This window comes from Chiloscyllium plagiosum, chromosome 39, assembly GCF_004010195.1.
Source record: "Chiloscyllium plagiosum isolate BGI_BamShark_2017 chromosome 39, ASM401019v2, whole genome shotgun sequence".
Lineage (NCBI taxonomy): Eukaryota > Metazoa > Chordata > Chondrichthyes > Orectolobiformes > Hemiscylliidae > Chiloscyllium > Chiloscyllium plagiosum.
Genome location: NC_057748.1, coordinates 19,061,993 through 19,134,081, shown reverse-complemented (window position 1 = coordinate 19,134,081; position 72,089 = coordinate 19,061,993). Strand labels below are relative to the sequence as shown.

General features: G+C 43.6%; 1 protein-coding gene across 2 annotated transcripts; it reads left to right on the top strand.

The window, feature by feature from the left end:
* Window positions 1-14,559: 14,559 nt before the first annotated feature.
* gcat (glycine C-acetyltransferase) lies at window positions 14,560-45,608 on the top strand. 2 transcript variants are annotated; one of them, XM_043679921.1, is made up of 9 exons: window positions 14,560-14,803; window positions 19,965-20,095; window positions 20,704-20,805; window positions 24,713-24,859; window positions 25,761-25,915; window positions 26,346-26,428; window positions 29,394-29,565; window positions 42,128-42,249; window positions 43,321-45,608. In XM_043679921.1, the coding sequence occupies exons 1-9, from the start codon at window positions 14,602-14,604 to the stop codon at window positions 43,470-43,472; spliced, it is 1,266 nt and encodes a 421-aa protein (XP_043535856.1). In that variant the 5' UTR covers window positions 14,560-14,601; the 3' UTR covers window positions 43,473-45,608. The 2 variants fall into 2 exon arrangements, with proteins under 2 accessions (XP_043535856.1, XP_043535857.1); XM_043679922.1 differs by lacking the exons at window positions 42,128-42,249; window positions 43,321-45,608 and adding an exon at window positions 39,894-39,999 and having other exon boundaries at window positions 14,561-14,803.
* The last annotated feature ends 26,481 nt before the right edge of the window (window positions 45,609-72,089 follow it).

Here is a 72,089-nt window from a genome sequence, read left to right as displayed (position 1 = left end):
ATTTCAGTCCTGCTATTTCTCCCTCAGTGACGGACTCTAACAATTTTCCAGTGACAGAGGTTACACTAACTGTCATACAGTTTCCTGGTTTTTATCTGCCTCCCTTCTTGAACAGAGGGGTTACATTAGCAATTTTCCAGTTCACGGGAACTCGCCTGTGAGTTCTGGAATATTTTGACCAATGCCTTCACTATCTCTGCAGTCGCATCCTTTAAAAACCTTGGATGCAGGCCCTCAGGTTCCAGTGACTTGTCTACCTTCAGTCCCATTAGTTTGTTCCCTGCAGGGTCTGCATTCAGTGTAGGCTCATGGAGATGGTGAAAGAGGCACGTCGGGGCCCTGTATAAGACCCAGTGTCATCGGTGGCAGCTGCATTGGCAGGATTGGCCCAGAGTGGACTCCTGGTGGCAGCATTGAGTCAATTCTGGGCCTGGGGTGGTTGCATTGGCAAGATCCAGTGAAGATTCATGGTGGCAGCACCATCAGTGGAGGTGAGATGGCACCGGATATGGTGACTCCAGTGACAGAAGGACTGTAAAGTTGAATTTTATATCTTTATTTTTCTGCCCTTATATCCTATACTTTGGTTCCTTTTATGGCGTTTTAAGTGGGAGTCGCAGAGTTGCCGCACAAGGCAGCACTTTTTATTGTATTTTTTAACAAAATACAAATGACAATAAATAAATCAAAAATCACAATCATGATTAAGACTGTTACAGATGCAGTGTGAAAAGTTCATGTTAAATACATAAATAAAAAACTGAACTTGGGGTCTGGAGCAGCAGATAGTATTGGTAGAGATTCCAATGTGGCTGACCAGGAATCTCTCCCATTCTCCTCACCTGCCATTGCTGTGTGTTGAAAGAATTTACAAGTTGATACTCCAGACTGTGTAATGGAAGTACCTTTCTCAGCTGGCAAGCCCTGGGACTGGACCTGAACCCAGGGCTTCTGTCTCAAATGTAGGTACATACCCACATCCCCTGAGAAAAATTATTTCATTACCTTTGATGTCCTGTTGATAAAAAATATTGGAAATGCAGAGAAACTGAGGCTGCTTGACCAGGTGGGCTGATTGGAGTTCATATGATGAAATGTCCAGGAATGAGCCCAATAAAAAGTTGAGAAGCTTTGTAGACCCCACTGGTGGGCTCCGCTGATCTGAACCTCCATTTACTTCTGACAACATGAAAACCTTTACACAAACTGACATAGCTTGCAGGCTTCCTGAACCAAATCCCTTCTACTAGAATGAAATTTCCTTCTGAACCGAAAATGTCATTCTTTTGAACTGAAGTAAAAACTGACCTCATGATCACTAATCTATTTTGTTTTTCTCTCTGTGTGCTGTAAACTCAGCAGCGTAGACATTTCATCCATTAATCTCACAGGTATCCTACTAGGCACTTGACTGGATCACATGCCTCCTTGGAAATTATGCCTTTAGTTCACTGTTCCAAATGACCTTCTGACCTCTGAAGTGATTGTCATGAGGTCAACCAGATGGACCTCATAGTTCCCTGTTTGGGGCTGTCAATTTTGACCAATAGGGAGCCCTGGCTGACAGATATAAATGTGAGTGTCAGTTTTCCCGTTCACTCGAGGAGCTGGCTCTGAGAAAACTAAGTCAGTGTCAAGGGCTTTCTGCATGTAAATGAAGGGTGTTTTGATGACAGGGTACTAGCCTTTGTGGAGTTATTTCTACCTTGTTTTTTTCTGAAAAAAGCCCAAATGTTTCATTGTTTGGCTTTGTCACACACAAAAGGAAGAAGTAACTTTTTTTCTATTTGTTTGTTTTGTCTATAGTTTTTTTAAAAAATCATTCACAGAATGATGGAGTCACTGACTAGGCCCGTCCCAGAGTGCATTTAAGAGTCAATCATATTTCTGTGGGTCCAGAGTCATATATAGTCCAGGCCAGATAGTAAGAGCAGGGATAACATTTGAGCTATACAGATTTTTGTTTCAGCCTCAGCTGGGGTACTGCATGCAGTTCTGATCTCTGCAGAAGTTGTGACTGCACTGAGGGGGTGCAGAGGAGATTCACCAGGATGTTGCCTGAGATGGAGCATAGTAGCTATGAAGAAAGGCTAGATAAGCTTATGTTCTTTTCATAAATTTCTTTTCCCTTTTAAAACTAAGGGCATATGTTTCCTCAAATACTATCCGTGAAGGCCAATTTCTGAATGACTTGCAACAAGCTCTCTTTAGCTTTACAATACAAAAGATGGTTTATTCAAGCATTAAACTCTGGTGGAGTGAGGGGGATAATTTAACAACATACACTGGAATACAATGAAGAGAAAGAGGGAAAAAATGTTAAAATTACAAATTATGCAATCAATAAAAAATTAGTATTAATTCATATGGATGGGATAAATAGACAAGGTCTGTTATCGGGGTGGGGGGGGGGGGGGGTCTAGAACAAGAGGTCATAGATTTAGGGTGGGAGGGGAAAGATATAAAAGAGACCTAAGGGACAACTTTTTTTATGCAGAGGGTGGTATGTGGTTAGAATAAGTTGCCAGAGGAAGTGGTGGAGGATAGTACAACTGAAACATTTAAAAGGCATCTGGATAGGTATATGAGTAGGAAGGATATGGGCCGGGTGCTGGCAAGTGGGACTAGATTGGGTTGGGATATCTGGTTGGCATGGACAAGTTGGATGGAAGGATCTGTTTCCATGCTGTACATCTCTATTACTCTGTGTGAATTAAAGTCCATGTCCATTTGTGGTCCTTTCTATTGTCTGTGCATGGAAGTCCCTTTTGCATGAGTTCAAATGTAGTTGAAATGCAGTTAAAGGTGCAGCAGTTGTAAACTGGGGATTAGTTCACTTTCCAGGTGAAATATAGGAATCTATCCAAAAATCAGACTTTTGAGTGAGGTCAAAACTACAGGAACACTTAGCCACATTGTTTGAGGTAGGTTTTAATGTCCTGTTCAAAACCTGTTGTGTTATTTATAATTATTAAGTCATTGGTACCATCTCATGCATAACATGTTTCAATAGTTTCTTTTGTTCAAAACAGGCTGAGGCAAACATTTCATTTAACATTCTTTTCCATTGGCTTGACTGCAAAGTTCATACAAATGGGAAGTGTGACATTCTGGAGTGATGAAGAGTTATGTTTTGTCATGGTAATTCCTAGAAGTTTTGAGAAGCAGCCAACTTGCCCATTCTGTATTCAATAACAACCATTCTAGTGTGCTATTCTATGTATTATAAAACAGTCACTAAACATAGAAAATGGCATGTTAAAGTGTTGGTGAAATCCAAAAAATGTGGACTTGGGACTGTTATAGCAAATTACTTAACATTGGTCTGATGGATATTGTTATTGACACCTTGAGGAGAATCAAATATTAGTTTTCATTCCTAGGCTATACTGCAACACTTGTCCATATGATGAGTGTTGGTTTGTGATGCAGTGTGATGCTATTATCTTGGATTGAATTCCCATTAACTGAGGTCACCATGAAGGACTCTCCTATGATCATACAATCTCTACGGTATGGAAGTAGTCCACACTGACCCTCCAAAGAACATCTCACCCACACCCACAAGTCCATATGATATCATCATAGTAGGTGTTGCTTATGGTTCCTCAGTATTAGCCCTTTCAGATTGTTATGGACCAGGCCAGACCCTCTCAAAATATTTTAAGAAGGGAGCCGAGGCCCTAACATTTTCTAATTTTAAAGGCAGTTGTGAAGTGAATATTCTAGTAATGATGCAGCTGGTCAAACCACTTGGTTTTAAGCAAAACAGAATTTATTTAAGCACAACAGTTGAAACACGAGCAAAAGAAACAGAATTTAGAATAACTTAACTATTTGAAAACCCACTGACTCAATATAGCAACTTAACTAAGGATCTGTTCCAATTCCTGCAACATCCCATAAACATACCCCTTAGCAAAACGTAAATTCAAACACAGGTTCTTATAGGCTGGAGAGATTGCAGGTAGGGACCATCTGCTGAAGCATGGGACCCTTTCTCCACTGCAGCTTCTGACTGTCAGCTACCAGCAGTTTCTCTGTAACAAATAAACTAAACTAGAAAAAACCTGAACTGTAAGAACTGGCTATTCCCCTGCCATTGTTAAACTGGGCTCTTTCTGAGACATTTTGGTACCTCTACCTTTATAACCTCTCTCTAAAAAATATATGAAAGGACAAAATAACCTGGTTAAAGTGACAGCATTGTCACAGCTTCACCCCTCCCCCCCAAAAAAGGAACCAACAAAATACAAAGATGGCTACATTTTAAAACCCCTTAGTCTTATTTTGTTAATACACTACAATACATATACATTACATTGATTATAACCATGCAAACATGCACTACCACATTCTACTTCAGTACGTTTACTCCTCTACCAAACATCTCCATTTTTCATCCAAGTCTTGACAAAGCGTCGGTAATTATGTTTTCTCGTCCTGCCACATGTATAAGTTTCAAATTGAATGGCTGTAATAATAAGCTCTATCTCAATAGTCTGAAATTTTTGTCCTTAAATTTCTCCAAAAGCTTTAACAGGTTATAATTAGTACATATCATTATCTCAGACACATTACTGGAAACATAAATGTTGAAATGTTATAACGCCAAAACCAAGCTCACAGTCTCCTTCTGAATTGTCAAATATTTCTGTTGATGAATGCTTAATTTCCTGGAGAAATATCCAATAGGTCTTTTTATCTTCTCATCGTCTTCTTGCAAGAGTACAGCACTAACACCCACATCACTCACATTGATACCATCTTGAATGGTTTTGTGTAATTAGGTGTGGCTAATACTGGGGCAGAGATTAACACAGCTTTCAGGCTGTCAAATGCCTTCTGACAGTCTGCCATCCACTGAAATTTCCTGCATTTCTTCAGTAATTCAGTGAGAGGAACAGTCACACTTCTAAAATTCAGTACGAATTTCTGATAAAACCCATTCAATCCCAGGAATCATAGTACTGCTGTCTTCGTTGATGGTATGGGAAACTCCCCAATAACCTTTGTTTTCACATTATGTGGGGCCATCTGTCCATATCTGATAACATGGCCCAGAAACGTGACTTGGATTTTGACGAATTCACTCTTCGCCAGATTTATCACCTCATGAAGTCATAGACTCATAGAGATGTACAGCATGGACCAACTCATCGGTCCAACCCGTCCATGCCGACCAGATATCCCAACCCAATCTAGTCCCACCTGTCACATCCGGCCCATATCCCTTCAAACCCTTCCTATTCATATAGCCATCCAAATGCCTCTTAAATGTTGCAATTGTATCAGCCTCCACCACTTCCTCTGGCAGCTCATTCCATACCCGTACTACCCTCTCTGTGAAAACATTGCCCCTTAGATCTCTTTTATATCTTTCCCCTCTCACCCTAAACCTATGCCCTCTAGTTCTAGATTCCCCGACTCCAGGGAAAAGACTTTGCCTATTCAACCTATCCATGCCCCTCATAATTTTGTGAACCTCTATAAGGTCACCCCTCAGCTTCCGATACTCCAGGGAAAACAGCCCCAGCCTTTTCAGCCTCTCCCTATAGTTCAAATCCTCCAATCCTGGTAACATCCTTTTAAATCTTTTCTGAACCCTTTCAAGTTCCACAACATCTTTCCAATAGGAAGGAGACCAGAATTGCACATAATATTCCAACAGTGGCAAGTCGATCGAATAAGTCTGATAAATGCTGCAAATGTTCCTTCCACATATGGCTAAAAATCACCAGGTCGCTGATGTATACCACACAATTAGGTAATCCAGAAATTACTTTATTGGTTAGTCTTTGAAATGTGGCTGGTGCATTTGTCATACCAAATGGCATGATTTTAAATTGATACAGTCCGTTTGGTGTTATGAAAGCCAAAATTGTCTTTGCTCTTTCAGATATTGGAACCTGCCAGTATCCTTAAAGTGGGGGGCCAACTCAGAAATATACTTTGCTTGTCCCATTTTCTCAATACAATCTTCCAACCACGGAATCAGATATGAATCAGACTTAGTAACTGCATTGGCTTTGCGCTAGTCTATACATAAATGTTGGGTTCCATCTGGTTTTGGCACCATTACCATGAATGAGCTCCAGTCACTGCAACTCACTGCGAGTATGTTATCATGAAGAATGTGTTTAATCTCATTTGAACCTGTGCCAATTTTAGAGGGTTAAGTCTATAAGGATATTGCTTAATTGGAACAGCATTTCCTATATGTACATCACGTATAATTAGATTAGTACTTCACAGCTTATTTCCACATATCTCCCTATGCGATAGCAATAACTCTTTCAGGTCATTTTGATTTTTCTCTGGAAAGTAACTCAATAATTTATCCCAATTTTTGACAACTTGCTCATTGTCCAATTTAATTTGAAGAATGTCCAGTTCAGAATCCTCTGAATTTGGTTCTTCACTCTGTGTTGTAACCAGTAACAGTCTACTTTTACTTTCCTTCCCTATCAAAATACCCTTTTAGTATGTTCACATGATATTCTGAGATTTATTTCTGTTTAGAGTCCTTAGTTCAACTGAGGGGAGATAGGTATAAGACAGATGTCAGAGGTAGTTTCTTTACGCAGAGAGTAGTAAGGGTATGGAATGCTTTGCCTGCATCGGTAGTAGATTCGCCAAGTTTAAGTACATTTAAGTCATCATTGGACAGGCAAATGACACACATGGAATAGTGTAGATGGTATGGGCTTCAGATTAGTATGACAGGGCGGCGCAACATCGAGGGCCGAAGGGGTGGTATTGGGGGCAGAGGCTCGTGCCATTTGTGCTTGGGGATGGGGGGGCAGTGTTGGACTGGGTTGGGGGGCAGGTTGGAAAGGGTTTGGGGGGGGCAGGGTTGGGGGGACGGGGTCTCAAGCACTGTGTGCTGCTGCAGTCTCCTGAACGGGGAGCAGACTTTAAAATCTCCGAGCCCCAAAGGAAAGGCATTCAATTTATTAACCGAATAATCGATTATCCGCACGAAATAATGCCCGCACATCTCATTTGGATAATCGAGGTTCCCCTGTACTGTGATATTTTAAATACTGTCTAGGCAACTCCCCCTCTACACTTAACCGTTCCCTGAAATTTGACACATCGTGCAAACATGTGGTCTCTGAATTCTGTCTTACCAATTTCTCCTTAATCAATTTTAGTAGTCTGCTCACTTCATGCCCAAACACTAATTCAATTGGCACTGAGTTTGGTCAATTCATTTGGTGCATCTCAAATGGCAAACAGTACAAATGTAATTCCTTTATTCCAATCATCTAGATATTCTTCACTGTAAGTCCTTAACGTGGTCTTTAATATCTGATGCCACCTTTCTAGTGATCCCTGCAATTCTGGATGGTATGTAGTGGATTTGAATTGTTATTCCTAAATTGTCTATAACCTTCTTGAATCATTTTGATGTAAAATTTGACCCTTGATCTGATTGTATCTCAGTGGGGAATCCGTATCAAGTGAAATATTTGAGTTACTTTTCTACAATCCTTTTAGCTGTGATATTCCATAATGGAATGGCCTCTGGAAATCTAGTCCATCATTGTTATTAAATACCGATTCCCACTTTTGTTTTAGGTAGAGTCCTACACAATCAATTAAGACCCTTGTAAAAGGTTCCTCAAATGCAGGAATGGGTATTCAAGGTACAAGTTTTATTACTGCCTGCAGTTTTCAATTACCTGACATGTATGATATATCTGGCAAAATTCAACTACATCCTTATGCACTCCAGGCCAGTAAAAATGTTTCTGTATTTTACCTTGAATTTTTCTTACCCCTAAATGACCTCCTACTGGTAGTTCATGCACTACCTACAACACCTCCTTTCTATAATCCAATGATTGTCTTCATTTCCTCATCAAGACATCATTTTTAAGATACAAGCGTTCAGGTATACACTCAGATTCTTCTTCCATGTACGCTTTTTGATATAATTTCTTCAGTTTTTCATCTTTCTGTTGTAAGTCATTTAATTTCTCTGAGCTAAAGATATTCAAGTTGTCCTCCACCTGCACGGGTTTTGTCTCAGCCACTTAATCAAACATGGTCTCTGATAATTCTACTTCAACTTTCTTATCTGTAGTCTTTGATTTCTCCTCCTGTTTCAACCGGTGAATTTGTGACCTTGATGACGCACAGTCAGGAAAAATTCCAGGATATGCTTCCTGTACTACCTCAGTTGCCTGATTTTCTACTGGTTTTTCAACCAAAGCAAAGTAGATGGGTCTCCTACCTGTGACCCATCTATATCGTTGGTAAGGATAAATTGTATTCCTGGAGCTGAGAGTTCTGCCATTACAGCTACCATCCCTTCTCCACTTTTCACTGGGCAGTCTAATCTCACTTTACAAAATGGAGCACTTCTTGTCTCACCATGAATTCCACATAATAACACATTTCCTGGTAGTCGTCCTTCTGACATTTTTCAACATCCAAGATTGACATGACCCCGTATCTCTGAATACTGGAACCTGTTAATCTGCTGCTCCTAGCCTATGTGAGTCAACCTTACCTTTGCAAGTAGATGTTTTAAGAAGATCTGGCACTTCCTCCTTAACCAACCTTCAAGCAGGTGCACATTCTCGTGCAGCTTTTTACCCTCCACTGTGCTTTCTTTTACCACTTCAACAAAATTCACTGGCTTATCCTGTTTTAGAACATAGAACATAGAAGAATACAGCGCAGTACAGGCCCTTTGGCCCTCGATGTTGCGCCGATCCAAGCCCACCTAATCTATACTAACCCACTATCCTTGAATCACCTTCCCTATCCTTTTCTTGCATCCATTTTCCCAGTGCTTTTTCTAACCCACCAACACCGTGATTTCACATGGCCTACTTTGTTGCAGTGAAAACACCAGAGCTTTTTAACTTCTGTTTCCACTTCATGGGTTTCCTTTTTACCCTGTGGTAAGTTGCCTTTGTAATCTTCATCGCGATCTACTTTTCCCTTTCCATGTGAAGATTTCTCTTCTCACCAATTTCTATCCCTCATGGATTGAAATTGATTTTGGAAGCCAAACTTTGAATTATGAAGCAGCTCATAACCATCAGCCACTTCAGCTGCTAATCTTGCTATTTTAATTTTGCTCTTCCACATGAGTTCTCACTAATCCTTAGATGGTTTTAAAGACAGCAGGAGCATACGCAAGGGGGAGATCAGGAGGGCAAAAAGGGGACATGCGATAGCTTTGGCAAATTGGGTTAAGGAGAATCCCAAAGGGTTTTTACAAATACATTAAGGACAAAAGGCTAACTAGGGACAGAATATGGCCCCTCAAATATCAGTGAGGAGGCTTTTGTGTGGACCGCAGGAGATGGGAGAGATAGTAAACGAGTATTTTGCATCAGTGTTTACTGTGGAAAAGGACATGGAAGTTATAGAATGTGGGGAAATAGATGGTGACATCTTGAAAAATGTCCATATTACAGAGGAGGAAGTGCTAGGTGTCCTGAAACACATGGATAAATCCCCAGGACCTGAGCGGTGCACCCTAGAACTCTGTGGGAAGCTATAGAAGTGATTGCTGGGCCTCTTGCTGAGATATTTGTATCACCGTTAGTGACAGGTGAGGTGCCAGAAAAGTGGAGGTTGGCAAACGTGGTGCCACTGTTTAAGAAGGGTGGTAAGGACAAGCCAGGGAACTATAGCCCAGTGAGCCTGAGGTTGGTGGTGTGCAAGTTGCTGGGGGGAATCCTGAGGGACAAGGTGTACATGTATTTGGAAAGGCAAGGACTGATTAGGGATAGTCAACATGGCTTTGTGCATGGGAAATCATGTCTCACAAACTTCATTGGGTTTTTTGAAGTAACAAAGAAGATTCATGAGGGCAGAGCAGTAGATGTGATCTATATGGACTTCAGTAAGGCGTTCAACAAGGTTTCCCATGGGAGACTGATTAGCAAGGTTAGGTTCTTGATCAGATGGACCAATGGGCTGAGAAGTGGCAGATGGAGTTTAATTCAGATAAATGCGAGGTGCTGCATTTTGGGAAAGCAAAACTTAGCAGGACTATACACTTAATGATAAGGTCACAAGGAGTGTTGCTGAACAAAGAGACCGTGGAATGCAGGTTCATGCTCCTTGAAAGTGGAGTCGCAGGTAGATAGGATATTGAAGAAAGCGTTTGGTATGCTTTCTTTTATTGGTCAGAGTATTGAGTACAGGAGTTGGGAGGTCATGTTGCGGCTGTACATGGCATTGGTTAATCCACTGTTGGAATATTGCATGCAATTCTGGTCTCCTTCCTATTGGAAAGATGTTGTGAAACTTGAAAGGCTTCAGAAAAGATTTACAAGGATGTTGCCAGGGTTGGAGGATTTGCGCTAAAGGGAGAGGCTGAACAGGCTGAGGCTGTTTTCTCTAGAGCTTTGGAGGCTGATGGGTGACCTTATAGAGGTTTACAAAATTATGAGAGGCATGGATAGGATAAATAGACAAAGTCTTTTCCCTGGGGTCAGGGAGTCCAGAACTAGTGGGCATAGGGCTTAGGGTGAAAAGGGAAAGATATAAAAGAGACCTTCGGGGCAACATTTTCACAGAGGGTGGTATGGATATGGAATGAGCTGCCAGAAGAAGTGGTGGAGGCTGGTACAATTGCAACATTTAAGAGGCATTTGGATGGGTATACGAATAGGAAGGGTTTGGAGGGATATGGGCTGGGTGCTGGCAGGTGGGACTAGATTGTGTTGGGCTATTTGGTCGGCATGGACGGGTTGGACTGAAGGGTCTGTTTCCATGCTGTACATCTCTGGCTCTATGACTATGACTACTTCAGGAAGTGAATTTTTGAACTCCTCCAAAATAATCGTCTCCCTAAGAGTGTCATATGGTTAATTTAGTTTTTAATACCCTTATCCACCTATCAAAATTACTTTGTTTGATCCTTTCAAACTCAATGTATTTTTGACCAAGGTCCCTCCTTAGATTCCTGAAACGTTGTCTATAGGCTTCTGGCAGAAGTTCGTGTACACTTAAGATGGCTTTCTTCATCTCCCCATACTCCTCAGTTACGTCTTCTGAAAGTGTTGCAAATACGTCACTTACTCTACCTACCAGTTCTGTTTGGAACAACAAAACTCACATAGTCACTGACCAATTCATTTGATTAGCCACCTTCCCAAATGAAATGAAAAAGGCTTCTACATCTTTCTCAAATTTAGGCAATGCTTGGATATATTTAAACAGATCCCCACCAAGCCTTTGGTTACTTTGGGTTTGCTCATCCTCACTATCTTCCTCACTAAGCCTACCTTCTACCTTCATTTCCATCCTTTTAAGCCGGCTTCTATATCTAAGTGCCAATTTATGAAATTCAAACTTTTTCTCTTTCTATTTTTGTACTGCTAAACTGATTTGTTATTTTTCTTTTTCCTCTGCTTTTAACTGTAATTCAAACTGTTTCATTTCCTTTTCTCTCAGGGTGGCATGGTGGCTCAGTGGTTAGCACTGCTGCCTCATGGGATCAGGGTTCAATTCCAGCCTCGGGTGACTGTCTGTATGGAGTGTGCACATTCTCCCCACGTCAGTGTGGGTGTCGTCCAGGTGCTCCGGAATCCCCCCACAATCCAAAGATGTGCAGGTTAGGTGAATTGGCTGTGTTAAATTGTCCACGGTGTTCAGAGATGTATTAGTCAGGGGTTAAATGTAGGGGAATGGGTCTCAGTAGGTTACTCTTTAGAAAGCTGGTGTGGTCTTAAGAATCATAGAGTCATAGAGATGTACAGCATGGAAACAGACCCATGCTGACGAGATATCCCAACCCAATCTAGTCCCACATAATTTTGTAAATCTCTATAATTTCCCCCCGCAGCCTCCGATGCTCCAGGGAAAACAGCCCAGCCTGTTCAGCCTCTCCCTAAAGCTCAAATCCTCCAACCCTGGCAACATCCTTTTAAATCTTTTCTGAACTCTTTCAAGTTTCACAACATCTTTCCAATAGGAAGGAGACCAGAAAAGCATACAATATTCCAACAGTGGGCTAACCAATGTCCTGTACAGCCGCAACATGACCTCCCAAGTCCTGTACTCAATACTCTGACCAATAAAAAAAAGCATACCAAGCACCTTCTTCACTATCCTATCTACCTGCGACTCCACATTCAAGGAGCTATGAACCTGCACTCCAAGGTCTCTTTGTTCAGTAACACTCCCTGGGACCTTATCATTAAGTGTATAAGTCCTGCTAAGATTTGCTTTCCCAAAATGCAGCACCTCACATTTATTTGAATTAAACTCTTATCAGCCTCTTCTCGGCCCATGGCCCATCTGATCAAGATCCTGTTGTAATCTGGAGGTAACCTTCTTCTTTGTCCACTACACTTCCAATTTTGGTGTCATCTGCAAACTTACTAACTGTACCTCTTCGCCTTACTGAAGTCCATATAGATCAGATCTACTGCTCTGCCCTCATCAATCCTCTTTGTTACTTATTGGGCTGAAGGGCCTGTTTCCACACTGTAGGGATTCTCTCTTTTTTCTCTTGGCTCTAACTCAGGCTGCTTCATTTTCAATTGAATTTTAGCCATTTCCAAAGAATCTAATAGCCTTTCCAGCAAATTTAAATGCCAAGCTGTGGCTGTAATTATCACTCTTTTTCTCACAGATTAAGTCAAAACTCCACTTCCAGCTTGTCTGCCAATTCCACCAGCTTTGCCTTGGTCACCTTTTATAAAGCCCCCAATGTCACTTCTTCCACCCCTAGAAAACTCTGAGTGACTGAAAGAGCCATTACTACACCAAACACTGTTTAAACCAACCGAATTCAACACCCGACAGGAAAAGACACTACCATCTACCACTCACTACCTTTGAGTCCAGCAACCCTAAACCCAAACTGGAATGACCGAATCAATCCCAACAAGAGCCCTAATCGGTTATGGATCAGGCTAGACCTACCCTGAAATATTTTAAGGTAGCCTAGATCCTAATTTTTTTTTATTTTAATAGCAGATGTGGAGTGAGTATTCCAGGTGTGATGCAGCTGGTAAAACTATTTGGCTTTAAGCGAAACAGAATTTATTTAAACACTACAGTTGAAACACCAACAAAGGAAAACAGAATTTAGAATAACTTAACTATTTGAAAACCCAACTGACTCCTTATAGCAACTTAACTAAGGAGCTGTGCCAATTCCTGCAACATTCCGTAAAAATCCCTTAGCTAAAGGCAAATTCAAACACAGGTTCTTACAGGCAGGAGAGATTTCAGGGAGAAAAATCAGGCACGGATCATCTGCTGAAGCATGGAACCTTTTCTCCTCTGCAGTTTTTAACAGTCTGCTACCAGCAGTTCCTCTGCTACATCTAAACCAAATTACAAGAAACCTGAACTGGGATAACTGGCCACTCCCCTGCCATTGTTAAAATAGGCTCTTTCTGAGACATTTTGGTGCCTCTAGCTTTACAACCTTTCTTAAAAAAAGAACCAAGGACAAAGTAATCTTGTTAAAGTGACAGCATCATCACAAGATTAATTTACAGTGAGTATGCCAGAAAACAGTCATTTTGTTATAATTTACCTTTATGTTTCCAAATGTATTCCAGACTCCCCCTCCCCCAAGGACATGCAGATCCTGGGCCCCCTGCATGACCAAACCCTAACTACCCAACACCTGGAGGAAGAACACCTCATCTTCCCCTGGGACCATCCAACCACATGGGATGAATGTGGACTTCACCAGGTTCCTCATTTTCCCTCCCCCACCTTATCCCCATTCCAACCTTCCGACTCTGCACTGCCCTCTTGAACAGCCCATCTTCCTTCCCACCTAACTACTCCACCCTCCTCTCCAACCTATCACTTTAACCCCCCACCTTCATCTACGTATCACATTCCCAACTACCTTCCCCCAGCCCACCCACATCCCATTTATCTCTCAGCCCCCTTGGCCCACAAACCTCATTCCTGATGAAGGACTTATGTCTGAAACATTGTCTCTCCTGCTCCTCAGATCCTGCCTGATCGGCTGTGCTTTTCCAACATCACAATCTTCTTCATTGTTTTGGAGTTCTTTTGAGAAGCCAGTGCCTGGTATTTTTCAACTATAGAGCTCCACAAGGCTAGAGGACCTCAACATTGCCTTTAGTTGCCTGAGCCATAGGTGCTGAAATTCCCCCATTCACCTCTCTGCTACTTTCTCGTCCTGGAAGACGCACCTTTAAACCTCCTTTTTTGAGCAAACCTTTCTCCACCCAATGTAACATCTCTTTATGTACTCAGTGTGATATGTTGGTCTATAACAATCCTGTGAAGTCCCTGTGTGAGTATTCGTATACTCAAGGTGCTACATAATTCCAAGTTGTTGTTGTGGGGGGTCGTAGGTCATGTGATTGGGTCACACCCCCGCCCTTCACCTTACATCACTGGCTCCACCCTTCATTTTACCGCTTATACCCCGCCCCCGCACACTGGAGGGACCTGCCCACACTACAGGCCCCGCCTATGATATGACGTAATAACACTGCTGACCGTCCCGCCCACCTCGGTGACGGATTCCCCGCCCATCCCCCCGACGACGTGCCGACGACAACCCCGCCCGTCCCGGTGACGCAACACCGCTGACCCCGCCCTCCGCGGTGACGTACTGTCGCCATGTTCTACACCGGGTTGTTCGCTGTGGTACGATGTCCCGCTTGGAGTCGGGGTATCACCCGGGCTCGGAGCGCCCTGGCCCAGCTCAACACGGTAGTGGAGGCCGAGCTGGAGGGCATCCGGGGGGCTGGCACCTGGAAAAACGAGCGGATCATCACCTCCAAGCAGGGACCACACATCAGAGTGGAGGGCAGCTCTGGAGGTAGGATCAGGGGGATCGCCCCGCGCTGAGAGGCCGAGTGGCCTTGTTGATATCCCACATGGGGACTACAGGCGGCTGTGAGTTACTGCCTCAATGGAGACAACAGCCCCTGTTAGGGACTAGCACATGGAGAGGTCCTGAGCTTCATCTGGGCCGTTATTTTTAGCTGAAAAAGTCTGTTTCTTTGCCCATGTGCTCCCCATTGGCCCCTGATATTGCCAGGCTGGTTCTGGGGCTGGGGTTCGGATCCTTCTGCTCACGGTGTGGGGTCTGCACTTTCCCAAACCCTTGGGTGTTCTTCTTTTATTGACTTATTTTTGGGAGAGTTATCTCTTCTGCCAGACTCCGGGAGGAGTCATTTGGTGAAAATCCTGCATTATCTCCACAGTTGACATTATTTTATTTTTAAGCTTGATGTTGTCAGGAGTAGCTGTCACATTCATTTCGCAATTAAACAAAAAGGTGAACTGATCCCAGCCTCAACCTCAGTTGCAATGTGAGTTCACTCCATGCCTGAGTCACCTAAAGAACAATCCCTCCATGTCTGTCCCCTCCCTAACTCTGTGACCTCTAATGGTAATGAAGTTTCTTCACCCTGAATGTGGTGATCCTCTGGAATTCTCTGCCACACAAAGTGGTTGAGGCCAAAAGATTGAATTCAATGTTTGTGAGAAGATTTGTAGCTCGGGTGCTCGTGATCACTATAAATGCCGGAGGAAACATCACAGAAGCGCTTCACAGGAGGCTCCCAAGCACTGAGGATGTCACCTAGACAGGGGACGAAACGTCTGCAACACAAATTCCCAGCTCGGCGAACAGAACCACCACAAAACATTGAGTGTTTTTAAGAACAAATTAGGTATAGTTCTTGGGTCTAAAGAGATCATAAGAGTATGGAGAGATGGTGACCACAAAGTTGGAGGATCTGCCATGATCATATTGAATGCTGGGCAGGCTTGAAGGGCCAAATGGCCTACTTATTTTTTGTGCTTCTAGGTAGCGTTCTTGTTGTAGGAGTAATATATTGGTGAGCAATCCAATGCCACATAACCCCTGTTTTAAAACTTATAATGATGTGCTATCAGCTATAGTCCAAATATGCTAATTATGTAGAACTCCTGCCATAATAGACCCTTTAACATTGCAAAACATTTCAAGCCTTTTCACAGGAGACAGAAGTGATGTGGAACTATTACGGTAAATGATCAAAAGCTTGGTATCTGGGAACAGAGATATGAAGATTTGTGGAGGGAATTCCAGAGTTTAGGACATAGGCGTCTTAGTCTCGCTTTCATACCAACCCCTGACTTTGACTTCCTTGTTAATCAAGAATCTATCTAACTCAGCTGTAAGGATATTTAATGATCCTGTGTTCACTTTCTGGGGAAGAGATTTCCACACACCCATTAGGAACTCAAGAGATCTGAGACTTATCAGGTTTGCGATTACAGTGAAATGGAGGGAAAAGGCAGTGGAAAGATTTGTACATGATTTTCTGTTGGATATGGCTGCACAATTTTGGACAGGCTCAAAGGTAGAGCATGGGAAGCTGACCAGGAGAGAATTGGATAATTGAGTCTTGGGGGGGTGTAATGAAAGCCCAGTTCTGACTTTCAGCAGCAGGTTCTGTGAGGGAGTGTGAGGTTACAGAGTCCGATGTAACTGAAGAATGACGAGATAGTATATGCAGCATACACTGTAAACGTTTGACTGAATAGCTTGCCTAAGGATGAGGAATTTCTTCATTTGGAGGGTGGTGAACCTGTGGAATTTTCTACGAAATAAGGCCGTTGGGACACTAATATATTTCAGAAGGTATAAGATTTCTAGATGTCGCGGGATAGAGTGGGAGTATGGTGTGGAGATAAAGGATCGGCCATGATAGTGCTGAATGGCAGAGCAATTCGATGGACCAAATGGTCTGCTGCTCCTCCCTCAACTTCTATGTTTACCAAGCATTTTAACTCGTGGTCTATCAGCAAAAGCCAGGAGATTTGCTTCTACCTCCTTTGTACAGCTTCTGCTTAGATCCACTGACGTAATTCCCTTCAATCACTCCTGTGGGAAAGGGTTCCACGTTCTCACCACCAGTGTTCCCTTTACGCAGACCTTGGAGGTCTGCGCAGCAGCTGGACAAATCGGAGGGAAAGTAGTCTGAAAGTTAGGAATTTTCCTCTAAGTTCCCTAATTTAAATTATTTTAAATGGGTGCCCCCTTAGGTTCAAACTGAGATTAGATTCCCTACATTGTGGAAACAGGCCCTTCGGCCCAACAAGTCCACACCGACCCTCCGAAGATTAACCCATCCAGACCCATTCCCCTATCTTATATTTACCCCTGACGAGTGCACCTAACACTATGGGCAGTTTAGCACGGCCAATCCACCCTAACCTGCACATCTTTGGATTGTGAGGGGAAACCGAGTACTGCAGGAAACCCATGCAGATACTGGGAGAACGTGCAAACTCCACACAGACAGTTGCCCAAGGTGGGAATCAAACCTGGATCCCTGACGCTGTGAGGCAGCAGTGCTAACCATTGAGCCACCGTGCCAACCAACGTTTTTTGAGGAAACATTTTTTCCTGAAAAGGAAGTGAATGTAGCAGCTTTAAATATTTTCAATGTCAAGTTAGATTCTTGATGACAAAGCAGATGAAAGATTACCAGGAATATGCAGGAATGTAAAGTTGAGTTTAAAATCAGGTCAGTCATAATCTTATTGAATGGGGGATCAGGCTTGAAGGGTTGAGTAGCCTATTCTTGTTCCTTGTTCATATGTTCAAATTCTTGTTGACTGTTGTACACATGGATTCTAATCTTTCTCTCCCCCACTCGTGGAAGCACATCCTTTGTGTACTTTTGTTCAAATATTTACAAATTGTGAAAGGCCTTTATTAGCTAATTGATATACAGTGGTCTATATGTTACTGTATTGGGTTGTGGCACATATTCAGCAGCTAACTGATATGGTATTTGACAATTTGAGATTTTCTGATTGCCTGCACTGGATTCACACTTGCTGTATGGAATGGCCAGCTGGCAGACTGAATATCTGACTGTGAACTCCAGAGTCAGGCTGGTTCTCTGGTTGCTCAGATAAACAGCCAGTGTGTACACTGACCATAACTCTCCTTTCTCTTAGTTTAACTGCCGACTGAAAGACGTCTGACTGGTTCAGCTGTTGCATCAGCAAATTTCCAATCCACAATCCTCCTAATAAAGGCTCGCTTGCTCTCTTGCTCGCTCTCTCTCTCAGGAAATATGGTAAAGGGGTAAGCTCCACACGAGCTGTGTCAGAAGCACAAAATGTTTTACAGCTCTGAAGAAGACTGTTCTGCCCATTGTGTCTTTGCAACGTTAGTTTGGGTAACTCGACAAATCTGTCTCTCCAGATGCCTTTTCCAATTCCCTTTTGAATTTTACAGCTGGATTTGTCCCATCACACACTTGGGCAGTGCATTCCAAATCTTGACCTCTTGCTGCATAATAAGATTTTCAAAGGCACTTTTGCTTCCTTTTCCGATCACATTAATCTGTTCCTTTTGGTTCCCATTCCTCCAGGTTTTTCCCCTGCCCACCTTATAATGATCCTTCATGATTTTGAATCCCTGTATCAAATCTCTTCTTGACTTTCTCTTTCCAAAGATGAAATACCTCATCTACTCCAATCAATTCAACTGAAGTTTCTTGTCCCTGGAACTATTCTCATAAATTGTTTCTGTATTCTCCCTAAGCCTTCACCTTCATTCTGAAGTGTAATATTCTGAATTGGACACAATACTCCAATTGTCGCTGAAACCAGTGTTTTATTGAAGTTCTTCATATTTTCTTTGCCTTGATACCCTGTCTCTTGTTACACCATGCAAGATCCTGAATATTTCTTGAACTAATCTTGAAGCCTATCCTGCTATTGGGTTTATGAGACCCTGAGCTGAGAGAAACCTGAATAGAATTGGTCATGTTTACACATCAAGTGACATTGATTCAAAGTATTCAGCAACCTCAGATACTTTAGGATGATCAATGCAGGTTCTCAGACTGTACCATTGTGTTCATGTGGAGCCCTAGCCTGCACACTGATTGTTCAGTACTGAGTCTCCCTTCATGTCGCTCATTGTCTGAATGACTAGTTTACAATAGTTTATTCCTGTCATTTCTCATGGTCAAAACTGTTTTGCTGAGACATTTGGGTTCATGAAATCCTCAGCTGTATTAGTTCCTGAAGGTGCTGTTGTTCCAACCATGTCCCACAGGTGGCAACGTTGTGGTTCCCCGTGAAAGTGACCAAACTTGTACAAAGTCGATATTGTTAGCAAATGTTTTAACTGTGTTGGGCAACGCAGCTTTAACCTCCTGTCCAAACAGGGCGATCAGGAGATTTAATCCTGCTTCTTGATCCATTTTCCATTCCTAATACTGATTCCAACTGTAACAAATGTGGAGTGCTCTGAAAATACTCAGGTGTCGCAGATTCTGTGGACACTGGCTCCAGCTGTATTCTGTAAACCGTATGTAGGGTGGGGCTGCGTCAGACCACTGAGCTGAGGGTAGGGATGCCTTGGGACTCACTTATTCACCAATGACATTCCTAATCCCCGACCCTTACCAAGTACAATAGTGGTTGCACTGTCATGAGAACTTCCAGTCCCCCTCAGTCAGGGGGTTTCATTTCAGTGTGCACTTCGTGCTGCAGTATTTACTTTCTTTGCTCACTTTTGGAGGCTTGTTTAGTTTGATCATAGCAATGAACTTGTTTTAGTTGCTTTTTTTCTTCACTGTCTTAGATTAATATTTTGTAATTGCCGAAAGCTCTGCTGTGGGCTCCAGGATGTTGTAAAATTCAGATATCGCAGCATGCAGAACACCAGCCAGATGGGAACCGTTAGTAACAACAGTGATTGGCTGGATGGGAGATTTCGGGACTGGTCAGTAACTTTAGCTAGTGGCCTGCTTGTGTTGTCAGTAAAGCTTCCAGTGTTTGCATGATACTACTACTCATTGAGATGGCAGGGCATCTCCCTCTTGTCCCTTTGCATTATACTTTGTTTTGAATTATTCCAACGTGATTGCTGTTAGCTGGGTAATTGAATATCTAGGGAACAATTTACTGGTGTCCATTCTCTCTGATATACTTTCTCTCCCTCCCTGTTCTCCATTCAGCCATTGTGAATTTCTGCGCAAACAACTACCTGGGCCTCTCGAGTGACCCCGCAGTGATACAGTCAGGAATCGACGCTCTGAATCAATATGGAGCAGGACTCAGCTCTGTCCGTTTCATTTGCGGCACCCAGGTCAGTTCACCAGGGTTTCTTAGACCAGACAAAGGTTGTTGGACCCAACTGCTTTCTTCTATTTTCACAATTGGCCTAATGCAGCGTCCTCTTTCTGTTTATCCCTTAACACTGAGCAGAGAAGTGGGAACCGACTGCTTATTGAGGATGAGAATTTCAAACACTAAAAACCCTCTGAGAGAAGGAAATCCTCTTCATCTCCACCTTAATTCAGAGACCCCTCATCTTAAAACTGTGCCCCACGATTTCTGGGTTCCCCAGTGAAAGGAAGCATTCTCCCAGCATGCACCCATGTTTTAATAAAATCACCTCTCTCTCCTCTAAACCCAAATTTGCTTAACAGTTGAGTGAACCTTTCGGAACTGCTCCCAATGCAAAGTCATAAGCTACATTTTCTTACAAACGTCCCAAATTCTTTCACTGCTACTAGGAGCACTAATTGATGTGACTTTTTAAACACAACAGATCTCAGCAACAATCCTCCATGAATGGAAAGGCTCCTTGTTTACTGATTGGGAAAGTATCTTGTGATTTCCTGGCAGGATTAGTTTGGTTGATGTGAGCAGTATTGCTGATCTAACCTCAATTTTTTCTTCTTTTTTCCCTAGAATCTGCACAAGAGCCTAGAGGCCAAGATTGCAAAATTCCACCAGAGGGAGGATGCCATTCTCTATGCTAGCTGTTTTGATGCCAATGCTGGAATTTTTGAGGTGAATTAAACAAGAACCTCAGGCCTTTATCCATAAACTTGGTGGTATAGAATCCTTCCCAGAGGAAGTTCTATGGTTCCACAGCCCAGAACTGTCAAGAGCTTGATAGGAGGAGAGAGATTGGTGGTCACTAAGTGAGACAGATTATTGATTCCATTTCAACACTGGATTTTCGTTCAGATGTGGAATTTGCAAGGACACCATTTTGAGCTAAAATGAGGAAAATCTGTTGGGTCTAGGATCATTGGAAATAGGAACAGGAGTAGGACATTTGGCTCCTCAGGGCCGCAATGTCATTCAACTAGATCATAGTTTCTTTTACCTCCGTGCAACTTTCCTGCACTATTCTTTACCCCTTGATGTCTTTAAATGTCTAGAAATTTATGGATCTCTGTTCTGAACGTACTCAACAGCTGCACAGTTAGTCAATCTATGTGTACAAAATATTATTGACCCATTTTCCTTTCATCTTGGCATCTTTGAAAGTAGCCATATGGTTATTCCAATGAACTGCATTAGGTAAATTTTAAGAGGTGAATTTTTTAAAAAATAATTAACCTAATTTTCTAATTAACCTGTTCAGAGATGTTATTACACACCTCTGGGCCTGGCATTCTGGGTCCAGGGATAGGGACACTACCATTGTGCTGCAAGAAGGCCCAAAAAGCTTACTGCTGCTGGTGTTCCCAGGCAGTCTCTCATCCAAGTACTAACCAGGCCTGAGTCTGCTTAGCTTCTGAGATCAGGCGTTTTCAGACATGTATGGTCATAAGGGGTGATGCTGTCTTGCAGTGGTACAACTTGTTCCCGAGAGATACTGTATTCTGCAATCTTACTGATGTCATCTGGCCCCTTAATGAGCTGAAAATATATTGCTGGAAAAGCGCAGCAGGTCAGGCAGCATTCAAGGAGCAGGAGAATTGACGTTTCGGGCATGAGCTCTTCTTCAGGAATGAGGAAAATGTAGGGAGGAGTGACCTGGGGGAGGTAGGGAGGAGTGACCTGGGGGAGTTGCTATGGTCTGGCGATGGAGGAGTCCAAGGACCTGCATGTCCTTGGTGGAGTGGGAGGGGGAGTTGAAGTGTTGAACCACGGGCTGGTTGGGTTGGTTGGTCCGGGTATCCCAGAAGTGTTCTCTGAAACGTTCCGCAAGTAGACGACCTGTCTCCCCAATATAGAGGAGGCCATATCGGATGCAGCGGATGTAGTAAATGATGTGTGTGGAGGTGCAGGTGAATTTGTGGTGGATATGAAAGTATCCCTTAAGGCCTTGGAGGGAAGTAAGGGGGGAGATGTGGGCGCAAGCTTTGCATTTCTTGCGGTTGCAGGGGAAGGTGTCGGGAGTGGAGGTTGGGTTGGTGGGAGGTGTGAACCTGATGAGAGAGTCACGGAGGGAGTGGTCTTTTCTGGCCCCTTACTGAGGCAAGTGTCATGAAAGCATTGGCAGTCACAAATCTTATATCTGGAACAAAGATGTTTTAATTTAAATCTGGTATTGCACAATAAACATTCACTGCTTAGTGACCCTTGACATTTCCCCATTCGGAGGAGCCATCTAGTGTTGGGTATTCATCCAGAAGAAAGCAGCTCACTGCCACGCAGTTCTTGGCTTGATATTACTTGATAATTGAGAGTCAGAGGCATTATCAATGGGTGGAATATTTCCTGACGTTCTTCATTCTCATTCAATACTAGAGGAGTTGAAAAGTAACCAAAAGAGCATAAGACATAGGAGCAGAAGGAGGTTTTTCAGCCCATAGAGTCTGCTCCGTAATTCAGTGAGATCACGGCTGATTTGATAATTCTCACCTCCACTTTCCTGCTTTGACCCCAACAACTCTCCATTCCCTTACTGACTAAAAGTCTATCTCAGCCTTGGACATACTTAATAACCCACCTTAACAACCCTCTGTAAATAATTCCACAGATTCACAACCTCCTAAGAGAAGAAATTCCTCCTCATCTCTGTCTTAAAATGTGCAACCCTTTATTCTGAGATTATATCCTCTGGTCCTAGACTCCCGCAAGTGAAACAACCTCTCCACATCGACCCTGTATTTCCCTAAGAATTTTGTATGTCTCTCCAATAAGGTGGATTTTTTCAGCCCCTATCTATTCAACCTTTCTCCATAAGACAGTCCCTCCAAACCTGATGTCAGCTGAGTGAAAGCCCTCTTGGGATTTCAGGTGGGGCAGCAGGTGATTTGGAGTTCTTTGGAACTGAGCTATGATCTCCAATGCACTGCCTGGTAGTGGATGGAAGCAGATTCACTTATAATTATAACAGGGGCATTGGATTAACTGTTTTTAAAGGGATGTTGCACAGGTCTGTGGGAAAAATGTCACCTAATTTTTCAGGGGTCCTAGTGGTTCTCCCTAAACCAATGTTCATGTGCACACATGCTATCTGAACTTCCTTTAGATCTGAACTCCTACTGCATCACAACAGGTTGATTGACAACTTGGTGGGATAATGCAAACCAGGAACAAGGGTAGTGCACTCGGCCTTTCAAGTCTGCTTTGCCAGTCACTAGATTAGATTAGATTAGATTAGATTAGATTAGATTAGATTAGATTACTTACAGTGTGGAAACAGGCCCTTCGGTCCAACAAGTCCACACCGCCCCGCCAAAGCGCAACCCACCCATACCCCTACATGTACCCCTTACCTAACACTACGGGCAATTTAGCATGGCCAATTCACCTGACCTGCACATCTTTGGACTGTGGGAGGAAACCGGAGCACCCGGAGGAAACCCACGCAAACTCCACACAGTCGGTCGCCTGAGGCGGGAATTGAACCCGGGTCTCTGGCGCTGTGAGGCAGCAGTGTTAACCACTGTGCCGCCCACTAAGATCATGGCTGATCTGATTTTGATCTCAGCTCTCGATTCCTGCGTATCCTTGATAATCTTTCATCCCCTTGGTAATCAAGAATCTAAATACCTCTGCCTTAAAAATATTTGAGATCTCTGCAACCACTGCTTTATGTGGAAACAAATTCCAAAACGAAACAACCCTCTGAAAGAAGAACAGTTTCCTTATCTCTGTCTTAAATAGGCAACCGCTTATTTTTAAACTGTGACCCCCTGTTTCTTGATTCTCTCATGAGAAAATATAGTATAGCACAGTGGCTCAGTGGTTAGCACTGCTGCCTCAGTGCCAGGGATCTGGGTTCGATTCCAGCCTCGGGAGACTGTCTCTGTGAAGTTTGTACCATCTCCCCGTGTCTGCATGGGTTTCCTCTAGGTGCTCTGTTTTCCTCCCACTGTCCAAAGACGTGTAGGTTAGGTAAATTGGTCATGCTAAATTGTCCATAGGGATGTGTAGGTTTGGGAATTAGCCTTGAGGAATGCTGGGTTACAGGGATAGGGTGGGGGGATGGGTCTAGGTGGGATGCTGTTCGGAGGGTTAGTGTGGACCCGATGGACCAAATGGCCTGTAGAGATTCTATGCAGAGATTCTATGATCCTATCCACATCCAACAAGTCAAGTGCTCTCAGGATCTTGTATATTACAATTGAGTCTTGCCGATGCCCTGTAAAACATAAATATTATCTCCCTATGCTTGCAATCACTTTCTCTAGCAATAAAACAAAACATTTTATTAGCTTTCCTGATAATTTGCTGTACCTGTGCATAATCTGAAAAGTAGTGTGTTTGTTTTTCCCCCAGTATAATCTCCTGTCATTGGTAAGACCCCTCCCCCAAGGCTCAGTCAAGGATTTCCTTTCCATTGACTGATCTCTACTGAGAATCAAAAGGTAGATTTGCACCCCCCCAACTTTGCGGCATTGTATAATCAGGGCACTGAAACACCCTAAGCGTGACATTCATATTCTTGTAGAATCAGTGGATTCCGCAGTTCCAGGCTGATTAATCTCTCATTCGGCTGTGCTTCTCTCAGGTCCTATTAACCCCTGAAGATGCCATTATCTCAGATGAACTCAACCATGCATCGATCATCGATGGAGTCCGACTTTGCAAGGCCAACAAATACCGATACAAACACCTGGACCTCCGTGATCTGGAGGCCAAGTTGAAGGAAGCCCAGGTATATTTGACTACTCTTGTTTCAATGCCTTCACATCGGCTCATTATTATCATTATTAAAATGCTTACCTAACCTGGGGCAGATGACAGTTGGGTCCCTTCAATTTCTGTATCACTGAAATCATTTTCCTTCGACCTTTAATGGACAACCTGTAATCATGGGCCTGGATTTTTCCATTGGCCAGACAGTAGTAATTCGAGCGCAGAGGAATGTCTGGGGATCCTGCAGAAATCCCATCAGAGCAATTGAAATTGAATTTTCACTGTGTATTCCTCTCAGTTTTTAACCCTCCAAAAGTGTCCATTTATATTGGAGATTTCAGATAGTTCTGATGAAATAAATTAGTATAGTTACTGAGGAAAAGGTTGGAGTATTAAATACATAGAAACAGATCCTTCATTTCAATTCGTCCATGCTGACCTGATATCCTAACCTAATCTAGTACCACTTGCCAGCACTTGGTCCATATCCCTCTAAACCCTTCTTATTCATATACCCGTCCAGATGCTTTTTAAATGCTATAATTGTAGCAGCATCCACCACTTCCTCTGGCAGCTCATTCCATCCTCTGCGTGAAAAAGTTGCTCCTTAGGTCCTTGTTATACCTCTTCCCTCTCACCATGAACCTATGCCCTCGAGTTCTGGACTCCCCCATCCCAGGTTAAAGACCTTGTCTGTCTATCCTATCTATGCCTCTCATGATTTTATAAACCTCTATATGGTCACCCCACAGCCTCTGACACTCCAGGGAAAGCAGCCCCAGCCTATTCAGCCTCTCCCTATAGCTCAAACCCTCCAAGCCTGGCAACATCTTTGTAAATCATTTCTGAACCCTTTCAATTTTAACAACATCCTTCCAATAGTTAGCCAGAACGTGTCAATTCTGTGTATTTTCTTCCAGAAACACCGAATGCGTCTAATTGTTACGGATGGCGTTTTCTCCATGGATGGTGATGTGGCACCACTGAAGGAGATTTGTGACCTTTCGGATAAATACAACGCCCTGGTCTTCATTGATGAATGTCATGCTACTGGGTTTTTAGGACCCAATGGACGGTAGGGAGCCATGGGCATGTGCACGGTGTCGAATTGAGAGGGTTTGAGGGAAAGAGAGACTTGTTGACTTGCTGTTAATGTATGGTTTAATTTCAGCCTGACTCCTTGATTTCCCCAACAATGTGAAGTGTTATTTACCTTCCCCAATCCTGGCCCATCCCTGTGCTATCAATAGCAAGAGTTAACAGAAGTTAACTCTCAATCCAAAGATGTGTAGGTCAGGTGAATTGGCCATGCTAAATTGCCCACAGTATTAGGTGCATTAGTCAGGGGTAAATATAGGGTAGGGGAATGGGTCTGGGTGGGTTACTCTTCAGAGGGTTGGTGTGGACATGTTCGGCCAAAAGGCCTGTTTCCATACTGTAGGGAATCTAATCTAAAATTATAACTGTTAAATTGCAGTTCTGTTTTCGTTCTGTCTCTTGGACAGGGGAACTGATGAGTTGCTGGGAGTAATGGACCGGGTTCATATTGTAAACTCCACCCTTGGAAAGGCACTGGGTGGAGCAGCGGGTGAGTGTGCACAAAGCCCTAGGGGTGGAGAGCTTGTATTGTAGAGCAGAGAAATCATGATAAAGCGGTGCAGGCTTCATTTTGGCTAACCACTGCAGCCCTGTACTCATCTTCCTTCAATCACATCTCTGCCACTGCTTAATGGTTTGAATTCTGGATCCATTTTAGCCCTGACTACGAGTTAACTTCTGGTTAAGATCTTTTTTGTATTCTTCTCTTTTCTTTTGTTTTTTTTAAAATGGGTGTAACCTGCAATTGTTGCCCATCCTTAACTGTCCTTGAATTGATTGGCTTGCTCAACCATTTCAGAAAGCATTTAAGAGTCAGCTGTGACTTTTGCTGTGTCTCTGGACTAATCTGGGCCAAACTTGGTAAGAACTACAGATTTCCTTGCCTGAAGGGCATTAGTGAACCAGATATATTTTCATACTGACGTTTAATGGCAGATACAAAGAACAAGGAAAATTTACAGCCCAGGAACAGGCCCTTCGGCCCTCAAGGCCTGAGCTGATCCAAATCTATTGTCTAAACCTGTCGCCCAGTTTCTAAGCATCTGTATCCCTCTGCTCCCCACCTACTCATGCATCTGTCCAGACGCACGTTAAATTAATCTACTGTGCCTGCCTATACCACCTCTGTTGGCAAGACATTCCAGACACCCACCACCCTCAGTGTAAAGTACTTACTGTGAATATCCCCTTCAGACTTATCACCTCTCACCTTGAAAGCGTGACCTCTCCTTATTGAAGATTTAGTAATTGAGTTTAAATCACCATGGTGGTATTTGAAGTCATCCCTGGAGCATTAGCCTTTTGGTTAGTAACTCAGTGACATCAACTCACTCACTCCCACAACAATCACCATCAGCACCACCCTCGTTTCCCTCAGTGAATGTTGAATCTTTTGGCTTTGGCTTCTCTGTGCGTCACAGCTATTCTTCTTCACCAGGCTAATCAAGACTTTGCTGTGGGGGGGGGAAGGTAAGAGGGTAGCAGTAGGGTGCACCTCAGAATTGTATCCAAGCAACCTGCCTCTTTGTCCCAGAACAGGGGACTAAATCATGTAACCTATTTGACTGCAACAGACCAGAACCCATCAGAATGTATCTATCCTAGCAGTTGGCCAATCAGTAGACTCATCTAGCTAGTCAATCTATAGACAAAGTGTTGTCAGCTAAAATCCAGCACTTATGTGAACCCCTCAAATATTACTGATGAAAATTGAGTTGTTATTTTTGCCACCCAGAACTGTTCAGTCTTGCTGTCCTGTTTGACTCTGCAACAAACGTCAAACTGTGTATCCACACTGTCATGGGGACTGCCTATTTTCATCTCCATTAAATTTTCTGCCTCTGCCCTGCCTCTGTTCATTTGCTGTTGAAGTATTCCTCCATTTCTTCTGGATCGCACAATTCCAACATACTTGTGGTTAGCCTCCCATTTAAAAGCTTCCATAAACTTTTCGGGTACTCCCGTCCTATTCCCCTGTCTCCCCTGTCACCCCTGTGCTCAGTGACCACCACTGGCTTCCACTCTGAATTTTTAAAATTGATTGTTGTTTCCAAATCCACCAGTTACCTTCTCAGCGATCTCCTCCAGCTTTCCAGGATCTGTCTGCTTTTCCAATCCAAGTCTCTTGAGCTTCTTCGATTTTAATTGCTGTCCATTAACAGTTCTGTTTCAGTTGAATTTCCATCTTAAACACCTCTGCCTCTGATCTTTGATTTGTGCCATATCTGATGATTTCACAAAGTTTGATAAAGTTCACAACTCCTTAGAAACTCAAGTGGTCAACATTCCACAAGATATAACCACACCGTTGGCAGCTCCTTCCAAACCTGGAACCTCCACCAGCTAGAAGGACAAGGGTAGTAGATGCATGGGAGCACCATCTGCAAGATCCCCTCCAAGTTATTCACTGTTCTCTCTTGAAACTCTCGTCATCGCTTTGGTGATGCTAGATCAAAATATTAGAACTCCCTCCTTGTAGGTAATCACACTGATGGACTGTAGCAGTTTAAGAAGTCAAGTGTAATATCCCGTTCCCCAGGACATTAGGAATGGACAAGGTATTGGCTTTATCAGTGATGCTCCAATCCTGTGAAAGAATATGGAACAATTATGTAGGGGTTTTAAGTCTGTGCTTCTGCTGGTGGGAGATCAGGACCAGAAATAAAATAAGATAATCATTGATAATTCCAATAGAAGGTTCAAGAGAAACCTGTTTACTTGAGATGCAGTGTAGTGCGAATGACACTGGACTAGTAATCCAGAATGCTAATGCTTTGAGTTCAAATAAAACACTGGTAGTGGATAGAATTTAAATTCAAGTAATTGAGCAATTTAATTAAGTTATCTTTGATGGAAAACTATTCTCAGTAATGGTAACCATGAACCAACCATCATTTTTTTTGTAAAAGCCCATCTGGTTCATTAATGCCTTTAGGGAAGGAAATCTCTTTACCTGATTTGACTTTACTGTGATTTCAGACTTTCAGCAATGTGTTTGACTGAGAAAATGGTCCAGCAAAGCACTAATTTCAAAGTTAAATATAGATGGGCAACAATTGCTGGTCTTGCTAATGGCACCCACATCCCTTGAAAGAAAAAGAAAAATTCAGAATGTGGTTAGAATGTGGTACTTGCTACTACATGCACCAGAGGCTGCAGATTCAAGATTAATTGGCAAAAGTACCAGAAGGATGGCACAGTTCTTTTTTATGTCATTGAGTTATTTGATCTGGAATGCAATGTCTCGAAGAGTGGAGTAGCTTTTAAATAGGTTGCAATAAATGCTTTAAAACAAACACCAAGTATAGAAACCATCAAATAGCTGAGATGTGAGTCTAATTGGATAGTTCTTTCAAAATTTCTAGCTCTGGCTTATTGGATCAAATGGCCACTGCATTTGTTGTAATGTTCTCTCATGTTATAAAAAATTTAAACTTTCATGTCTTCTCTTCAAGGTGGATACACTGCAGGGCCAAAGGCTCTAGTTGACCTCCTGCGTCAGCGCTCCAGACCCTATCTCTTCTCCAACACCCTTCCCCCTCCTGTTGTTGGATGTGCCTCTAAAGCCCTTGACCTCCTGATGGACAGCAACACGATTGCCCAGACCATGGCATCAAAAACTAAACGGTGAGTAATCAGTGACTCTCTTTGCCACACTCGGTGTTTAACAGAACTAACTTATTAAATTGTCAAATAGTTGAAACAGATACAAGAACCAAGAACTAGGAGAAGGTCATATAGCCCCTCAAATCTGATTCACAATTCAATCAGAAAGTTATAGCCTCAACTCCTTTTTCTTGCCTGTCCTCTGTAACCCTCGACTTCGCTACAGTTTAATAGAATTGTCTAACTCAACCTTTAGACCGTAACACATAAGAATGGGAGTAAGCTGGTCATCCCTCGAACCTGCTCTGCCATTTAATAGGATCATGGCTAATCTGATGTGCCTCACACCTACCTTCCTATGTTTACTCCATAACCCTTGATTCTCTGAATGATCTCTAATCTATTTGTCTATCTCAGCCTTAAGCTGCTAGATTATCTCAGTGGCACAGAATTCCAGAGATACTCAACCCCCTGAGCGAAGAAATTCCTTTTTGTCAGTCTTAAATTTGCATTCCTTTATTCTTAGATTATGCCCTCCGGTCCTAGACTCACCCATGAGGAGAAACATCATCTCAGCGTTCACCAGACCAAGCCCTTTAAGGATCTTATGTTTCAGTGAAATTGAAACTCCTCAGTCTTCTAAACTGCAATGAGTAGAGTCTGATCAATCTGACCAATCTGGTCATCCTTTGCTCATAAGATAATCCCTCCATTGCAGGCATCATTCCAGGAAACCTTCTCTGAACTGCCCCTCGTTAAATAATATCCTCCCTGAAATAAGGGAACCAAAACTGCTCACCGTACTCCACATGTGGTCTCACCAACCTCACCTTGTCCAGACCTCTGCAACCTTCCCTACTCTTACACTCCAACTCCCTTGAAATAAGGGCCAGCGTTCCAGTAGCCTTCCTACTTAGCTCATGTGCTAGCTTTCTGTGTTTCATGCACTAGAACCCCCAAGTCCCTTGTGTTGCAGCTTTCTGCAGTTTTTCTCTGAAATGAACAACTTCACATTTTCCCCACATATATCCACTGGCCAATTTTGAATATAATCGATGATCGACAGACCCTTGGGGAAGAGGTTAAGGGGAGGTGGTGACATAGTAGTAATGTTACTGGACTGGGAATCCAGAAGCCCATTTTTAATGTGTTGGAGACGTGGGTTGTAATCCCATCATAGCAGATGGTGAATAAAAAGCTAACGTATATACTCCAGTAATAGTTGATCTCATATAAAAGTTGACCCTCTATTTCTGGCCAAATAACCTGTAATTTTCCAGGTAAAGTTCGACCCTAATTCTTCACAGATAACAGATCAATGTTTGAGTCAGTGTGCCGGCCATCACCTCCCACTCCAACTTTTCAGTCTGCCGGTTGTTCTACTCTGCTCCTGGTCTTCCAGTCCACTGGTTGTTGTATTCCACTCCAGGTTTTCAGAATGAGCCGTAATTCATTTTTTTCCCTTTATTCGCTTAGCGATAAATTGGGCTTCTGCTAATGATACAGTAAGAATTTCAGCCCCTCAAAAGTAGTATCCATGTAATAGTCAACACCATAAATTTATCCTTGAAAAGTAGTCAAAAAAATTTGACTATTACTCAAGTAAATATGGTAGTTCAATGGCATGTAAATACTGTCGGTTGTCATAAAAACCAATCTGGTTCACGAATCTCCTTTTTTTTAAGGAAAGAAAACTGCCATCCTTACCTTGTATGACCTACATGTAGATCCAGTTCCACACCAATGTGGTTGTCTCTTAACTGCTCTTAAATTCTGACCTAGCCAGTGACATCCACAATGTGTGAACAAATATTTTTTTAAAAATTCAAAATTCTTGATCCACGAGAACAAGAAATGCCCTCCTCATCCCTTCTTAAATGAGAGAACCTTTATTCTGAAACTGACCCCTAAATCTAAGTACCCTACAAACAGAAAGTCCACTCAGCATGCACTCTTTCGAGCTTCCTCAATACCTTGTGTGTTTCATTGAGATTACCTCTATCTTCTCAACTCCAAAAACTCTAGGGCCTACCTGCTAAAATGTTTATCATTCTTTCATCACGGGAACCAATCAACTGAATCTGAACTGCTTGCAATGTAAGCATACACTTCCCCAAATAAGGAGACCAAAACTGTGAGCAGTCTCAAGGTGTCAACAGTCTATACAATTGTAGCAACATTTCCCATACCTGCATAATAATGAGTGGTGTTTCGTATATGTGGACCAGCAGATCATTGTGTATCTCAGCATTCTGTAGTCTCGCTCCATTTAAATAAACTGAAATTTTGCTTTTCTGTTTTTCTTGCCAAAGTAGCCAACCTCCTATTTCTCATACTGTACTCACATCTGCTAATTGATTTTCCCCATTCACTCAATCTATGTGTTCCTCTGTATCCTCACAATTTTCTTTTCTAGCTATCTGTGTATCATCAGCAAATTTGGCTACGATATGCTTGGGCCCTAATCCAAATCATTCATGTGGATTGTCAATAATTTGAGGTCCCAGAGCTAATTCCTTTACTATATCATTATGGCTTGTCAACCTTAAACTAACTTGGTTCTCAATATTGCATTCCATCAGTTAGTTAATCCTCTGTCCATGCTGATATTATCACTCCCAAAATCATGAGTTCTTATTACCATCTTTTCAACTGCACAATGGAAATTCAAGTATTACTAAATCCACTGGATTCCCTTTTATCTGCCCTGTCTGTCTCATCTTCAAAATTTAAAAATATTTTTCTCTCTTCTATAAAACCTTACTGAATCTACTTAATTGTATTTCAATTTTCTAAATGTCTTGCTTCCTGAAAATGACTTCCACAATTTTCCCAATGACCAGTGTTAGCTATCCTGGCTCCTTGTTTCCAGGTTTTCCAAGAATCTACGGATTATCCCTGGAGCCAGTTTTTTTTTTAGAGATTTACTTGATTTGTAACTGTTAATATCTTTGGCCTAAGAACTAAGGATTTGGTTGGGGAGATGGGAGAGGAACTATTTCTCTCAAAATGTTGATGTAGGTAGGGGGGAGGGGTGTTTCCTTGTGTCAGTCGAAGTTAGACAAAGTTTTTTAAAATTACCCAATTGATGAGGACTGGCACTACCAGTGAAGTGCACAATATTTTTTTGGAACAGTACATTCCACATATTTTTAATTAACCTGTTCTGACATACCTTTGGAACAGGATCTAGTAATAGTGTCTTCAGTCTAAATACAGGCAATTAAAAGTGTGTGAAGACAGAATCGACCAACTTGGATTGGAAAAATAAGTCAAAACATAACCTGGCAGTGACGACAGTGGCTAACATTTTAGAAGATCTTTCATAAATCAACAAAGTTATATTCTATTGAGAAAGAAAGACCCTACCGATAAATGTGAGATCTGTGGCTCACAAATGAAGTTACATAAATGATTTGGATGTGAGCATAAGAGGTACAATTAGTATGTTTGCAGATGACACCAAAATTGGAGGTGTAGTGGACAGCGAAGAAAGTTACCTCCTATTATAACAGGATCTTGATCAGATGGGCCAATGGGCTGAGAAGTGGCAGATGGAGTTTAATTTAGATAAATGTGAGGTGCTGCATTTTGGAAAAGCAAATCAGAGCAGAACTTATACACTGAATGGTAAGATGCTGGGGAATGTTGCTGAACAAAGAGACCTTGGAAAGCAGGTTCATAGTTCCTTGAAAGTAGAGTTGCAGGTAGATAGGATAGTGAAGAAGGCGTTTGACCAATAAAGGAAAGCATACCAGATTACTGAGTATAGGAGTTGGGAGGTCATATTGTGGCTGTACAGGACATTGGTTAGGCCACTTTTGGAATATCGCGTGCAATTCTGGTCGTCTTCCTATTGGAAGGATGTTGTTAAAATTGAAAGGGTTCAGAAAAGATTTGCAAGGATGTTGCCAGGGTTTGAGCTGTAGGGAGAGGCTGAATAGGCTGGGGCTGTTTTCCCTGGAACGTCGGAGGCTATGGGGTGACCTTATAGAGGTTTATAACATCACAAGGGACATGGATAGGTTAAATAGACAAAGTCTCTTCCTTGGGGTGGGGGAGTCCAGAACTAGAGAGCATAGGTTTAGGGTGAGAGGGGAAAGATACGAAAGGAACCTAAGGGGCAATTTTTTTCACACAGAAGGTGGTGCATGTATGGAATGAGCTGCCAGAGGAAGTGGTGGAGGCTGGTATAACTGCAGCATTTAAAAGGCATCTGGATGGGTGTATGAAAAGGAAGGGTTGTGAGGAAACTCATCAGCCTCTGAGTCAGAGTCGGGGTTCAGCGACAGAGTTTATTGTACAAGGAAATACTAGAGCTCCGGGGAGAGAGCGACACCAACAGCACAGTGGTCAGCTGTGATTCTTCTCTCAACCTGGAGCACATGTCAAGATACTGTTATACATTTTGTGATATAATAGCTCAGTGATGAGGTTAGTCTCTGTAACATGGTTTGTTAATTGTAAACATTGCAGAATCGGTTATAGTTTTGGTGCAGTCATTCAGTTCCAGTTCAGCCTTTGTTAATTTCAGTGTGATCATTGTCAGCTTCAGTGCAGACATTGTCAATTTCAGCTTCTGTGCAGAAGTGCATTGCTGTAGTAATGGGCGCTAATCGCTCTTCCTGAGAAGGACGATTACTGCAGCCCTGGCTATTATCACTCTGTATTGAGTTTGTATCAAAGGTGTTGGCTGGACCCAGACACTTTGGCGGGCAGTGTACGTTACTCATGTGTACTCCCTCCCCCACCCGCCTTAAATTAATCAACTAGGTTGAGAATGCATTATGCTGGCATTCTGATGGCCCCAGGCAGTATCTGTGTTTGCTCTGCTGTCTCTCTCCATATTGTGGTCCAGCAGCCATCTTGTGTGTCAAGTGGCCAACTTGTGGCTCAGATGCCATCTTGTGTGTCCATGTGCCTAGTGTTACCCTGCCCCGTCCTATTTTCCAGTTTACTCCTCCTTTGTGGTCAAGGAGACGACTTCGGAGATCTCCTGCAGACCACCGAATTTACATGGAGAGGTAGGTCATCTCTAGGCGCTCCTCCCCCCAAGGGGTATCATGGAGTGCCAATTTCTTTGGGAGCTCTTCTGTGGTGACACTCGCTGCTGGTACAGTTCTCGATAAGCAGTACCTTACAGCAGAGCTTTGAACACCCGAGGCCCACACAGAATACCAGCATGAGTACAATGAGGAGAACTATCCCGTGTGCCAAATAGGGTCCCCAGGATTTACCTATCAACTAATTTAGCCAGCTGTCTGTAATTGTGGCTCCCTGTGGAAAATTATCTAGTTTGGTATGGGCGATATAATTGTCACCAATAATTGTACAAACTTTCACTTGCTATGCTAATTGCTAATCCACTGTGTAATGTGTCTGCTGTGTGTCGAGTCTTGAGTTCAGCCAACTCTGTAATAATTTCTTCCAGAGCTTTTGAGGTATTATTGCCCAAGATAGTCAGGCCACGTACAAGGTAATTTTGGTTTTTAGCGCTGATGACCCCTGCTGCCCCCCCCACCAAAAGATAGCGATCTCAAGAATCCGTATTCCAATGATGACCACAAAGTGGTGGGTACCTGCCAGTCAGCACAGAACTCCTGGCTGATGGAGCACGACACTAACCTTCTCTGGATATGTCCCCCGCTGGGGCATGGTATAGTAAGGGGTTGTCCCTACTGCAAACAGGTTTGGGAGGTCTGGGGTGTCTGTTGTATAAGTCCCCTTAAGTAGATAAACAAATCCCTTTGTTGCTCTGTAACAAACAATGTCCTGTCCTTCCGTCTGTCTGTCCATCCATGTCGCCCCCGTTCCCCCTGGTGTTCCCCCCAGCTGGTAAATGTTGAATGGGTATGCCCACGAGGCAGAGCTGACATGGGTGCCATTGCACTGACCACATATGAATTGTCTGCCCGCGGTCACATTCAAGCACACCTGCTCACTGCAGATGCAGGTAAACTGTCCCCTGGTGACTGTACGGTGCTAATAAGTGCACTGTGTCTGGACGCAGGAGTCATTTTGGGGAACCAGGGCATAAACACATCCCCATCCCTGCCCTGTGAAACAGAGTGGGTAATTACCGGGTTTTAAATGGGTCTTCTCTTCCCTAGATTGGGGGGCCCGGCCCCATGAGCTGGTGGTCCTGCCCAGCTGCACATATCTACCCTGGGATCCCCGTTTGTCTTTTCCTATCTGCTGTTTATATGGCATTCCCGAGGTGTCTACTGTCTACAGGTCGGCAGGGGTCCACACCGGGGTGGTCACAAATAGGGATTCCACTGATCGCGCCAGTGGGTAGCAGACAGTTCGGTTCACATGCAAACTTAAGTGGGTTTTATAGAAGAGGTTATCTTCAAATCCTGACATGCTCCCAACAGTTGCGACACTTAAACACAGTAAAATACATACAGGTGTATACATTTTGCAGTTAAATAAAGTTATCAGTCAAAGTCTTTGTTTTCGTCAGGAGGTGCAGTCGTGCACCTGTGTGGTTTGTTCTGTTGTCGGTGCTTCCGCCGGGATGACCGTCTTGTCCGCCGCTACTGTCTGCACCTGGGGAATGGTCAATGACATTAGTTTGGTCACAGGAGTCTTTACATGGTTTTAGTTGGGTCCAGTGCTTCCATATTCCTTTTCCTTTTACTGTCTAGGCAGGCACAGGTGTCCCCACTCATTACCACATCATATGGCCCATTCCATTTTGGGGCAAAGCTTAGTTTGTCAAGTGGCTTCCTGCTGCTTGGACCTCAGGGAAGATTTTGAGTTCCCTGCCTTGTCTTTTTTGTCCTGTTTGCTATTACAGATTTCTGCATCCTTTTCAATTGGGCGCTTAATTCTATCACATATCACTGAATTTTGTCTCTTAGTGGACCCATGTCAGTGCCACCTGGGATTATTGTCTGGCAATTGTATTGTTTGCCCGGTCATTAATTCATCTGGTGTTAGCCCGGTTGACTGATTCATGGTGGCTCTTAATCTCATTAGTCTGGCTGGCTGTACTTCAGTCCATGTTCTACCTGAGGTTTGCATAGCCTTAGCTAAAGTATTTTTGAGCATTCTGTTCATTCTATCTATCATCCCTGAGCTCTGGGGGTGATAGAGCATGTGAAACTTTTGTCTAATGCCGAGTAATTAGCAGACAGTCTTCATGACTTTGCCTATAAAATGCGTCCCTTGGTCGGAGTTGATCTGGAGGGGTACCCCTCACCTCGGGATTACCTCCTCCGCTAATATTCTGGCTACAGTGGTCACAGTGCAGCTTTTGGTCGGGAATGCCTGTACCCACCGGGTGAATTGGTCAATGATATCAATCCCACGGGAAGGTGGTAGAGACCTTGTAAAATCTATCTGAAGGTGTTCCCAGGGTCTTGGTCTGGGCTGGTGTCCCACACTAACGTTTATGGGTCTCCCTGGGTTATGTTGTGCACAAACCATGCAGCTGCGGCAGTATTTGGCCACATATCTTCCCATTCGCTTCCACCACCACTCTCTCCCTCGACTTGATATCATGGCCTCTCTACCTAAATGGGAGAGCCCGTGGTGCAGTTCAAGCAATGTGTTCTGTATACACGCTGGTGCTACCACCTTCTCTGCTCGCCTCCATACACCATCCTCCCCTTTGAATGCCCCCTGCAGTTCCCACTTCTCTGTCTCTTCCTGCGAGGTGCTGAATTTGGATAGTGTCTTTTGCTAATTCAATAGTGGCTTTTGCAGCCTCGTCAATGTCTTCTTGTTCTAGGGCTTTCTGAGCTGCTTGGTCTGATGCCTGGTTTCCTTTGAATTTTAGCCAACCTGGACTTTTTATTTCTTTTGCTGGCTCCTTTTGATGGGCTTTTATTTTTTTATTACTGCAGCCCCTTTTGTCTGTTCACTGGCACACATTAGTGCCTGAATTCTGAATTGGTGTCTGATAGGGGTTCCCCCTGCAGTGGTGAACCCTCTTCTACCCCCTGTCACCATGTAGCCATGGACTTCACCGAAGGCACATTGACTGTCCATATATTCACAATTTTTCCTTTTGCTAGTTCCAGTGCTTTGGTGAGTGCTACTAGTTCTGCTACCTGTGCGGACTGATTTCCATCAATCCTTCCACACACAACTGTTTTTAACTTATCATTTGCCACAGCCCATCCTGTTTGGGGTGACACTGCTACATATTTTCATGACTTGTCCATGAAGAGGATCTCCTCAGTTGTGTTTGGGGCGGGGGCACTATTTTACTTACCCCCACCTTCATCTCCATCATATCCCTACAGTTGTGGGGGTTCCCCTGGGTCTAGAATTCCCACAGCTGGGTTTTCTCCCATATCCCTATTACCACGGACTGACCTGGGGGTAAAAAGAACTGCTTTCCACTTTGCCCTTCTCATATTGGAGACGGCCCTCAGTTTCCCTATGTTTAGCATCTCTGCTAGGGTCTGTTTACTGTGGAGGATGACATTCCCTGTCATTTCTATGGGTTCGCTAACACTAATGGCCCAAGCAGCACAGTCTAAGGCTGCTATGCAACTGGACAACCCGGTGACTACTGGCCCTTCTGTAGTTGAGTAGTACTCTATGGGCCTTCTTCTGCTACCGTGTTCTTGAGTGACCACTGCAGAGTAAAACCCTCCCTCATTATTACAGTGGATGTGAAAATCCTTGCTGGGATCTGGCAGCCCTAGCCCGGGGACCGATATGAGCTGAGGTTTAAGCTGACTGAATGCCTCCTCCTGTTCTGGTCCCCAGCTTACAGGTTCCAAGGTGGACTTGCCTCCTTTAATTAACCTCTGGATTGGTTCAGCCAGTTTTGCGAATTTGGGTGTAAAGCTCCGACTGTAGTTGAATAGCCCCATGACCTTTCTGACCCCCTCCCCTGACAGTGGCAGGCCGTGGCATTTGTTAGATTGCCTTCTTGCGGTCATTGGGCATTCCTTTGAGTCCCTGCGATATAAGGTGTCCCAGGTACAAGACGTGTTTTGCCAATTTGTGCCTTTGTCAGGCTGACTTTTAACCCTGCGGTTGCCAATTCCTGTAATACTAGCCCTAAAGCTTCCTGATGTCCTGACTCGGACTCTGAGGCAGTTAGGATATCACCTACGTATTGGAGGGCGGTGCTACCCTCTGGTAAATCTATTCTCTTCAGAATGTCACTCATCACCCTGTGAAAAATAGTGGAACCCTTGTGGCAGGTGAGTCAACGTGTACTCCCTGTCCCTTACTGTAAAAGTGAATTTATTCTGGGACTCGGGGTGTAATGGGCTAAACCAGAACCCATTGGCTATGTCTAAAACAGTAAACATCTTGTGTTCCGGGGCCAAGCCGTTTAAAATGGTGGAGGGGTCTGCTACAATGGGATGCAATTTGAGGGTGAGCTTATTTAGTCCTATATAATCAATGGTGAGCCTGTCAGCTCCCATCAGGCTTTATTACTGGCCACATTGGGGAATTTATTGTACTAGTGGTTGCTTTCAGGATTCCCTGTTTCACTTGTCCTTTCACTATCTCCACAACTGCTTTTCTGCTTTAGGTTTTATTGGGTATTGCCGGTGGGGCTTATGCTCCGGTCCGGATACCCTTATGGGGTCTATGTTAACCTGACCTGTGTCTAACTTCGTTTCTGCCTGTGCTGTGGGGACAGAGGTGCAGATGGCTCCGAATCCCCCCCCCACCTCACCTTTTCGAGATACCAGTCCTTACTGGTGACTGTAGCCGCTTTAATAGTTTCAAGGTTATTTGTTAGTTTCAAGGTGACTTGTAAGCTTCCCAATCTCGGCCCAGAAACCTACCTGTAGGCTGGTATGCTCTCTACCGGTGGGACTTTGTACCCTCCCAGCCACCGCCACTATTCAAGCTCTGTCATTCTACTATGGACTGACAGGATGTCACGGTTACTCACAGTGCCCACACTCCCCACCTTGGTAATGTGCGCTCCACTGAGGTTTAGCTCTTGGTCAGAGTGATCAGCTCCTCTTCCTCACCATATTGGAAATTAAAAGTACAAACAGCACCCAACTTTTAATTTAAACACCAACTGGACTCTGCGTTGTTTGCCCCCAACAGAGTCTGATGTTACCTGACTTTGCCACTTGTGCTTCACAGCTCCTAGTGCCCTCGGCGCCTCAATTCCCACTTCAAGTCCAAACTTTGCATAGGGGGGCTACCCCTCTTAACAACCGGTTTGGGGCAGGGTTTTTGAGACAGGCACTACATTGTCCTCTGGCTGTTTCAGCACGAGCAGCTGGTTCTTAAAGCAGATAATACAGTTAACACATATTCTCCACAGACTCCTTACTGTAGCAAGTTAGATATGATAATCAGTATACTTTTAAACTGTGTCTTCGGCCCAGTCTGACTCTTGCTGTTTGCAGGTACAAATCGATTCTTATCCCGGTCTCCTGATCGTGGCCTTTGACCAGGGCACCAGTAATAAGAACCCTACTTGCAGTGCCAATTGTTGTGGGGAAAATCACTAGCCTCGCAGTCAGAGTCGGGGTTCAACAACAGAGTTTATTGTACAAGGAAATACTAGAGCTCCGGGGAGAGAGCGACACCAACAGCACAGTGGTCAGCTGCAATTCTTCTCTCAACTCGGAGCACATGTCAAGATACTTTTATACATTTTGTGATATAATGGATCAGTGATGAGGTTAGTCTCTGTAACGTGGTTTGTTTATTGTAAACATTGCAGAATCGCTGATAGTTTCAGTGCAGTCATAATCAGTTCCAGCGCAGCCTTTGTTAATTTCAGCGCGGTCATTGTCAGTTTCACTGCAGACATTGTCAATTTCAGCATCTGCGCAGAAGTGCATTTCTGTAATAGTGGGTGCTAATCGCTCTTTCTGAGAAGGAAGATTACTGCAGCCCTGGCTATTAGCAATCTGTATTGAGTCTGTATCAAACAGCATTTCTATCAAAGGTGTTGGCTGGACCCTGATTTCGGCAAGCAGTATATGTTACTCATGCGTATTCTCTTCCCCCACCCGCCTTAAACTAATCAACTCGGTTGTGCGTGCATTGTGCTGGCATTCTGGTGGCCCCAGGCAGTATCTGTGTTTGCTCAGCTATCTTTCTCCATATTGTGGTCCGGTGGCCATCTTTGTGTGTCAAGTGGCCAATTTGTGGCTTAGCAGCCATCTTGTGTGTCCGTGTGCCTAGTGTTACCCTGCCCTGTGCCATCTCCCATTTCAAGAAGGGTTTAGAGGGAAATGGGCCAATTGCTGGCAGATGGGACTAGATTAGATGAGGATATCTGGTCGGCATGGACGAGTTGGACTGAAGGGTCTGTTTCTGTGGTGTATATCTCTGACTCTATGGTGAGGGTAGGTTTTGTTTGATCTGTTTCTTAATACTACCTGCTTGAATGGTGTTTGGAAAAAAACCAAAGGGGCTGAATGGCCTCCTGATCCCATGTTTCCAGTGAATGTGTCTCTGAAGATGAATAACCGTGGAGTATTCAAGCTTTTATTTGGCTGGCATTGTGAAATATTAGCTATTTTTTAAAATAGTTTTTTTGCTGGTTTGTTTCTTTTTCTTATTCGATCTTAAACATTGTTTCTTTCAACCTGGTCAGTTAGTACAGTAGCACCCCCCCCCTCTACCTGCGAGGAAATGTTCCAGGACTTACCCCGGAAGCCCGAAACCGCGGATAGGAGCGAACCCATTCATTTCAATGGGAAATTTACCTTCCCAGCAGCCCCCAGTCCCTGGTTCCAGAATGTTCCCGGTTATATGATCAGGCTACGGTAAACCCCGGGTAACTGAGACCATGGAAAATGATTCTGCGGGTATGGGGCTCGCCCTGTATGATAAATTCTCAATGAATCGGTGTGCATCCAGCTCCAGACATCTACACGTATGTGTATCCCTGGATCAGTCAGTGATAGCAGTCAGATATTGGGATTTTTGGCTGTGCATCCTGTTTGAGCCTCAGCTTCATGCTTTCATCATCCTTCCACAATATTGCACCGTTTCACCTAGTTCACCTTAGCACGGCCCATCCCAAGCCTGCTTTGCTCAGTCCTGTACCCAGCTTCTTGCTACCTCTGGGAGGGTTGGGTGGGCTCTCATTACTCCTTGCTGGCTGCCCATCCGCCAACCTCTAACTTGCCTCAAAACTCCTGTTGCCCAGGCATTGTCTTCCTCTTGCTCAGGTCCCAGACTGCATTGGTCAACAACCAATCATTCCACACTCCCATTGAATTCAAAATGCGTTTTGTCTATAACTCTTATCCCTCCTGTCTGTGCTGTATCCTCAAGCATTATGTTCACCGCTGTATCCTCAAGCATTATGTTCACCACCCCTCACTCTCAATCAATCTTTCCCTTGGCTTGGCCTTAAACTCTGAAGTTACATCCCTGAACACCATTGTCTTCATTAAGATGCTTCTTTAACCTTCCTCCTTGACCAAGCTTTTGGGTGCCTGATGGAATATTTCCTTGTGTCAGGTTTAGTTCAGCACTTGAGATGCAACCTTGAAATGTTTTGCCATGTTAAGTGGGCAATATGAATATAAGTTAATATTGGATTGATCTCAGATACTGAACACTTGTTAAACGGTTTCCAGACTGATTTGAGTTGACTCCAGTTGGCTGTTCTGTGCAGGTTCCGCAGTCAGATGACAGCTGCAGGATTCACCATTGGTGGAATGGACCATCCCATTTGCCCAGTGATGCTGGGAGATGCACGACTGGCATCATCCATGGCAGAGGACATGCTGAAAAGAGGTAACCTATCGACCAAGACCTACAGTATTTGAATGAACTGGTTTTTAGGCCACTTCATGCTGATTTGTTGGGTTTTGCCAGTTAATCCCTTCACTTTGTTCCTGGACAAGAATGGGACCTCCACAGCTTTCCTCCCTATATATGTTTTAGTTATTTGGAACCTATGACTGTTCATATTGTAACTGCTCTTAATCTGCTGCTGTTTTCTGTCATTGCCTGGCAGTTGTGTGACATGACCATCTCTAACCAGAGAGAATCTAACCTTGACATTGCCATTGCTAAGCACTTAACTGTCAACATCCCGGGGGGAGGGGGTTACCACTGACCACACTCTGAACTGCACTAGCCGTTTAAATACTGTGACTAGAAGACTTGGTCAGGGGCTAGGAATTGTGCAATGAGTAACTCCTCATTTGCATTCCCCACACCATTGACAAGGCACAAGCCAAGCATGTGATGGAATACTCGCCACCTTCTGGATGAGTTCAGCTTCTATAACCCTCAAGAAGCTTGACACCATCCAGGACAAAGGAGCGTACTTGATTGGCACTACATCCTCAAATGTTCACTGCCACTACCACAAACGCACATTGACAACAGTGTGTACCCTCTACAAAATGCACTACAGTTACTATTGCACTACAGTTACTGGTTCCTCTGATAGCACTTCCCAAATCCATGACAATGTCTGTTGAGAAAAATTAGGACAACAGGTGTATAGAAACACCACCACCTGCAGGTTCCCCCCTATGCTGGGTAATTGAGCAGCCACTCAGTGAGGGTGGGTGGGGATGGAATTCAATATACAGAGGAACCTCAATTATCCGAATGACCCAGGCATGGAGTATTTCGTCTGGTTAATCAAAATCCGGATAATCAAGTGCTGGATAACATTGTTTAGCTAAGCATTGGGACCTTATGAACTGGTAATGTATTCTATCGGTATGCTTTTAAATAGATTAGTTCCTCATTTACTTGAACCTTGAGTTCAGTTGCTTGGCAGATTTTTTTTTCAAGCATTTCTAATCCATCAGGAGTTCTTTTCTGATCGGTGTTCTTTCTTTAACTCAGGAATATATGTGATTGGATTCAGTTACCCTGTGGTCCCCAAGGGCAAGGCACGAATCCGGGTGCAGATCTCTGCTGCCCATAGTGACCAGGATATTGACCAATGTGTGGAGGCCTTTGTGGACGTTGGGCGCAAGCACGGCGTGATTTCCTGAAAGACGTCTGAAGTCTTGCAGCATACACTTTGCAAACCAGCTTATACGAACCATTAAGGATGTCGCTAATGATTTGGACTTGCCATCTCTCTCAAAAACACAAATTCTGCATAGAATACTTAACCAACGATTGTGAGGAGGTTTGATTTAACGAGTGCCTGTTTTCTAAAAGATGTACCAGACTTGTATGAAATCATTGCCTATCTTTTATTTCTAAAACCAAAATACTGAGGCCACTTGATCTTCCGATTCAAATATGTTACATTGAAACAAATCTCAGCATATTGAGCATCTGGGATTCCTCTGTATGACATATGTATTAAGCTGAAACGTGTGTGAGAGGTTAGTCCCGTGCAGATATGTCTCTGCCTGTTGGAGGTTTTTTCTTTGACAGAGACCTGTTGTTGCTGTATTACATTGAATTAACAACATGGAAACAGGCTACTAATCAATCTGTTTCGACGTTTGTGCCCACACAAGCCTCATACTTCATCTGTGGACATAACTTCCCAAATATTGATCCTTCTGGGTGAATCAATGAGTAAGGTTGTTTGTTAATCTCTCACAGATAGATATAGCTCTATCTCTGGGTGTGCAGTGTCATGGTTCAGTCAGTGAACTGGCTGGTATGAAGGGTGGTTCTATAAATTGGCAGACACATTAAATTAAGGTCATCCAACCTGTCTAGTGCATGCTGGCTGTCTGGACAGCAGTCCAGTCAATCATATTTCCCCTCCTGCTATATTCCTCGAGCTGAAAGTTTATTTATTTAGTCCCCAACCAGTCTCCTTTTGAAATATTCACTGTCTCCACGTACACCACCTTTGTAAACAGAAAGGTCTAAGTCACACTCACTCTGTTTCTAAAAAAAAATGCTGCTTCTCACATTGTCTATATAACTCTTACCCAAAACCTTAAATCTGTTTCCCAAAGTCCTGTGCCTTTAGCCATTGGGAGCAGCTTTATTTTACATCTATCATAATCTTGTTGTCCTGTTAGATTTCCTGCCAGTCTCCTTTTCTGCAAGAAGAATGACTCCAGCTTCTCTGACCTAATGTATCACTAAAACCTCTTCATCCCTGGAGCCATTCCGATAAATTTTGTTATGGATCCACATTACTCAGCTCAATGGGGAAGAAGCACAAAAACAGACCACAATACTTGTCAATCCTTTCAAAGAACTGTCCAGTTCAGCTCCTTTTTTTTTTTTTACCCTTGCTGTTCCCGCACAGATCTGAAAACCTTTTCCACTGTCCCTTCCTTTTGAAAGTTATTATTGGAACTCCTACCACTACCTTTCAGATCTTTGTCCTCCTTTTCTTTTTAGCATGAGGTAATCTGGTTCGCTAATGACCTTGGGGAAGGAGTTCTGACTGTAGCCAGTCTGACTGTTGTGATTCCAGACGTATACACAATATGTTTGAAATGACATAAACCATACTAGTCAGCACCAAGACAGTTAGGGATGGGGAACAAATGATCCATTACCACTTATTCCCAAGTTCCATGAATGAATAAAAGAATGCTGCTTGTTGAGGGTAAATGCTGGCATGACTAGTTAGGCTGAATGGCCTGCCTCTTGTGTTCTGTTATATGTTACTATACAATGTGAGTGTTTTCAGCACTGAAATGTCAAATCATGGCTGAATTTATAATCAGGTGAAATATGAGTATTGAATCTTAGGAGTATTAGAGCATTAGGAGCAAAATATTTGTTTTACATCAAATGAAGTTTTTCTTTGTATAATCTGAAGTAGCGTGTGGAATCTCGCATAAAAACGAAGTTTGATTGAGTGGATACAGAAAGAATGTTTCCTCTTGAGGATGAACTTTACTACAGGCCATCAATATACGATAGTCACAAGGCGTCAAATTGAAAAGTTTGAAAAGCTTCTTTGCCCAAAGAATGTGGAAGTAATTACCATAGCAAGTGGTTGAAGAAAATTGAGGGGGAACATAGTAGAGGGCTATGATGGAGCTGGGTTGAATGGAGCATAAGAGCCATCATAGACTGGTTAGGCTGAATGGCCTGTTTCTGTGCTTTATATCCTCTGTAATCTCTGCTGGCTTCTTGAAAGAAAGAGTTTTGATGCTTATTTTTCTCTGCAGGTGAATAAACAGTTACAGGCTATGAAAGAAATTGCAGTGTGTGCACTTTGTATCAGTTTTGAAATCCAGTAAAATAACTTGAGCATGTTGACGAATAGTCAGTGTGTATGGAATGCAGGAAATATTTGAGGGCAAGCAGGTTACTTAGTACAGGAGAAGTGACTGTGCTGCCAAATTACTCTAAATTGACCTCAATATTTTCAGTCGTACTGTTTGTATTGGAATCTCCAGGTTGCTGATAAGACATGGTGAGCTACCAACCCAGAGAATTGTGTTCAGTGAATCTCCATTCTCTGCACAGGCGCTCCTTAAAGTGAGGGATTTACTGAGGCACCGACTGTTGGGATTAAGCAACATCACTATCCCCTCAAGGTTAGGGTGGAGCTGTGTTTGAGCAATACTTTGTCCTCAGGTTAAATGTGCTCTAGTAAAATGAAGTATGTCTGAAAAATAATACTTTAAATAACAAATTGCCTTCTCAAATACCTACGTTCACTGCTAACTCTGCATCTCCATTGATAAATTGGTATCTAAATGTGCATGTGCGAACTGGTGTTGGATTAAAAAAGAAATGAGTTTTCAAACACACTTGACAGGGAGCACGTGGCTCAATGGTTAGCACTGCTGCCTCAGTGTCAGGGACCTGGGTTCGATTCCACCCTCGGGTGACTGTCTGTGTGGAGTTTGCACATTCTTCTCGTGTCTATGTGGATTTCCTCCCACAGTCCAAAGGTGTGCAGGTCAGGTGACTTGGCCATGCTAAATTGCCCATATGTTCAGGGATATGTAGGTTAGGTGCATTAGTCAGTGGTAAATATAGGATAATAGGGTAGGGGAATGGATTTGGTTGGGAATATTCTTTGAAGGGTCAGTGTGGACTTCTTGGGCCAAAGGGCCTGTTTCCACACTATAGGGATTCTGTGATAAATAACGTAGTGATGGATACGTTACAGTTCACACTGGGAGTCCAGTTTGTTGTGGTAACATACATTTTTGCAAGCATGCTGTAGCTGGGCTTTATGCATATTGATGGGAGAGGCTCCAATATTGTTTCCATCTGTAGGGTGGCACAGTGGCTCAGGAGTTAGTACTGCTGCCTCAGTGTCAGGGGCCTGGGTTCAAGTCCATCCATGAGGGTGACTGTCTGTGTGAAGATTGCACATTCTTCCTTTGTCTATATAGGTTTCCTCTGGGTGCTCCAGTTTTCTCCCACAGTCCAAAGATGTGCTGGTTAGGTGGTTTGGCCATAGTAAGTTGTCCCAGTGTCCAGGGATGTGCAGGCTAAGTGAATTAGCCAGGGTAAATGTAAGATTACAGAGATGGGGCGGTGCTCTTAGGAGAATTGGTGAAAACTCAATGGGCTGAATAGCCTGCTTCCACCCATAGGGTTTCTATGATCCCATGATTGACCTGGAACTCCTCACCCTCTAGCTGTCAGCCTTTGGTGTGTATCAGAAGGATTTTCAGGGTGATGCTCAACCTGTTTGACAGTGCTGTAAACACCTTCCTTAGCTTACAGGTTCTGAGGTGGGATTTGAACCTAAAGCTTCTAGCTCAGATAGGGACACTGCCCACTGAGCCCTAGAAGGGTAAGAGGTGTTCAAAATGACAAGAGGTTTTAATAAGAATATGGAAGAAGAAAACTTGGATAATTAGGCAAAGACCAGGGCCCATTACGGACCACTGTTCTGATGATGCCACCTTTTGCAGGGGGCCTCAGAAATGTTCATTTTTTTTCTTTAACCAAGGATTCCCTGCTACTGGTTCACAGAGCCGAAGCAATGTTTGATCCATTTCCCACACTTCTGCCCTCACCCCCTTCTCTTTCCTCCCACATCGCCAGTAGGATCCCTTCTGGACCTCACTTTTTATGCCACAAGCATCCACATCCAAAGAACCATAAACTGCTGCTTCTCCTACCTCCACCACTAGATACTTCCCAACCACCCACCCCGTCAGCATTTCCAAGGGACTGTTCCAGCTGGTCAATCTGGTCCACTCTTTCTTAACTCCCAACACCTTTCCATGGCACCTTCCCCTGCAATTGCAGAAGGTGCAACACTTGCTGACGTACTCCCCTCTCACTATCCAAGGCTCCAAACACATCTTCCTGGTGAAGCAGCAACTTACCTACACTTCACTCAATCGGGTCTACTGTATTTGCTGCTCAAAATGTGGTCCACTCTGTCGGCAAGATGATGTGCAGACTGGGTGACCACTTTGCAGAACTGTGATCACCTTTACAAGGCCCAAGGACAACACTCGTTAATCTCCTTGTGGAGATCATTGCCGAGCTGGAATTCATCACCTTAGCCCTTTTAAAAAGCAGACCCAAGGATGGGTTTACAGAATTGTTTGTCCCAGAATGGTAGTGGCTCTACTTCAGTGTTCAATATAAACAATGTTCCTTTCAAGTTGGGTTTTCTGAGTCATTACACAGATGTTCTGTTTGTGAAAATAACCCTGAGCTCTCAGTTGACTGCCACTTCAACACATCCTCATGTTTCCTGGCCAACATTTCTGTTTTGGTCCTATTGCAATTCCCCAGTCCAAGCTGGAAGAACAGCATCTCATTTTCCACTTGGGCACGCTGTATCCTTCAGCAATTGATCGAATTCAATACTTTTAGAGCCTGAACACCTCTTTCCGTATCCTATATCCAGCCCTAAACCCCAGGCCCTGCTATGATATGGTTGCTTGCAGCACAACAAACTTATTTTCTTTGTATAATTATGCTTTTTTTCTTCCCTTACTATCAATCATCTCTTTGTCTGTCAAACTTTCTCCCACTCCCTGGCCCTGCCTTCACCATCCACTCAGTCCTCCATCACTTCCCTCTTCCACTCTCCTTCAACTGTATAAAAAACACCTTTTGCTAGCTATTTTAGGTTCTGAAGAAGGGTCACTTGTCTCTAAGCATTAACTCTGTTTTCTCTCCATAATGCTGAGTTCATCTAGAAATTTGTTCTTGTTTAAGGACCTCAGTGGTAAATTTGTGTTGAGTAAGTGAATGTAGAAGGGGTGTAAATTAAATTTTGTGTAGTCTTCACGAGTGGGAAGAAATAGTGTGGATATAGAAAACAGGAAGGAGGCCTGTGATATAATTAAAAGAAATTAACATAGACAGTAAGGAGGTTCTGTGTGGTCTGGAAGGCTTAAAGGTTGATAAACCTTCAGGGCCGGATGAAAATTATCTCAAGCTGTTGAGTGAGCTAGGGAGGAAATAGCAGAGATGTTGGCAATAATTTTCAATTCCTCTTTGGCCACAGGAAAGGTGCCAGAGGACTGGAGGACAGCCAATGTGGTACTATTATTCAAGAAGGGAGCAAGGGATAAACCAGGAAACTAGACTGTATAAAATATAGAAACTGAGGTTATACTGACCTCAGTGGTGGGAAACTATTTGATGCAATTCTGAGGAACAGAATTAATCTGCACTTGAAAAGGTCCTACTTGGGAAGTTGATAACTAAGTCCATGGGATCCAAGAAAATTTGGTGGATTGGATCCAGAATTGGCTGAGTAGCAAAAAACAGAGGGTGTTATTTGAGGGGTATTTTTGGATTGGAAGCCTGTGAGTAGTGGGGTTACAAGGGATCAGTGTTCGGGCTTTTTTCTATTTGTGCTAATTGTAAGTGATGTAGACTTGAACAGAGGAAGGTTGAACAGTGAATTTGCCGATGATATGAAAATTGGTGGGATGTTAAATGGTGAGTAGGATAGCCTTGGATTACAGGAAGATATAGATGGGCTAGTCAAATGGATTGATCAGTGGCAAATGGAATTCAATCTGAATAAGTGTGAGGTGATGCATCTGGGTAGGACAAACAAGGCAAGAGAATATATGATGAAAATAGAACCCTGTGTAGTATTGAGGATCAGTGGGACCTTGGTGTGCATGTACACTGGTCCCTAAATGTATCAGGACAGGTAGGTAGTGTTTTAAGAAGGCAAATGGGATACTTGCCTTTATTAGTCAAGGCATCGAATCCCTTGGAGGTAGGCAGTTGAGTCCACACTGTTCCTCTGAAGAGCATCCCACCGCTCTCACCTCCCATCCCATGAATGATCCACCTAACTTGCACATCTTTGGACAGTGGGAGTAAACTGGAACACCTGGAGGGAACGCATGTAGACACAGGAGAATGTGCAAACTCAACACAGATAGGCGCCTGAGGCCAGAATCAAACCTGAGTCCCTGGTGCTGTCAGGCAGCAGGGTTGACCACTGAGCCACCATGTCAGGTTTAGGGAGATTATGCAGTATAAAGCATTGGTTAGGCCACAGCTAAAATATTATGTGCAGTTCTGGAATCAACATTATTGGAGAGCTGTGATTGTGCTGGATAGGGTGCAGAGGAGATTTATCAGGATGTTGCCTAAGCTGGAGAGAATTTTCTTTATGAAGAGAGATTTTCTTTATGAAGACAGTCGGGCTGTTTCCTTAAAGCAGAGGAGATTGAGAGGAGACATGATTGAGATGTATACGTTTATTAAGAACATAGGATAGCCAGGAAGGAACTTTATCCCTTGGTAGGGGGATCAAATGACTGGGGACAGATTGAAGGTAAGGGGCAGGAAGATTAGAGAGGATGTGAGGCAAGATATTTTCCACATAATGGGTGCTGGGAATCTGGAACTCGCTGTGTGTAAGGATGATAGAGGCAGAAATTTCCATAACATTTAAGGAGTACTTAGATATGCACTTGCAATGCCAAGGCATACAAGGCTGTGGGCCAACTGCTAAAAAATGGGGTTTGATTAGAATAAATGTTTGTTTTAGACCAATGCAGACTCAATGTGCCCAAAGGCCTTTTTCTGTGCTATAAACCTCTATGACTCAATTATAATTACAGAGTAGATTTAAAATATTTGGTACTAAAACCAGTGGGTGAGATTATGATTTCTTCACTCAGCAAGTTATGATTAGATTATCAGATTAGATTAGATTATATTACAGTGTGGAAACAGGCCCTTCGGCCCAACAAGTCCACACAGACCCGCCGAAGCGAAACCCACCTATACCCCTACATTTACCCCTTACCTAACACTACGGGCAATTTTGTATGGCCAATTCACCTGACCCTGCACATCTTTGGACTGTGGGAGGAAACCGGAGCACCCGGAGGAAACCCACGCAGACACTGGGAGAACGTGCAAACTCCACACAGTCAGTCGCCTGAGGCAGGAATTGAACCCAGGTCTCAGGCGCTGTGAGGCAGCAGTGCTAACCACTGTGCCACCGTGCCGCCCACCTGCCACCGTGCCGCCCACCATAATCTGGTGCCTGAAAGGACAATACAAGGCATTTCACTATTACCTTTCAAACAGGCATTGGATACATACTGTCAAGAAGAAGAATGTGCAAAGCACCAGGAAAGAAGAGTTGGACTGATTGTGCATCTTGTAGATCAGTCAAAAGAACAAAGAGAGAGAAAGGGAAGTACAATACAGGAACAGGCCCTTCAGCCCTCCAAACCTGCGCCAATCATCATGCCCTAACTAAACTAATAAACAAACCTTCTGACCTTGTTTGGTCAATATTCCTCTATTTCTCCCTACTCATGTAACCATCCAGATGCCTCTTAAATGTCACCCATGTGCCTGCTTCCACCTCTTCTGGCAGTGCGATCCAGGCTCCTACCACTCTCTGTGTGAAAACCTTCCCTCACACATCTGCCTTAAACTTCCCCCTTTCACCTTTAACTTGTGCCCCCTTGTAATTGAAATTTCAACCCTGGGAAAAAGCCTCTGACTATCCACCCTATCTATGCCTTTCATAATTTTGTAGACCTCTATCATGTCTCCTCTCAGCCACCATCTTTCCAATGAAAACAATCCTAGTCTTTTTAACCCTTCTTCATAGTCAATTCCCTCAAGACCAGGCAACATCCTGATGAACTTCCTCTGCACTCTGTCCAAAGCTTCCACATTCTTCTGGTAATGTGGTGACCAAAACTACACACAATACTCCAAATGCAGCCTAACAAAGGTTTTATATAACTGCAATATGGTTTGCCAACTCTTGTACTCCATGCCCTGTGTGATGAAGGTAAGCATACCATATACCTTCTTAATCATCTTGGCCACCTATGTTGCCATTTTTAGGGAACTGTGGACCTGCACGCCCAGATCTGTCTGTATATTAATGTTCCTTAGCGTTCTGCCACTTATAGTATAATTCACACCTAAATTTGATCCTCCAAAATGCATCACCTTGCATTTTTCTGAATTAAACTCCATCTGCCATTTTTGTGCCCAAGTTGCCAATCTATCTATAACCTGTTGTATCCTTTCACAGTCATTGGCCACTATTAGCAACTCCACCAATATTCATGTCATCTGCAAACTTATTAATCAGACCGCCCACATTTTCCTCCAGATCATTTATATACAAACAACAGAGGACCTAAGACTGATCTTTGTGGAACGCTACTGGTTACTGGTCTCCATTCTGAAAAACACCATTCTACCACCACCCTCTGTCTTCCATGACCAAGCCAGTTTTGTATCCATCTAGCCAGCCTACCCTGAATCCCATGTGATTTAAATTTTTGTAACAATCTGCCATGTGGGACTTTATCAAATGCCTTACTAAAGTCCATATAAATTACATCCACAGCCCTTTCCTCATCAGTTATCATTGTCACCTCTTCAAATCAGGTTGGTGAGACATGATTTTCCTCGTACAAAACCATGGTGCCTATCATTAACTAGTCCATTTTCTTCCAAATGTACATCTATCTTGTCCCTCAGTATCTTCTCCACCACAGACTTCAGGCTCTCTGGTCTAATTTCCTGGATTATCTCTGCTTCCTTTCTTAAACAAGAGAACAACATTGCCTAATCTCCAGTCCTCTGGAACCCTGCCTGTGGCCAAAGAGGATGGGAAGATATCTGCTCACGTCCCAGCTATTTCTTCCCTTGCTTTTTGCACAACCTGGAATAGATCCCATCTGGCCACGGGGACTTGTCTACCTTAATCTAATTTAGGATACCCAAAACTTCCTCCTCCATTATATTGACATTCTCTAGAGTATTCACACACTCATCACTGACCTCAAAATCAGTCATGTCCTTCTCCTTGGTGAAAACTGATAAAGTACACATTAAGGATCTCTCCCACTTCCCATGTCTCCAAACATACCTTCCCTCCTTTGTCCTTGAGTGGGTCTACTCTTTCCCTTGCTACCCTCTTTCTTCTTATATATGTATTGAAAAGCTTTGGGATTCTCCTTGACCCTGTTTGCTAAGGATATTTAACGGGATCTTTTAGCCTTCCTAATTCAGCATTTAAATTCCTTCCTTATTTCTCTATACTCTTCAAGGACTTCATCAGTTTGTAGCAGCCTAGACCTATCCTTTTTCTAAGCATACAATTTCCTTTGTTGTCCATGGTTCCTGTATCCTGCCACTCCTATCCTTCAGTTTTGCAGGGACATGTATGTCCTGTACTTTAATCAACTGATCTTTAAAAGCCTCCCATATGTCAGACGTAGATTTGCCCTCAACTGCTCCCAATCCACATTCCCCAGTTCCTGTCTAATTTGGGTGTAATTGGCCCTTGCCCAATTAAGCACATTCACACAAGAGCCACTCTTGTCCTTGTCCATGACTACTCGAAATCTTATGGAGTTATGGTCACTAAGCCATTGATCACATAACTTCTACTGAGTGTTAGCAGTGAAGTGACTGAATGTTTGTAGATGTGGTGCCAATCAAGCAAACTGCTTTGTCCAAGACAGTATCAAACATCTTAAGTGTTGTTAGAACTGCACTCATCAAGTGGGTAGTACTCTATCACACTCCTGACCTGTGCTTTTGAGATGGTGGACAGGCTTTGTGGAGTTAGGAAGTGAGTTACACGCTGCTATTTGTGGGAGCGCAGAGGTTGGTGAGGTCAATTAGAAGTTTTGTTAACACCTTAATGAAAATGAACTATCGATATTCAATTTTCATCATTTGACTTTATACCTGAGACTGCCATAGACTAAAAATGGCTTTCAAAAAAGGACATTGCTAACCTAAAATTACAAGCCCAGGCAACACCACACAGAATATGTTTGAGATTGGCTGTCTCAGAATGACCATTTTAATAAGACGCACTGAACCTCAGTGAGGTTTTGAGAAATTCTCATCTGGTTTATTCACACTTGCGTGATAAGCTCACATATTACAGATGTTTAATTTCCAAAAGACAGTGGAGCTAAACTTGAAATATTCACGTGAATAATACTTTCACAGCTTCCTTCCAGCAACAAACAGAGACAAAGCAATAGGGACTGAACATAGCAAGACTGTGGAAAGCTCATTTCTCCTTTGATCTCAATTTCAGCAATTCAGTGGTGTTGGGGGAAAAAAAGCATGGACTGAGATCTCAAATGTATCTGTAAACGTTGCCAAACCTGAGGAAACAGCACAACCACTGTGCAGTGGGGACTTAGGTTCCACCCTCAGAACACAAGGCTCTAAAAAGCCTGTAAAATGCAAGTGACTTTGTCTGTAATACACTTCATCTCTCTGTAAGCTTGTTACCAGTGTTTTGTGTATGTGTGTTTGTTGCCTCTTTTCAAAAAAAACTCCAGCATACCACTCCACTCTCTTTCACTAAAGAGAACTCTGGAATTGACTATCCTTCATTTTGAATCTGATTAACTAAGATTAATTGAAATGTGAGAGCTACCTACTACAAAGGAAAATAAAATGTTGCTATCAATCAAGAGTGACTTAAAAAAGAGGAGAGCTTTGACCCATCGTCACTTGGTCATAGCAACTTCAAAACTATGGTTATTAGATTTTTACTTGGTCAGGGGATTCAGGGTTGCATAATCAAAGTGGGCAAATGGAGCTAAAGTTCAGATTAGCCATAGCTTGAGTGACAGAATAGGCTTTGGTTGAATGGCTTCCTCCTGTCCCCATGTTTCAAAATTGTGCAAAACCATGTCCAAAGATGTGCAGGTTAGGTGGTTAGCCATGTTAAATTGCCCTAAGTGTCCAGGGATGTGTAGGTTTGCCATGGGAAATGCAGGATTACAGGGACAGAGGGATGGGTTTGGGTGGGATGATCTTCAGAGGGTAGGTGTGGACCTGTTGGGCCAAATGGCCTGTTTCCATACTGGAGGGATTCTGTTATTCTAAAATATTAGACAAATGAGGTCCCAGGTTTAATTACTAGTCAGCGATCCTATTGACACTGGTTGGAGTGCCCTCAAAGAGCAGGCAAGGGTGCCATAGGAATAGGTGGAGGCCATTCAGCTCCTCAAACCTGTTTCATAATTCAATGAAATCATTGAAACAGGAACTGATAATAAATGCTAGCTTTACCAGCGATGCCTAGATTTCCCGAAAGAATAAATGACAATCGAGTGACACTTGCTGTCGAGTGACTCAGCTGAGTGATGACGCACCGTCAGTGCTAAAGCTGCAGCCTAACATGTAAAGAAGGTGTCTTGACAGAGAACAGTCAGCATCTGTCAGTCCCTTAGGGTTGTCAAACCCTCCAAGGCTACCCTGGGGAGATATAGCTGTCACCTGACTATGGTGTACAAAATTATGAGGAGCATAAATGGAGTAGATAGGGAGAAACTTTTTTATCTTAGTAAAGATATGAATAACCAGGGAGAACAATTTTAAGGGAAAGGGACAGGTGGTTTATAGGGGATTTAAGGAAGTTTTTTTTAAACTCAGAGGGTGGTGGGTATTGAACTCACTGCCTGAAAGGGTGGTAGAGGCAGGAACCATCATAATATTTAAGATGTATATAAATAAACACTTGAAATTGCATAGCATAGAAGTTTACAGTCCTCATGCTGGAGAATAGGTCTCGAGTAGTCGAGTGCTTGATGACCAGAATGGACACAATGGGGTGAATGACCTCCTTCTGTGCTGTAAAACTATATGACTCTAATTGGCTAATGAGTCTATGTGCTTTCCAATTGGTATAGAAGGACAACGAGTCACAAGGATGTGTTGACTGAGTACTGGCTGGAGAGTCATGTGAAGAAACCTCCAGGAATAATCAGAGTTGGCAAACCGTAACATCCCTGGAGTCTCTAAGATCATGGGGTGAATTAAATATAAATTAAACATTAATCATTTATTAGTCTTAAGGGAGATGGACATGGAGTAAGAAGAGTCTGAAACAGCCATACGTGATTAATTCAATTGACAGTTGCCCAATTGGCAGTCCGCCAAGAGAATGTACCCAATAGCAGGGACAGGAGGTCATGTGTTCAGGCATACACCCAACCAGAGTTGGCAACTTTAATCCATGCTGGAACAACCACCAAAATGGAGGATAAAAATTGGGACAAGAGAAACAGTAACTCTATCAAGATACATCTCCCTTTTCTTTGCTAGAGTTTCAGGGCTTTGAACAGATTGTTCTGGCACTGAATTTAAAGCATTCAGTGTGTGCTGTGCTGGCACTATAGTGAACTTTCATAGCCCAGCGGTCTCAAGGACATGGCTCGTCTAGTGGGTCACCTTGACATTTCCCCGATCTCAGCTCAGAGATAATGGTGCTGAAATGACTATTACAGGAGTCCAAGGGCAGGCAGGAGACATTTCCCTCCCTCGTAAGTATTTTCCAACAATCTCCATTTACACAGAGAAATCTTCAAGAGAGATAAAAGCCTCGTGGAGTAGGATATATCCAAATGGGGTTTCAGTGATGTGCAAGACCCAGGAATCTGAGATTACTGTTATTCAGAATAGGGGTGACACAGAGGGGGTCTAACAAAGGTGATACAATTATGAAAGATTTGCTAGAGTTAATAAGTTCCCTTTCCCTTGGTTTCAGGCTCAGTAACTGATGATACTCAGACAGTTAGAGGGGAAATGAGAGGCTTTTATTTTATACTGGGGTTTGCTGTGTTTCCAGAATGTACTGCATTCAAAGGAGGTTGAAAAAGGACTAGTGTTATATAAGCTTTAACATTTAAGATGTAGGAGCAGAAGAAGAATCATTGAATGAGAGCCTAGCTGCTCTGATAATCTTCAATTCCACTTTCTGCATAAACCTTAACTTTTATTGATCAAGCAAGGATGTAGGTCCTGAAACCACCCCAGCTGAGTCGGCGATCAAACCCTGTGCTGTTGACCCCAATTTGGCATTCAGCAGCTGCCTAGCTAACTGAACCAACCAGTCTATGCTGCTATGCAGGGTATATGTATGTTTCAGTTTGAAGCTCGTGATAGTGATGATAGGAGCTTCAGTATATTTTCCATGACAAAGCTGAGCACTTGTCCTTCCCATTCTTACTGCTTGCCATTGGCAATTTTATAAAAAATTCACTTGTAAGACATAATCGTCATTGGCTGGACCAACATTTATTGTCCATCACTAGTTGCTCTTGAGAAGGTGGTCTTGAGCTCTCTTCTTAAACTGTTGCAGTCCATGTGCTGTAGGTAGACCGACAATGCTATTAGAGGAGGACTTCCAGCATTTTGACCTGGCAACACTGAAGGAATGGTGGCACATTTCCAAGTCAGGATGGTGAGTGACTTGGAGGGGAACTTGTAGATGGTAGTGTTGCCATCTATCCCATACGTGCTTTTAGGTGGCAGTGATCATGGCTTTGGAATGTGCTGTCTAAGGATCTTCAGCAAATTTCTGCAATACATCTTGTAGGTAGAACACGCTGTTTCTACTGAGCTACGTTGTCCTGGATGGTGTCAAGTTTCTTGAGTATTGTGAAATCTGCACTCATCCAGGCAAGTGGAGAGTATTCCATCACATTCCTTACTTGTGCCTTGTAGATGGAATCATAGAGTCCCTACAGTGGGGCAGCAGGCCAGTCGGCTGATCGAGTACACACTGACCTGTCCAAAGAGCATCCCAACCCCGCTACCCTATCCCTGTAACCCTGCATTTCCCATGGCTAATCCACCTAGCCTGCATATGCTTGGACCTATGGGCAATTTAGCATGGCCAACCCATCTCTTTGGACTGTTGAAGGAAGCTGGAGCACCTGGAGGAAATCCATGCTAACGTGGGGAGAATGTACAAATTCCACACAGACAGCCAGAGGGTGGAATCAAACACAGGTCCCTGGTGCTGTGAGGCAGGAGTGCTAAACACTGAGCCACTTTCCTGCACCAATGACAATAGTGGACAGACTTTAGGAAGTCAGGAGGTGAGTTACTTGCTGCAGTATTCCTAGCCTCTGACTTGTTCTTGTGGTTACAATATTTATATGACTATTCCAGTTCACTTTCTGGTCAGTGGTAACCCCTAGACTGTTAATAATGGGATTCAGTGATGCTAACACCACTAAACTTCAAAGGATGGTAGTTAGATTGTCTCTTATTGGACACTATCACTGCCTGGCATTTGTGTGGCGCATATGTTACTTGTCATTTTTGAGCCCAAGTCTGGATTTTGTGTAGATCTTATTGCATTTGAACTTGTTCAGTATTTATGGACTTGCGAATGTGCTGAACAATGTCCCCTCATTAGTGAACAGTCTCACTTCTGACGTTATGATGGAGGCAAAGTTATTAATGAAGTAGCTAAAGGTGGTTGGGCTGAGGACATTACCCTGAAAACTCTTGCAGAAATGTCCTAGAGCTGAGTTGGCTGACCTCCGATAACCATAACCATCTTCTGACGTGCCAGGTATGATTCCAACCAGTGTGTTCTATCGACTTAGTTTTGTTAAGTCTCCTTGATGCCACATTTGTTCAAATATGGGCTCGATGTCAAGAGCACTCACTCTTAATTCATCTCTTTTGTCCGTATTTGAACCAAGTTTATAATGAGGTCAGGAGCCAAGTGGTCCTGGAGGAACTTAAACTGGGCATCAATTAGCAGGTTATTGATTAGATTGTCTACAGTATGGAAACAGGCCCTTTGGCCCAAAGTCCACACTGACCCTCCGAAGATTAACCCACCCAGACCCATTTCCCTATCCTACATTTCACCTGACCTGTACATCTTTGGATTGTGGGAGGAAACCCACACAGACACCGAGAGAATGTGCAAACTCCACACAGACAGTTACCCGAGGCGGGAATTGAACCTGGGTCCCTATTGCTGTGAGGCTATAGTGCTAACCACTGAGCCACCGTGCTGAGCAGGTGCTGCTTGGTAGTACTGTTGATGACACCTTCCATCACTTCACTAATGAATCTGGTGTGGCAGTAATTGGCTGGGTTGGATTTATCCTGCTTTTTGACTATGAGTATCCCTGGGCAATTTTCCACATTGTTGAGTTGATGTCAATGTTGTGGTTGGAAAGACTTCGAGAGTCCTTGCTTTGTTCCAGAAGATACAGGTTCCAGTCCCACCATTACCAGAAATGTGTGTGATCAAGTTGATTCAAAATGCTCACACTGAAAATGAACAGAGATTTCTCATTAATCTTTCTCACACTGCTTTTGATTTGACCATGTGTGAAACCATGTTCCTTGGCCCTCAGGTGGGATTTGAACCTGGAGCTTCTGGCTCAGAGGCAGGGATATTATTTACTGTGTCACAAGTTGAGCCTGCATTTTGGGATTGAATAAAACATTGACTCAGCCCTCTCTTGGAGCCATTTCCCTAGAATCAGGAAATCATGGAGAAGTCAATGCATGGCCGTTTGATGCTGCGATTTGACTGACTGCATCTAGGTCCCTAGGGCTGTAAACAGATGCTGATTCCATCTGACTGTACTGGGAACCCTCGATGAAGACAGCATTACTCCATTCCCCAACTTAACTGATAACCACTCCCCTTTCAACTACAAGGCATAGCCATTTAATTGACGCACATGTAGTGTGCTTGCCATGTAGGTTGCTGGTGTACGCTGTATTTGAGAAATTGACGCTATGAAGCTATCGAGCAACATGTCCACCCCTTGACTGATGAGTGCTGACAAACATGAAAATTGCCTTGCTTTGTGCCTGCTCTCAGAAAAGCAAGGCAAGACAGAAGTACTACAAACCTTTAAGGTCTTTCTGAGGTGCAACGTGCAAAACAAAGGCAAGGCACAGCAGGAAAGCTATAAACATCAGGCTGTGCAAAATGAGTGAACATGAAGACAGCAAGAAGCCCTGAGATGCAGTCTAGTCCAATTTATGAGCTCGATCCCTGTCCCCAGACTCAAAATATCCTGGGCAGTAGCCTTTCAATGAGAGGTGCTGGTCCTCTCTAAATTGCAGTATTTAATGTAAAAGCATCCTCTAAGTGGACTGGAGTTGTGCCATGATGAGATGGAGAGGCTGGTACATGCTGCAAGCCAATGTCTTAGACCTGGGCTACGCCCATTGACAGTCCATAAAGCATGCCCCATGAGGTTGAGTCCATGTGTCTAAGATAAAGGTCTGGAGGAGCAAATGGTGAGCTGGAGTTGCCTGGCACCCATTTGGACTGCAATGCATCTAATTTCTATCCAGTGGGTGGTAGAATGGGATACTGCATATTAATAAAGCCAAAAGACATAATAATAGAGGCAATCATGAACAATAACCCATGGCAATAGACCACTAGCTGCTCACAAGAAATAATCTCCTCTCACTGTTCCAGGACCTGTTCAGACAAAGTGATGTTTTGGTCTCAACATTGAGATGGGCCTTGCTAGACATCAACCTGATTTTCTCACATTTCTTGTGTAACAAAGTGGAGGTCCATCCCGCTCTGAGAACTCAAACCTGACACACCCAAAAAGGAGCACCTCACCCTATAATCTATAAAAACTGTGTGAAAACCAGTGCAACCTACTTTTCAGCAACTTCTACTGGTTAAATAAAATAATTCTCTGACACACACTTTAAAATCAGCAGGTAACAATTTATTTATCTAACAGTGACAAATTAACTAAACTATTAACAAATTGAATAAATCCCTTCTAACTACTAACTATTCTCGAATAAGATTCTAATGGTAAACTGGGATTTGAGGTTTGTCCTCATGTCCCTGTAAACTGTTTAAATGGTAGGGTTTGGGGCCTGGCTTTGCTGCTCCTCTCCCTTGTAAAATTGCTGTCTCTTGCTGCAGCTGTAAATGTAACTGTTTGTTGTAAACTGTTTTTGTAATTTGTTTAATAAAATAAAAAAAAAGATTCTAATGGTATGCTGTGCAATACATACAAGGCCCACTCATATACAAAAAAATAGAATTTAGTCTCTCAAACTTACAGCCAGGTTGTGTCTTCCAGAATGTTCTGTACCTTCTTCGATCAAGTCTTCTGACAGGAATGCTTTTTCCTCCAATTCTTCATTGTTGATACCATTATTATTTAGATGGTGATTTCTTTAAAACATAGATGACTGTGAGAGCTAGTTTCCCTCTAGAGAGCTAAGAGTTGTTTGCTCTGGCAGATGGCAGTTGGCTGTGGGGTCTTTGTCCAACTGCTCTCTTCTTTTATACCCTTGATGACATATCAATATTTTTTTCAATAGGATCTACATTTAGTAGGTTTTTGGTATCATAGTAGCTGTTTCAAATTGATTGGCTAAATTCAAAACCTGTTGTCTTGGTAAAAACTGATGCTTGGCCTGCTAACTGAATGGTCTTTTGATCAAAATGTTTCAGTTCGAGATCTCTCTGTCCTTGCATTTAAAATCTCTTAAGCCCTGCGAAAGCACCACCTTTTAAAGGGACCACATAATGCTGTCCCCCATTAACATTTTACAAACGCTAAATTCTAACTTTTTGTCTTCCAATCTACAATTATTCTAGATTAGATTAGATTAGATTAGATTAAATTACTTACAGTGTGGAAACAGGCCCTTCGGCCCAACAAGTCCACACCGCCCCGCCAAAGCGCAACCCACCCATACCCCTACATTTACCCCTTACCTAACACTACGGACAATTTAGCATGGCCAATTCACCTGACCTGCACATCTTTGGACTGTGGGAGGAAACCGGAGCACCCGGAGGAAACCCATGCAGACACAGGAAGAACATGCAAACTCCACACAGTCTGACGCCTGGAAGAAGAATGCCTCCTGGGACCCTGCAACCACATGGGATAAAAGTCGATTTCACTAGCTTCCTCATTTCCCCTCCCCCACATTATCCCAGTCCCAAGCCTGAGGTGGGAATTGAACCCAGGTCTCTGGCGCTGTGAGGCAGCAGTGCCGCCCACCTCTAGTTGAGAGTGTGTTGCTGGGAAAGCACAGCAGGTCAAGCAGCATCCAAGGAGCAGGACAATCAACATTTCAGGCATAAACCCTTCATCAGGAATGCAGCTTGTGGGCCAGGGGCTGAGAGATAAATGGGAGGGAAGTGGGTTGGGAGGAAGGTAACTGTGAAAGCGATAAGTGAATGAAGGTGAGGGAGAAGGTGATAGGTCAGAGGGGGGAGTGATGTACAGGTCAGTACGGCAGTGCCGAGTTGGAGGCTTGGGACTGAGATAATGTGGGGGGAGGGGAAATGAGGAAGCTAGTGAAATCGACTCTTATCCCATGTGGTTGCAGGGTCCCAGGAGGCATTCTTCTTCCAGGCGTCAGGTGGTAATAGTTTGGCAGTGGAGGAGGCCCAGGACTGAATGTCCTTGAAAGAGTGGGAGCAGAGTTGAAGTTTCAGCCATGGGGCAGTGAGGTTGGTGGGTGCGGGTGTCCCAGAGATGTTCTCTGAAACGATCTGCAAGAAAGCGTCCTGTCTCCCCGATGTAGAGAACACCACATCGGGTGCAACAGATGCAGTACATGACATTAGTAGAGATACAGGTAAATTTCTGAAGGATATGGAAGGATCTCTTCAGGCCTTGGACAGAGGTGAGGGGAATGGTGGGGTATTTTCTGTGGTGGCATGGAAAGGTGCCAGGAGTGGGGTGGGGTGGAGTGGTGGGGGGTGTGTACCTGACGAGGGAGTCGCAGAGGGAATGGTCTCTCTGGAATCCTGAAAGGGGTGGGGAGGGAAAAATACCTTTAGTGGTGGGGTCCGTTTGGAGGTGGCGGATGTGGCGGAGGATCATGCGATGTATGCGGAGGTTAGTGGAGTGGAAGGTGAGGACCAGGGGAGTTCTGTCCTTGTTGCGTTGGGAGGGGTGTGGTTCAAAGGTGGTGGTGCGTGAAGTGGAGAAGATGCACTGGAGGGCGTCAACCACACGGGAAGTTATGATCTTGGAAGAAGGAGGCCATCTGGGACTTTCTGAGATGGAATTGGTCATCCTGGGAACAGAGGCGGCGGAGGCAGAGGAATCGGGAATAATGGATGGTGCCTCTGGGGCTCCCAGCCCTGCTATGTATTCACCATTCCCCCAGACCTCCCCCTCACTGAGGACGAATGTTTAGTCCTCAGCAAAGGCCTCACCTTATACCTCTACACTCCAAGAACATTTCTTTGGCCACCCCTGCCCCCACTTTTTCAACCAAGATATCTGCCCACCCACCAAGGACCCCTTCTCCTACCTCCAACACACCCTATCTACCTGGACACCCCATGCCGGCCTGTTACCTGCCCTTGACCTCTTCATTTCAAACTGCCCCCATGATATCGACCGCCTCAACCTGTCCAACTGCCTCACCCACTCCAACCTCCCACCCTCACAGTGCACAGCCCTCCACTCTCTCCACTCCAACCCCAACCTCACCATCAAACCCGCAGACAAGGGGGGGGCGCAGTAGTAGTCTGGCACACCGACCTCTACACCGCTGAAGCCAAGTGCTAACTTGCAGACACCTTTCCTACTGCCCTCTTTGTCACAACCACACCTCCTATCACCAAACCATCACCTTCCAGACCATCCACGACCTCATGACCAATGGGTATCTCCCATCCACAGCATCCAACCTCATTGTCCATGAATCCCGCACTGCCCGATTCTAACCTCCTTCTGAAGATTCACATACCTGACTGTCCCGGTTTACCCATTGTCTCAGCCTGCACCTGTTCCACTGAATTCATCTCGTTCTACCTCAACACTGTCCTGTCCCCCTTAGTCCTGGAACTCCCCATCTACGTTCGTGACACTACCCATGCCCTTCACCTTCAAGATTTTTGTTTCCTTGGCCCCCAATGCATTATCTTCACGATGGACATCCAGTCCCTGTACACATCAATCCGCCATGACAAAGGTCTCCAAGTCCTCTTTCTTCCTCTTACGCGGTCCCAACCAGTACCCTTCTACCGACACCCTCATCCGCCTGGGTGAACTGGTCCTCACCCTCAACAATTTCTCCTTCCAATCCTCCCACTTCCTCCAAACCAAAAGGGTAGCCATGGGCACCCGCACGGGATCCAGCTATGCCTGCCTGTTTGTGGGGTTTGTGAAACAGTCCATCTTCCACAGTTATACTGGCACCACCCCCACCTGTTCCTCCCCTACATCGATGACTTTATCGGCACCATCTCATGTCCCATGAGGAGCTTAAACAGTTCATCAAGTTTACCAACACCTTTTACCCTGACCTCAATTTCACCTGGACCATCTCAGACACCTCTCTCCCTTTCCTGGATCTCTCCATCACCGTATCCAGCAACCAACTAACCACAAACATCTACAAGCCCACCTCCTTCCACCCTACCTCCTGTAAAAATGCCATCCCTTATTCCCAATTCCTCCACCTGTCGCATCTGTTCCCAGGATGACCAATTACACCTCTGAAAGTCCCAGATGGCCTTCTTCTTCCAAGATCACAACTTCCCTTCCCACGTGGTTGACGATGCCCTCCAGCGCATCTCCTCCACTTCATGCACCGCTGCTTTTGAACCCCACCCCTCCAAATGCAACAATGACAGAACCTCCCTGGTCCTCACCTTTCACCCACCAACTTCCACATACATTGCATGATCCTCCGCCACTTTCACCACCTCCAAATGGATCCCACCACCAAAGATATACAGAGGAACCTTGATTATCCGAGCGAGATGGGCAGGCACTATTTCGTTCAGATAACTGATTATTCGGTTAATCAATTCAATGCCTTTCCTCTATGGCTCGGAGTTTTTTATTAAGTCTGCTTCCCGTTCAGGAGACAAGGCAACAGCACAGTTTGCGTGAGCCCCCGACCCCCAAACCCGTCCAGCACCGCACCCCCCACCCATCCCCATGCAACCCATGTGCACTCCCAGTCCAAACCCCACATGACCCCACCCCCTCTCCAGAGCAGCCGGACTGGACACCAACAACAAGACTACTGCTGCCTTTTGGGGGGGAGGTGAGTCTCCAAATAGCGTGCACACACACACAGAACTTTTTACTACAACGTTTTGACAGGTTCCACCTTTGCCCCTATACAGGACAATGTTAGAGAGATTATCTGGAGAAGAGAGGTTTAGGGCATATGCCTGTGAAGAACTCCAAGGCAAGTTTGGGAACAGAGAGAGAGATAGAGAGGGTAGGAGGTCAGTCATTTAGAGACAGTGCCTGGCCTCTCATCAGTCCAGGACTGTTCTCGGCAGCACTTTTAATGACTGTAAACAAGAGATGTGATCAGTGTTGGACACAGGTAATGTTTCTGTCGGGACCTCGAGATCTCCTTTAAATAATCTGATTTTCGGATAATTGGTATTCGGATAATCGAGGTTCCTCTGAATTTCCCTCCCCACCCCTTTCAGCGTTCCAGAGAGACCATACCCTCTGCAACTCCCTCGTTAGGTCCACAGCCCCCCCCACACACACACTTGGCACCTTTCCCTGCCACCACAGAAAGTGCAAAACCTGTGAGGAAAATGCACAAGGATTGCACAGGAAACACGAGGAAGATGCACAAAGAATGCATAGAGAACATGAGGAAGGTATGTACAGAATGCACAGGGAACTCCCCTCACCTCCGTCCAACATCCCAGGGGAGCCTTCCATATCCATCAGAAATTTACCTGTACCTCTACCAATGTCATGTACTGCATCTGTTGCACCCGATGTGGTCTCTTCTACATCGGGGAGACAGGATGCCTTCTTGCATATCATTTCAGAGCACATCTCTGGAACACCCACACCCTGTGGCTGAACATTTCACAACCCCTCCCACTCTATCAAGGATGTGCAGATCCTGGGCCTCTTCCACCACCAAACCATTACCACCCAACGCCTGGAGAAAGAATGCCTCACATTCTGCCATGGGACCCTGCAACCACCTGGGATAAAAGTCGATTTCACTGGCTTCCTCATTTCTCCTCACCCCGCCCCAAACACTATCCCAGTCTCAAGCCTCCAACTCGGCACTGCCCTCCTGACCAGTCCATCACTCCTTCCCTGACCTATCACCTTCTCCCTCACCTTCATCCACCTATCGCTTTCTCAGCTACCTTCACCCCAACCCCATCCCCCATCCCAATTCTCTCTCAGTCCCAGCCTACAAGCCTCATTCCTGAAGGACACGCCCAAAACGTTGATTCTCCTGCTCCTTGGATGCTGCTTGATCTGCTGTGCTTTCCCAGCAACACACTTTCAACTCTGATCTCCAGCATTTGAAGTCCTCACTTTCTCCTACAATTATTCTACCCAGCTTTGCAACACTTGCCATAATCCAAATTGTGCAGAGTCGGAAAGGTTCTGCCCAAATTTTTTTATACTCATTCATGGGATGTGGCCTTTATGAATGGGCAATCCCAAATTGCCCTGGAGATGACAGTGGTGAGCTATCATCTTGAACTTCTGGAGTCCTTGGGAGTAGGAAAACCCACAGAGCTATTATGAGAAGATATCCAGGATGTTGCAACTGTACAGGAATGGCAATATTGCAAGTAAGTATGGAGAGTGGCTTTAAGAGGTACTTGCAGGTTACTGATGTTCCCATGCATCCCTTATCCTTCTATGTGTTAATAGGTTGTGGGTTGGGAAGGTATTGTTGAAGAAAGCTTGATGAAGTTGCATGTTGTAGATGGTATACACTGTTGCCTCTGCGTAAGAGGTGAAAATAGTGAATGTTGAAGGTAGACAGTGGGCTGCTTTATTTTTTTTTCTTTTCTCTTTTTTTTCTATTAACCCCCACACTACCGCCTAACCACGGTAGTGCTTATTTTTCCCCAGCACCCATGGTGTGTGTGTGCAGGTGTGAGACACAGTGAAAGACACAAAGTGCACGAATCTTTATTCAATTTCCACCACCAGGAAGATAGGAAAACACCCGGGTGGCCAGTGACAAACACTGCCCTTCACATCAAAGGGCAGTGCTATGTGATCAAAACAGTGAAGGGGAGGGTAGGGACTAAATCAAAAGTGGGCTGCTTTAAACTAGATGCATCCTTAATGCTGTTGGAGCTGCACTTAACCAGGCAAATGAGTAGCACTTCATCACAGGCTTGACTTAAAGTTTGGAGATGGTGAACAGGCTTTGAGAAGTCATGAAGCAAGTTATTTGTTGCAAGATTCCTAGTCTGACCTGATCTTGCAGCCACTGTATATACGTAGCTGGTCAAGTTCAGTTTCTAGTTAATGTTTATAGTGGAGAATTCAGCAAAACAGCGATTCAGGAAGACATGAGAATGCATTGAGAAGGGAGAATTAGTTGACTTAACATTGGTTGTCACAACACAAAATCAAATTCCTTAATTGTGTAGTTTGGTTTATGTATAGACTGTTCAAGGAGAAGGCAGTGACAAGAACTATATTCAGGTTTAAATTTCAGACTTTATTATACGTTAATACTAAATATTGGTACACATGGTAATCATAGGTTCTGATTTATGATGACATTAGAAAAGAACTAATCCATCTTCTTTAAATGCTCATGTGAGTCTCTCTTCTTCCAGAAGTTGTAGCATCTTCTAACTCCACCCATGCTATTTGATTTATATCCAGTGAGGTGCAGCTCTGTGACATCATTGCAAAGTTGTTCTCGGATCTAGAAGCCCTTACATAACTCAAATGAGCTCTACATAATGCGATTCACTTTAATTTCAGTCAGATTTAAAGATTTCAGTACTATCTTGATCCTAGATAATTATTAAGTAAAACTACCTTCAGTGTGCTCATTTACCTCATGGCTCCAGACCCTTCAGCTCTGTTTGCACAGCTGATATGACCTAACCTTGTTATACCAAGAGCACACAAAGTCCTAAGATGTTTTCAGCAACTGACTTGCCTTCAAACATTGGATTGATGTTTCACCTTTCTCTAATAAAACTGGAGAGAGGCAGATCTGAGGTGGGTTAGCTCAGTTTTGAACTTTGTAACATATTAACATACCAGCCAACCCAACCTACAATTTTTGGAGTTAAGGTAACTGCCATAGTCCACAGCACAGAAACAAGACTATTCAACACTACACTCAATGTCAGTGTTTCTGTTCCATGCAAGCTTCTTGCCAAATGTCTTCATCAAATCTATGTTTTTACTTTATTTTTCCTTGTGCACTTATCTTGTTTGTGTGCGGTCACTGTTGCCCTTGATATGGTCTTTCTCCTTCTCTGGATTTCCACAGACCTTGCTCAGTCCACACTTCAATATTATCCATGTATCCTGTTTCATTTCTTCCACTTCTGTTTTAACTCTCGATTTCTTCTTCACCTGTTACCAAGTCAAGGTTTTTGTTTCCAATGTGTGTAATTGTCCAATTTTCTCTTTCTGATTGTACATAGTGACTATAATGATAACTGAATGTCTACTCTTGATCAAATCTCCTTATTAATCTTTCTTTCCATCCAACTGATTCTGAGCACTCTCTGCCAGATCAACATTTCAAAATTTATCTTCCTTCCATTCTCTTTCTTCAGAGTCTGACCCTCACAGTTTCTAAACTAACTTTCCCTCTAAGTAGACTTTTAATTTGCTCAATAGTGACCTTCAAAAGAATAGGGAAAATACTTGAAAGAGATATTTAAGATTCAGAAGTGTGAGGTGATGCTTTTTGGCAGAGGCATTAGAGAGGGGCAATAGAGATTCAACAGCCCCATTCAAAAGTGTGTGCAGGGGCAAAGGGGCCTGGGAGTTCACGTGCATGATCTGTGAAGGTGTTTGAAAATATTGAGAGTCATGAGAAAAGCATATAGTATCCTGGGCATTAAGTCCAAAACAGGGAGGTTTTGCAAAACCTTTATAAAACTCTGAGTATGCCCCACACTTTAGGAAGGATATGAGGATCCCTGATAGGGTGCAGAGGGAGATTTACCAGAATGGTTGAAGGATGAGAAATTTTAGCTGTGAGGTTAGGTTGGAGATACTGAAGCTTTTCTCCTTGGAAAACAAGGTGGCAAAGGGGAGATTTGATTGAAGTGTTCAAGAAATTAACAGGTTTAGATAGGACAGTAAAAGAGATGCTGTCTCCATTGGCTGATGGAGGTACTATAGAGTGACACAGATTTGGGCAAACAATGCCAGGGAATGAGGCAAATGCATAGGGAATGTACAGGAATTATGAGAAAGATGCAGAGGGTATGTGTGGAAGATGCACAAGGAATGTGAGGAAAATGCACAAGGATTGCACAGGAAATGTGAGGAAGATGCACACAGAATGCATAGAGAACATGAGGAAGGTATGTACGGAATGCGCAGGGAACATGAGGAAGGCGCACGGAGAACGTGAGGAAGACACTTTTTCAGAAACTACTTGTGTCGATGCTCATGCTAGAAGCTGCTGTTTATGAGGATTGGTGGAAGCGCATATGATGACTGCAAAAGAAATTGGACAGATGTTGAGGAGAATACACGTGCAGGAAATTGGTGTCTTTTGACCCAGTGGAGTGGTCAGAGAATGGGTGCCTTAGGTCTCCAAGGACAATCTCATCGCTAACTACAAGACTTGTGCCATCCGCGGACCAGAAGAATGAGACCCATAATTACTCACCAAACTCTGGGCATGTGTGGGCACTTGTTTTTGATGGAAGGTTTTACCTTATTCTCATTAATTATTTCTCCCAATGGATAGAGGTTAGGAAATTGCTTATTCTGACCATGATCATGGTCATGGTCATCTGAGTTAAACATGAGCTATCCCAGGTATCCCTGATGGGTCTGGAGAGAGCTACAGCCAAGTTGCAGGCAGTTTATGATTTAAACATGTCACTAGTGCAATTAGAGATAACTAAACCAAATAGGGAAACCAAGGGTACGGTCATTAAAGCTAGATTACACTTAAAAGATGATTAGCAACTTTTACACAGGACTGTTAACTCATAGCTGCATCCGACTCCAATGCACTTCAGCACGATCAGAGTTGCTGACGGGTATAAACTTCAGTGTTTTCACATGCCTCTCTGCATGGACTGAGCTCTCCATCCTACTAAAGGTATTGACCCTACATTTATGCTGAAAGGACTATGACAACTTCAATAAGGAGTAGGCTGATTGTGCACAATAAGCACACAATATAATATGTGCTACCATGCAAGATGTTTGTCACATTTAGGACCAGGCTGCAGCTGAAAGTCAAGGAAAGGTAGTCATCTAAGGAGCTGCATGCCAGCAGAGATCATATTTGTACTGACCACAAGGTCATACAAGATACTACAGGAACATTAATCTTTTTCTATGGGAAATTTGATCATGTAGAAGACTTGCAGACCTTAGACTATCAGGAAAAGAATCAAAGTCAACAGTCTTCAAACCAAGCAAGCTACTAGTCTTTAAAGTCAAACTGAGAGTGCATTCTGGGAGAAATGGTAGTGAGGGGTACTATAAGCTCCACCATCGTGATAATGTCACATGGACTTGTGGGCAGACAGCTTATGATGTAGGAGGAGTGAGACTTAACATCTTGTCCTCCTTAAGATCTCTATAATAACGTCCACCATATCAACATAATCTGCAACTAATTAGTGGCATGCAATAAAAGTTCATCTTGTTCAAGTCCTACCAGTTCTAGAGGTGTGTAATAACATCTCCGAACAGATTGATTAGAAAAAAAACTTCATCTTGTTAATCACAAAAGACATTTCTAGCTAGACCCAGCATGTGATTTTCCTTTGACTAAGATTAGATTAATTAAGTCAGGTATTCTTCTACACTAAAGAGGATGGTGGCAGTAACCTTCCACTTGAGCAGCAGCTCATTCATAGTGAATATAGTGAGATGGCATGTCTGTTGCAACAAGAGATGACAAGAGTACACCACAGTAGCCACATCTAGAGGTAATGAAGGGTTGAATGAGGGTTTGAGTAGAACAGTTGCTGAGATAGGGGTGAAGTCAAGGAAAGTAATGGAGATAGAGTGAAAATGAGGTTTGAAGATACTTCTGGTACAAATGTGACTCAAAGGTTGTGAACAGATTATTCAATTCAGCTACAGAGATGGAGATAGTAGCTGCAGACTTGTTTCTGGGAACGAGGTAATGATACCCACAGTCACAGTGAACTGCTGGTCATAGAGGCATATTGCAGTCATTTGTCCCTGACTAGTTTTGTCCAGTTTTTGTCTCTTGCAGATGACAGATTGGGTGGATGGGGAGGGTTTAGATTTAAACATTAGGCTCCTTACTATTATCTTCTGGATTTAAAAAAATATAATTTTATTGAAAAATAGATTTTTTAATATTACAAATACAAAACAATACAATACAAAATAATATGAAGAAAGAACTCAAAAAAGTTTTAAAAACACAACGCATCCTCATATACAAATGTATATTTCGAAAAATATATATTTTTAAAACACAACTAACTATTTAACTAAATAAATAATAACCAACAACAAACTAATAAATAGTAAGAACTCAACTCAGCCAAAAAAGACACTCCTACGCTCGCAGTTCCTGCGCCCCGGATATTGGACTCGTAAAGCACAATCGTTACGGTTATATAATAGCCCTTATAAGTGTGGCAGATAAATTTGTGTCCAGGTATTCCAAAAAGGGCTACCATGTCTTATAAAAATTCTTAGTTTTGTGGTGTACCATACTTGTGAGAAAATCCAAGGGGATATGCTCCATAACAATCTTCTGCCAATCCAACAGGCCCGGGGGTTTTCAGATATCCAACCTAGCAAGATATACTTTCATGCGCAGAAAGTGAGGATGTTGAAAAGTTTTTCCTTATGCGCATCTGCAGGGAACACACTGGGCAGGCTGAGGAGAGGAGAGATCGGGTCCTTCTCCATCCTTACACCCAAAATCCTCTCCATGGTACCCACCACAGCACTCCAGTATGAAGCCGACCACAGGACCAGAGACAATGGGTAAGAGTGCCTGTACTGACTTTGCACTTGGGACATGTTGAAGATACAAACGGTCCGGAGCCAAGTGGGCCCTGTGGAGAATCTTCAACTGTAAAGCATGGGTCCTATTGCAAATTGATATTTTTCTTGCATTTTCCCAAATATCTTCCCATTGCTGAGGAGACCTCAATGCCTAGCTCTCTCTCTCTCTCACACCCTGCAGAGTTGATCAAATTCATCTGAGGGGGCACCCCCCCAACTGATGATATAAAGTGCTGACAGAAAGTGTACTCTGAGCACTAAGCACCCTCCTTTCTATGTCGGATTTGTAGGGATCAGTCAAAAGAGTATTCTTTTTTTGAATTAAATCCCTAACGTGAAAAAACGAAAGAGGTCCCTGTTAGATAGCTAGTGTTTACATGCTAATTGATCAAAGGACATCATTGTGTCTCCCTCAAATAAATCATCCATAAGACACACCCCTAGCTGCCCAATGTTTCAATGTCCATCCCCGGTTGAAAACCCAACATACCCACTATAGGTGTA

What these genes read in the sequence shown, in the direction of transcription:
- gcat (XM_043679921.1), top strand. Translation starts at nt 14,602, where the DNA reads ATGTTCTACACCGGGTTGTTCGCTGTGGTACGATGTCCCGCTTGGAGT. An exon ending in GTTTCATTTGCGGCACCCAG is followed by an intron (nt 20,096 to 20,703) that starts GTCAGTTCACCA and finishes TTTTTTCCCTAG; the next exon opens with AATCTGCACAAGAGCCTAGA. An exon ending in GGCACTGGGTGGAGCAGCGG is followed by an intron (nt 26,429 to 29,393) that starts GTGAGTGTGCAC and finishes CTTCTCTTCAAG; the next exon opens with GTGGATACACTGCAGGGCCA.